We start from the raw sequence: 72,089 nt of genomic DNA on the forward strand, positions 1-72,089 counted from the left end.
CGAACCAGACCAGACCGAACCAGAGCGAACCAGAACGAACCAGACCAGACCGAACCAGACCAGACCGAACCAGACCAGACCGAACCAGAACGAACCAGACCAGACCAAACCGGACCAGACCAGACCGAACCAGACCAGACCGGACCAGACCAGACCGGACCAGACCGGACCAGACCGAACCAGACCCGAAACAGACCGGACCAGACCAGACCATACCGAACCAGACCAGACCAGACCAGACCAGACCGAACCAGACCAGACCGAACCAGACCGAACCAGACCAGACCGAACCAGATCAGACCGAACCAGACTGAACCAGACCAGACTGAACCAGACCAGACTGAACCAGACCAGACTGAACCAGACCAGACTGAACCAGACCAGACTGAACCAGACCAGACCGAACCCGTCCAGACCCAACCAGACCAGACCAGACCAGACCAGACCATACCGAACCAGACCAGACCAGGCCAGACCACACCGAAGCAGACCAGACCAGACCAGACCGAAACAGACGGGACCAGACCGGACCAGACCGAACCAGACCAGACCAGACCGAACCAGACCAGACCGAACCAGACCGAACCAGACCGAACCAGAACGAACCAGACCAGACCAGACCATACCGAACCAGACCAGACCGAACCAGACCAGACCGGACCAGACCAGACCGAACCAGAGCGAACCAGAACGAACCAGACCAGACCAGACCAGAACCGGACCAAACCAGACCAGACCGAACCAGACCGAACCAGACCGAACCAGAGCGAACCAGAACGAACCAGACCAGACCGAACCAGAACGAACCAGAACGAACCAGACCAGACCGAACCAGACCAGACCAGACCGAACCAGACCAGACCGAACCAGACCAGACCAGACCGAACCAGACCAGACCGAACCAGACCATACCAGCCGAACCATACCAGACCAGACCATACCGAACCAGACCATGCCGAACCAGACCAGACCAGACCGAACCAGACCAGACCGAACCAGACCGGACCAGACCGAACCAGACCAGACCATACCAGACCATACCGAACCAGACCAGACCGAACCAGACCAGACCGAACCAGACCGGACCAGAACGAACCAGACCAGACCGGACCAGAACGAACCAGACAAGAACGAACCAGACCAGAACAGACCAGACCGGACCAGACCAGACCGGACCAGACCGGACCAGACCGAACCAGACCGAACCAGAACGAACCAGACCGAATCAGACCGAACAAGACCGAACCAGACCGAACCAGACTGAACCAGACCGAACCAGACCAGACCGGACCAGACCAGACCGAACCAGACCGAACCAGACCAGACCAGACCGAACCAGACCAGACCATATCGAACCAGACCAGACCGAACCAGACCGGACCAGACCGGACCAGACCGAACCAGAGCGAACCAGAGCGAACCAGAGCGAACCAGACCGAACCAGACCAGACCGAACCAGACCAGACCGAACCAGACCAGACCGAACCAGACCATATCGAACCAGACCAGACCGAACCAGACCAGACCGAACCAGACCAGACAATATCGAACCAGACCAGACCGAACCAGACCGAACCAGAGCGAACCAGACCAGACCGAACCAGACCGAACCAGAACGAACCAGACCAGACCAAACCGGACCAGACCAGACCGAACCAGACCAGACCGAACCAGACCAGACCGGACCAGACCAGACCGGACCAGACCCGAACCAGACCGGACCAGACCAGACCAAACCGGACCAGAGCGAACCAAAACGAACCAGACCAGACCGAACCAGACCAGACCGAACCAGACCAGACCGAACCAGACCGAACCAGACCAGACCGAACCAGACCAGACCGAACCGAACCAGACCGAACCAGACCGAACCAGACCGAACCGAACCAGACCAGAACGAACCATACCGGACCAGACCAGACCAGAACCAGACCAGACCGGACTAGACCCGAACCAGACCCGAACCAGACCAGACCGGACTAGACCCGAACCAGACCCAAACCAGACCAGACCGAACCAGACCGAACCGGACCGAACCGGACCAGACCAGACCGGACCAGACCGGACCAGACCGAACCGAACCAGACCGAACCAGACCGAACCAGAACGAACCGAACCAGACCAGACCGAACCGAACCAGACCGAACCGAACCAGACCAGAACGAACCATACCGGACCAGACCAGACCAGAACCAGACCGAACCGAACCAGACCGGACCAGACCCGAACCAGACCCGAACCAGACCAGACCGGACTAGACCCGAACCAGACCCGAACCAGACCAGACCGGACTAGACCCGAACCAGACCCGAACCAGACCAGACCGAACCAGTCCCGAACCAGACCGGACCAGACCGAACCAGACCAGACCGAACCAGACCGAACAAGACCGAACCGGACCAGACCAGACCGAACCAGACCGGACCGGACCAGACCAGACTGAACCAGATCAAACCAGACCAGAGCGAACCAGACCAGACCAGACCAGAACCAGAACCAGACCGAACCAGATAATAACAATCAATCACAGAAAACACTACACACTAGAGTTTACTTCAAACCAACAGACACACATGCTTTACTTCATAAACACAGTTACCATCCTAAACATACATTTAAGGGAATAATAAAATCACAAATTATACGGTTCTACAGGATATCATCTTGCAAGCAAGACCTGGATTATGCAATAAATACACTATTCAATGCACTTAGAAGAGGATATTCAAAACGATTTTTAAGAACCATTAAAAACACATTGGCCGCCCTCCCTCCCATTCATCCAACACTCACAGACCACAGCAAATCATCCTACTCCTAACCTTGACCCCTCCCCAAACCTCACGCCTAACCCTAATGTGTACCATTACCCTGGTTCTCATCCTATCTCCCTCCCTCACCCTGACTCCCCTATGGAAAGTGATCTGCACCAATCACTAAACCGGAACACTTCCTCTGTCTCTTCTCCCTTGTCATCAATACTCAATCAACAGACAATTATCATCCCCCTAGTAACCACATTTTCACATAGAATTAGACCCCTACATCAATCAATCAAACACAACTTCTCTACAGTTCAGCACACTTACATACCACTCAAACCATACAGAATTATTTCAGCATTTAGAAAGAACAAACACTTAAAGGACCTCCTCACCAAAGCAAGATTCAGTAGTAAGCCACCACAAGACCTCAAACCTCATAATTTCCATTTTCGACAGATAAAGGTCATTACAAATATACACAGCCACACATCAGCACCAGTACAAGAATCCTATTCATTGAACACACATAACACCATTTATATAATTACATGTACACTTTGCAATAAACAATACATTGGAGAAACCAAACACACCATAGAAACCAGACTCAAACAACACCTGTATAACATTAAAAGGGCACACCTACAAACGGAACTCATAACCCACTTCCAGGAGCACCCCATCACTCACCTTACCATATCAGGGTTACAGTCACATATAGGCTGGACCTGTGGGCCTCTGGACCTGTGGGCAGCACGGGAGTGGATCCAGAACCTACAGACAATAACACCAAATGGCCTGTATTAGAAAATGGGTTTTAACAGACAGGAAAATGGATGGAGAAGAACATGGTTTTATTCATAATTTATTTCTACTCTATATATTTATGGTTTGTTTGGTTTTAGTTTGGCACTTCCTCTTTTAGGTTTTTCCTTTCCTTTAACAAAACAATAAAACCATTTAAATGCACAATATGGCGTTTATGTTCATATTTAACAACACTATGGTTGAATGAATCTCTCACCACATCGACTTCTGCACTGCCACCCAGAAAAAGAGGCAACTTGGAGCTTACCTCAGTTTAATTTATGATCCTAGGAGGACATCTACGGGCCTTTAAGTATTACACCAAATGGCAAGGTGGCAGATTGGAATTTGAAGGGAAATAAACCAATACTAGTCTTGGGAGACTCAAATGTTAATAGAATCCCTCCATTTCATAACCCATACAAGTGGAGAGTTACCCTGGAGCAACATTTTACCATTTCAAAAAGGTCCTGGAGAAAACAGAGGTTCATTTAGACACCAGCATGCATAGTGGTTCTCTCGGTGGGCATAAACAATATGGATAATGACCCATACAAAACATCAAACAGAATGCATCAATGCACAAGGAAGCAAGAGTCACTTTTTCCCTAATGCAATTATTTACATCCCCATTATTAACCACTCACACCTCCTTTCACCAGATCGAAAACGGAACCTCAAAGTCATTAACGGTTACATCACCACACATGGCCCATTTCTCTTGGAGATACCCCATGATCAATTCCACACAACAGACCTGATACACTGGACAACAACCACAGCAGACCTCATTTTTAAGAATTGGTGTGAGCAGCTAAATTTAGAATAGGCTCTACCCACAATTTGGACCCACACCACACCCTTCTTTTCCCCCCAACCCCCTGTACTCTCCCCCCTTTCCTCCCCCATAAGCCACCACAAGACCTCAAACCTCACAATTTCCATTTTCGACAGATAAAGTTCATTATAAACATACCAGCTGCGTGCTTGCAGACGCGATAAAGACACGCAGGTTAAAATATCAAAACAAAATATGTGACCAATGGCATTAAATTGGGGACAGGCCGAAAAGCATGAAACATGTATGGCAATTTAGCGAGTTAACCCGCTAGCTAATTTGTCCTGTGATATAAACATTGCGTTATTTTTTTACCTGAATTACACAAATTCCTCTACTCCGACAATTAATCCACACATAAAACCGTCAACTGAATCGTTTCTAGTCATCCCTCCTTCTTCATCTTTGAATTTATATGGTAATTGCCATCAACACAAATCAGTTCTTCAATCAACCACGTGAGTGAGGAGATATCACGTGCATAGGCAGAAATCCCAGGGGGGACACGACCCCCCTATCCTGGGAAAAATATGATTTCCCCCCCCAATATATCACTGTAAACATATCTATGTAATTTCAATAATATGAATGAACGCAATGAAAGCACTTATGCTGATTATAGACACTTAATAGCGCGTTTTTAAGTTTCAAAAGATTGCAACCCCCGCCCTTTGCCTCACAATGGTTTGATCCACTGCAGGTCATTAGTTTTGTTGGAAGCGTTCACACACACACACACACCTGCTGAATTTGCAGAGCTGGCGCGCAAACATTAACTATCAAGCTAGCTAGCTAGCACCCCTCAACTGAAGCTAGACAGCTAACTACCAGCAAACCATTGCTAGCGGTCTTCAGCTAACCTTCAGCGCGGAAAGCTCTCGCCAGTTCGAACAACGCGACTCTAACCAGAGCATAACGGACCTATTATTATTATTTTTTTATCCCCGGATTCCCACCGGATTCCCACCGCAAACGGAACATTTTCAGCTGGGTCTTCACAACTAGCTAACTGCAACCCCGGATGTTAACTCCTGGCTAGCGTTTCCATCCATTTAGCTTGAAGCTAGCCCGGCCAGAGCTCCTGTGCTACCACCGAAGCATACTCCTGGGCTACAATATCCGGACCCACGACAGGTCTATCGATGTCACCGCATGAAGAGGCATAAACAGACTCACCCCATCGCGACGTCCCCCAAAGGCTAACTTTCTAGCCCTTGCTATCTCCTTGCTTGCTAATTCGGCCTGCTAACTGCTAGCTTGTTTAGCCCCGGTCCGCTAACTGCTACCTTGTTCAGCCCCGGCCTACTAACTGTTAGCACAGGCCTGTAACCGTCTGAATCGCAGCGTCCCAACCACTCACCGGACCAAATATTTTCTTTCAATCTCTTTTCGATTTTTAATTTGATTATACCTTCCGGTAACCTGCCTCACCCAATGTGATACGGAATCGCTATTATTTTTAATTTTTAGAACACATTCAAGAACCTCCAGAAGCTAACCAGCTAACTAGCTATTTAGTCATTGTTAGCCACTGCTAGCGGCCTTTACCTTCTGCACAGCCAGCCAGTTTTCTTAACCTGGATAATACTCGCCAGTCTAGCTTCGCTGCCCCCTGGACACTGATCACTTGGGTACAAAACAGTATACAACCACAGACACAGCTAAGGACAATAATAAAAAGACTACGACCAACACTACATCACAGCAAAACAACGGGACTTTCTCAACGGTACAGACACCCCACGACCTAGACTATTCTACTTACTGTTAAAAGTACACAAGGAACCGGAGACATGGACAATTCCCTTTGAAGTTCCTCCTGGCAGACCGATTGTCTCAGACTGCAATCGTGAATCCTATAACATTTCACAATATATAGATCACCATATCAACCCTCTCTCCACAAGGCACCCCAGCTTTCTCAGGGACACCTACCACTTCATGGAGAGGATTGGACCCATAGTTGTTCCCTCCCATACACACATATTCACGATAGATATTGATAGCCTATACAGCAACAGGAATACAAGCAATTAGAAATATCTTTAAGAGATACCCAGACAACACTAGACCGGACAAAGAAATATTACAACTGTTAGAAATCAGCCTGACTAGCAATGACTTTTTATTCAATGATCATTATTACCTGCAGGTGGAGGGAACAGCTATGGGCAAAAAATGTGCACCTGCTTACGCCAATATATACATGGCTGAATGGGAGAGAGAGGCACTGGCCAAGTGTCCATATCAACCCACTTGTTATTACCGCTTTTTAGATGACATAATAGGAGCCTGGCCCCACGACATCCAGTTATTCACAGATTTTATAAACATTCTCAACGGTCATCATCCATCCATTAAGGTTAAATACACAATTCATCCGCAAGAAGTCAACTTCTTAGACACAACGTTTTTTTTCAGTAATAACAATCAATCACAGAAAACACTACACACTAGAGTTTACTTCAAACCAACAGACACACATGCTTTACTTCATAAACACAGTTACCAGAACGAACCAGACCAGACCAAACCAGACCAGACCGAACCAGACCAGACCGAACCGAACCAGACCAGACCAGACCGAACCAGACCAGACCGAACCAGACCATACCGAACCAGACCAGACCAGACCGAACCAGAACGAACCAGACCAGACCGGACAGGACCAGACCGAACCAGACCGAACCAGACCAGACCGAACCAGACCAGACCGAACCAGACCAGACCATACCGAACCAGACCAGACCAGACCGAACCAGAGCGAACCAGAACGAACCAGACCAGACCAGACCGAACCAGACCAGACCGAACCAGAACGAACCAGACCAGACCGAACCAGACCAGACCAGGCCAGAACGAACCAGACCAGACCGAACCAGACCAGACCACACCGAACCAGACCACACCGAACCAGACCAGACCGAACCAGACCGGACCAGACCGAACCAGACCGGACCAGGCCAGACCAGGCCAGACCAGACCGAACCAGAACGAACAAGACCAAACCAGAGCAGACCGAACCAGACCGAACCAGACCAGACCGAACCAGACCAGACCGAACCAGACCAGACCGAACCAGACTGGACCAGACCGAACCGGAGCGAACCAGAACGAACCAGACCATACCAGACCGAACCAGACCGAACCAGACCAGACCGAACCAGACCAGACCGAACCAGAGCGAACCAGAACGAACCAGACCAGACCAGGCCAGACCGAACCAGACCAGACCGGACCAGAACGAACCAGAGCGAACCAGAACGAACCAGACCAGACCGAACCAGACCAGACCGAACCAGGCCAGACCGAACCAGGCCAGACCGAACCAGGCCAGACCAGACCAGACCAGACCGAACCAGACCGAACCAGAACGAACCAGACCAGACCAGAACGACCAGACCGAACCAGACCAGACCAGACCAGACCGAACCAGACCAGACCGAACCAGAACAGACCGAACCAGACCGAACCAGATCAGACCAGACCGGACCAGACCAGACCAGACCGAACCAGACCAGACCGAACCAGACCAGACCGAACCAGACCAGACCAGACCGGACCGTACCAGACCGGACCGTACCAGACCGAACCAGACCAGACCGAACCAGACCAGACCAGACCGAACCAGACCAGACCGAACCAGACCGGACCAGACCGTACCAGACCGTACCAGACCGAACCAGACCAGACCAGACCGAACCAGACCGAACCAGACCAGACCGAACCAGACCGAACCAGAACGAACCAGACCAGACCAGACCGAACCAGACCAGACCTGGCCAGACCGAACCAGACCGAACCAGAACGAACCAGACCAGACCGAACCAGACCGGACCAGACCGAACCGGAGCGAACCAGAACGAACCAGACCATACCAGACCGAACCATACCAGACCGAACCAGACCAGACCGAACCAGACCAGAGCGAACCAGACCAGACCAGGCCAGACCACACCGAAGCAGACCAGACCAGACCATACCGAACCAGACCAGACCGAACCAGACCAGAGCGAACCAGAACGAACCAGACCAGACCAGGCCAGACCACACCGAAGCAGACCAGACCGAACCAGACCAGACCAGACCGACCCAGACCGAACCAGACCAGACCATACCAGACCAGACCGAACCAGACCGAACCAGAGCGAACCGAACCAGACCAGACCGAACCAGACCAGACCGAACCAGACCAGACCGAACCAGACCAGACCAAACCAGACCAGACCATACCGAACCAGACCAGACCGAACAGGACCAGACCGAACCAGACCAGACCGAACCAGACAGAACCAGAACGAACCAGACCGAAACGGACCAGACCGAAACGGACCAGACCGGACCAGACCGGACCAGACCGGACCAGACCAGACCGAACCAGACCAGACCAGACCGAACCAGACCAGACCGAACCAGACCAGACCGAACCAGACCAGACCGAACCAGACCGGACCAGACCGTAAAAGACCGGACCAGACCAGACCAGACGGGACCAGACCGAAACAGACCGGACCAGACCGAACCAGACCAGACCGAACCAGACCGAACCAGACCGAACCAGACCAGACCGAACCAGACCGAACCAGAACGAACCAGACCGAACAAGACAAGACCAGACCGAACCAGACCCGAACCAGACCGGACCAGACCAGACCAGACCGAACCAGACCAGACCAGACCGAACCAGACCAGACCGAACCAGAGCGAACCAGAACGAACCAGACCAGACCAGGCCAGACCACACCGAAACAGACCAGACCAGACCGAAACAGACGGGACCAGACCGGACCAGACCGAACCAGACCAGACCAGACCGAACCAGACCAGACCAGACCGAACCAGAACAAACCAGACCAGACCGAACCAGACCGAACCAGACAAGACCAGACCAGACCGGACCAGACCGAACCAGACCCGAACCAGACCATACCGAACCAGACCTGACCAGACCTGACCAGACCGAACCAGAACGAACCAGAACGAACCAGAACGAACCAGAACGAACCAGACCAAACCGAACCAGACCGAACCAGACCGAACCAGACCAGACCGAACCAGACCAGACCGAACCAGACCAGACCATACCAGACCATACCGAACCAGACCAGACCGGACCAGAGCGAACCAGAACGAACCAGACAAGACCAGACCAGAACCGGACCAAACCAGACCAGACCGAACCAGACCATACCAGACCGAACCAGACCAGACCGAACCAGAGCGAACCAGACCGAACCAGACCGAACCAGAACGAACCAGAACGAACCAGAACGAACCAGACCGAACCAGACCAGACCAGACCGAACCAGACCAGACCAGACCGAACCAGACCAGACCGAACCAGACCCGAACCAGACCATACCAGCCGAACCATACCAGACCAGACCATACCGAACCAGACCAGACCATACCGAACCAGACCAGACCGAAACAAACCGGACCAGACCGAACCAGACCAGACCGAACCAGACCAGACCGAACCAGACTGAACCAGACCAGACCAGACCGAACCAGACCGGACCAGACCGAACCAGACCATACCAGACCATACCGAACCAGACCAGACCGAAACAGACCAGACCGGACCAGAACGAACCAGACCAGACCAGAACGAACCAGACCAGAACAGACCAGACCGGACCAGACCAGACCGGACCAGACCAGACCGAACCAGACCGGACCGAACCAGACCGGACCGAACCAGACCGAACCAGACCGAACCAGAACGAACCAGAACGAACCAGAACGAACCAGACCAAACCGAACCAGACCGAACCAGACCGAACCAGACCAGACCGAACCAGACCAGACCGAACCAGACCAGACCATACCAGACCATACCGAACCAGACCAGACCGGACCAGAGCGAACCAGAACGAACCAGACAAGACCAGACCAGAACCGGACCAAACCAGACCAGACCGAACCAGACCATACCAGACCGAACCAGACCAGACCGAACCAGAGCGAACCAGACCGAACCAGACCGAACCAGAACGAACCAGAACGAACCAGAACGAACCAGAACGAACCAGAACGAACCAGACCGAACCAGACCAGACCAGACCGAACCAGACCAGACCAGACCGAACCAGACCAGACCGAACCAGACCCGAACCAGACCATACCAGCCGAACCATACCAGACCAGACCATACCGAACCAGACCAGACCATACCGAACCAGACCAGACCGAAACAAACCGGACCAGACCGAACCAGACCAGACCGAACCAGACCAGACCGAACCAGACTGAACCAGACCAGACCGAACCAGACCGGACCAGACCGAACCAGACCATACCAGACCATACCGAACCAGACCAGACCGAAACAGACCAGACCGGACCAGAACGAACCAGACCAGACCAGAACGAACCAGACCAGAACAGACCAGACCGGACCAGACCAGACCGGACCAGACCAGACCGAACCAGACCGGACCGAACCAGACCGGACCGAACCAGACCGAACCAGACCGAACCAGACCGAATCAGACCGAACCAGACCAGACCGGACCAGACCAGACCAGACCGGACCAGACCGAACCAGAGCGAACCAGAACGAACCAGAGCGAACCAGAACGAACCAGACCAGACCGAACCAGACCAGATCGAACCAGACCAGACCGAACCAGACCAGACCGAACCAGAGCGAACCAGAACGAACCAGACCAGACCGAACCAGACCAGACCGAACCAGACCGAACCAGAACGAACCAGACCAGACCGGACCAGACCAGACCGGACCAGACCGGACCAGACCGAACCAGACCCGAAACAGACCGGACCAGACCATACCGAACCAGACCAGACCAGACCAGACCGAACCAGACCAGACCGAACCAGACCAGACCGAACCAGACCAGACCGAACCAGACCAGACCGAACCAGACCAGACCGAACCAGACCAGACTGAACCAGACCAGACTGAACCAGACCAGACTGAACCAGACCAGACCGAACCAGACCAGACCGAACCAGACCAGACCCAACCAGACCAGACCAGACCATACCGAACCAGACCGAACCAGAGCGAACCAGACCGAACCAGAACAAACAAGAACGAACCAGACCAGACCGAACCAGACCGAACCAGACCAGACCGGACCAGACCAGACCGGACCAGACCGGACCAGACCGAACCAGACCCGAAACAGACCGGACCAGACCATACCGAACCAGACCAGACCAGACCAGACCGAACCAGACCAGACCGAACCAGACCGAACCAGACCAGACCGAACCAGACCAGACCGAACCAGACCAGACCGAACCAGACCAGACCGAACCAGACCAGACCAGACCAGACTGAACCAGACCAGACTGAACCAGACCAGACCGAACCAGACAAGACCCAACCAGACCAGACCAGACAATACCGAACCAGACCAGACCGAACCAGAGCGAACCAGACCGAACCAGAACGAACAAGAACGAACCAGACCAGACCGAACCAGACCGAACCAGACGAGACCGAACCAGACCAGACCGAACCAGACCAGACCAGACCGGACCAGACCAGACCGGACCAGACCAGACCGGACCAGACCCGAACCAGACCGGACCAGACCGGACCAGACCAGACCAGCCGGACCATACCGAACCAGAACGAACCAGACCAGACCAGACCAAACCGGACCAGAGCGAACCAGAACGAACCAGACCGAACCAGACCAGACCGAACCAGACCAGACCGGACCAGACCAGACCAGGCCAGACCACACCGAAGCTGACCAGACCAGACCAGACCGAAACAGACGGGACCAGACCGGACCAGACCGAACCAGACCAGACCAGACCAGACCGAACCAGACCGAACCAGACCGAACCAGAACGAACCAGAACGAACCAGACCAGACCAGACCATACCAGACCATACCGAACCAGACCAGACCGAACCAGACCAGACCGGACCAGACCGAACCAGAGCGAACCAGAACGAACCAGACCAGACCAGAACCGGACCAAACCAGACCAGACCGAACCAGACCATACCAGACCGAACCAGACCGAACCAGAGCGAACCAGAACGAACCAGACCAGACCGAACCAGAACGAACCAGAACGAACCAGACCAGACCAGACCAGACCGAACCAGACCAGACCGAACCAGACCAGAACAGACCGAACCAGACCATACCAGCCGAACCATACCAGACCATACCGAACCAGACCATGCCGAACCAGACCAGACCGACCCAGACCGGACCAGAACGAACCAGACCGGACCAGACCAGAACGAACCAGACCAGAACAGACCAGACCGGACCAGACCAGAACAGACCAGACCGGACCAGACCAGACCGGACCAGACCAGACCAGACCGAACCAGACCGAACCAGAACGAACCAGACCGAACTAGACCGAACTAGACCGAACCAGACTGAACCAGACTGAACCAGACCGAACCAGACCAGACCATATCGAACCAGACCAGACCGAACCAGACCGGACCAGACCGAACCAGAGCGAACCAGACCAGACCGAACCAGACCAGACCATATCGAACCAGACCAGACCGAACCAGACCGAACCAGAGCGAACCAGAACGAACCAGACCAGACCGAACCAGACCGAACCAGACCAGACCGAACCAGACCAGACCGAACCAGACCAGACCAGACCAGACCGAACCAGACCAGACCGAACCAGACCAGACCAGACCGGACCAGACCAGACCGGACCAGACCAGACCGGACCAGACCAGACCGAACCAGACCCGAACCAGACCAGACCAGACCAGCCGGACCATACCGAACCAGAACGAACCAGACCAGACCAGACCAAACCGGACCAGAGCGAACCAGAACGAACCAGACCGAACCAGACCAGACCGAACCAGACCAGACCGGACCAGACCAGACCGGACCAGACCAGACCAGACCGGACCAGACCAGACCGAACCAGACCCGAACCAGACCGGACCAGACCAGACCAGCCGGACCATACCGAACCAGAACGAACCAGACCAGACCAGACCAAACCGGACCAGAGCGAACCAGAACGAACCAGACCGAACCAGACCAGACCGAACCAGACCAGACCGAACCAGACCGAACCAGACCAGACCGAACCAGACCAGACCGAACCAGACCAGACCGAACCAGACCGAACCAGACCGAACCGAACCAGACCAGAACGAACCATACCGGACCAGACCAGACCAGAACCAGACCAGACCCGAACCAGACCCGAACCAGACCAGACCGGACTAGACCCGAACCAGACCCGAACCAGACCAGACCGAACCAGACCGAACCAGACCAGACCGAACCAGACCGAACCAGACCGAACCAGACCGAACCAGACCGAACCGAACCAGACCGAACCAGACCGAACCGAACCAGACCGAACCGAACCAGACCAGAACGAACCAGACCGAACCAGACCGAACCGAACCAGACCGGACCAGACCCGAACCAGACCCGAACCAGACCAGACCGGACTAGACCCGAACCAGACCCGAACCAGACCAGACCGGACTAGACCCGAACCAGACCCGAACCAGACCAGACCGAACCAGACCGGACCAGACCGAACCAGACCAGACCGAACCAGACCGAACAAGACCGAACCGGACCAGACCAGACCGAACCAGACCGGACCGGACCAGACCGAACCAGAGCGAACCAGATCAAACCAGACCAGAGCGAACCAGACCAGACCGAACCAGACCAGACCAGACCAGAACCAGAACCAGACCGAACCAGACCAGACCGAACCAGATAATAACAATCAATCACAGAAAACACTACACACTAGAGTTTACTTCAAACCAACAGACACACATGCTTTACTTCATAAACACAGTTACCATCCTAAACATACATTTAAGGGAATAATAAAATCACTAATTATACGGTTCTACAGGATATCATCTTGCAAGCAAGACCTGGATTATGCAATAAATACACTATTCAATGCACTTAGAAGAGGATATTCAAAACGATTTTTAAGAACCATTAAAAACACATTGGCCGCCCTCCCTCCCATTCATCCAACACTCACAGACCACAGCAAATCATCCTACTCCTAACCTTGACCCCTCCCCAAACCTCACGCCTAACCCTAATGTGTACCATTACCCTGGTTCTCATCCTATCTCCCTCCCTCACCCTGACTCCCCTATGGAAAGTGATCTGCACCAATCACTAAACCGGAACACTTCCTCTGTCTCTTCTCCCTTGTCATCAATACTCAATCAACAGACAATTATCATCCCCCTAGTAACCACATTTTCACATAGAATTAGACCCCTACATCAATCAATCAAACACAACTTCTCTACAGTTCAGCACACTTACATACCACTCAAACCATACAGAATTATTTCAGCATTTAGAAAGAACAAACACTTAAAGGACCTCCTCACCAAAGCAAGATTCAGTAGTAAGCCACCACAAGACCTCAAACCTCATAATTTCCATTTTCGACAGATAAAGGTCATTACAAATATACACAGCCACACATCAGCACCAGTACAAGAATCCTATTCATTGAACACACATAACACCATTTATATAATTACATGTACACTTTGCAATAAACAATACATTGGAGAAACCAAACACACCATAGAAACCAGACTCAAACAACACCTGTATAACATTAAAAGGGCACACCTACAAACGGAACTCATAACCCACTTCCAGGAGCACCCCATCACTCACCTTACCATATCAGGGTTACAGTCACATATAGGCTGGACCTGTGGGCCTCTGGACCTGTGGGCAGCACGGGAGTGGATCCAGAACCTACAGACAATAACACCAAATGGCCTGTATTAGAAAATGGGTTTTAACAGACAGGAAAATGGATGGAGAAGAACATGGTTTTATTCATAATTTATTTCTACTCTATATATTTATGGTTTGTTTGGTTTTAGTTTGGCACTTCCTCTTTTAGGTTTTTCCTTTCCTTTAACAAAACAATGAAACCATTTAAATGCACAATATGGCGTTTATGTTCATATTTAACAACACTATGGTTGAATGAATCTCTCACCACATCGACTTCTGCACTGCCACCCAGAAAAAGAGGCAACTTGGAGCTTACCTCAGTTTAATTTATGATCCTAGGAGGACATCTACGGGCCTTTAAGTATTACACCAAATGGCAAGGTGGCAGATTGGAATTTGAAGGGAAATAAACCAATACTAGTCTTGGGAGACTCAAATGTTAATAGAATCCCTCCATTTCATAACCCATACAAGTGGAGAGTTACCCTGGAGCAACATTTTACCATTTCAAAAAGGTCCTGGAGAAAACAGAGGTTCATTTAGACACCAGCATGCATAGTGGTTCTCTCGGTGGGCATAAACAATATGGATAATGACCCATACAAAACATCAAACAGAATGCATCAATGCACAAGGAAGCAAGAGTCACTTTTTCCCTAATGCAATTATTTACATCCCCATTATTAACCACTCACACCTCCTTTCACCAGATCGAAAACGGAACCTCAAAGTCATTAACGGTTACATCACCACACATGGCCCATTTCTCTTGGAGATACCCCATGATCAATTCCACACAACAGACCTGATACACTGGACAACAACCACAGCAGACCTCATTTTTAAGAATTGGTGTGAGCAGCTAAATTTAGAATAGGCTCTACCCACAATTTGGACCCACACCACACCCTTCTTTTCCCCCCAACCCCCTGTACTCTCCCCCCTTTCCTCCCCCATAAGCCACCACAAGACCTCAAACCTCACAATTTCCATTTTCGACAGATAAAGTTCATTATAAACATACCAGCTGCGTGCTTGCAGACGCGATAAAGACACGCAGGTTAAAATATCAAAACAAAATATGTGACCAATGGCATTAAATTGGGGACAGGCCGAAAAGCATGAAACATGTATGGCAATTTAGCGAGTTAACCCGCTAGCTAATTTGTCCTGTGATATAAACATTGCGTTATTTTTTTACCTGAATTACACAAATTCCTCTACTCCGACAATTAATCCACACATAAAACCGTCAACTGAATCGTTTCTAGTCATCCCTCCTTCTTCATCTTTGAATTTATATGGTAATTGCCATCAACACAAATCAGTTCTTCAATCAACCACGTCCTTCAATCAACCACGTGAGTGAGGAGATATCACGTGCATAGGCAGAAATCCCAGGGGGGACACGACCCCCCTATCCTGGGAAAAATATGATTTCCCCCCCCAATATATCACTGTAAACATATCTATGTAATTTCAATAATATGAATGAACGCAATGAAAGCACTTATGCTGATTATAGACACTTAATAGCGCGTTTTTAAGTTTCAAAAGATTGCAACCCCCGCCCTTTGCCTCACAATGGTTTGATCCACTGCAGGTCATTAGTTTTGTTGGAAGCGTTCACACACACCTGCTGAATTTGCAGAGCTGGCGCGCAAACATTAACTATCAAGCTAGCTAGCTAGCACCCCTCAACTGAAGCTAGACAGCTAACTACCAGCAAACCATTGCTAGCGGTCTTCAGCTAACCTTCAGCGCGGAAAGCTCTCGCCAGTTCGAACAACGCGACTCTAACCAGAGCATAACGGACCTATTATTATTATTTTTTTATCCCCGGATTCCCACCGGATTCCCACCGCAAACGGAACATTTTCAGCTGGGTCTTCACAACTAGCTAACTGCAACCCCGGATGTTAACTCCTGGCTAGCGTTTCCATCCATTTAGCTTGAAGCTAGCCCGGCCAGAGCTCCTGTGCTACCACCGAAGCATACTCCTGGGCTACAATATCCGGACCCACGACAGGTCTATCGATGTCACCGCATGAAGAGGCATAAACAGACTCACCCCATCGCGACGTCCCCCAAAGGCTAACTTTCTAGCCCTTGCTATCTCCTTGCTTGCTAATTCGGCCTGCTAACTGCTAGCTTGTTTAGCCCCGGTCCGCTAACTGCTACCTTGTTCAGCCCCGGCCTACTAACTGTTAGCACAGGCCTGCTAACCGTCTGAATCGCAGCGTCCCAACCACTCACCGGACCAAATATTTTCTTTCAATCTCTTTTCGATTTTTAATTTGATTATACCTTCCGGTAACCTGCCTCACCCAATGTGATACGGAATCGCTATTATTTTTAATTTTTAGAACACATTCAAGAACCTCCAGAAGCTAACCAGCTAACTAGCTATTTAGTCATTGTTAGCCACTGCTAGCGGCCTTTACCTTCTGCACAGCCAGCCAGTTTTCTTAACCTGGATAATACTCGCCAGTCTAGCTTCGCTGCCCCCTGGACACTGATCACTTGGGTACAAAACAGTATACAACCACAGACACAGCTAAGGACAATAATAAAAAGACTACGACCAACACTACATCACAGCAAAACAACGGGACTTTCTCAACGGTACAGACACCCCACGACCTAGACTATTCTACTTACTGTTAAAAGTACACAAGGAACCGGAGACATGGACAATTCCCTTTGAAGTTCCTCCTGGCAGACCGATTGTCTCAGACTGCAATCGTGAATCCTATAACATTTCACAATATATAGATCACCATATCAACCCTCTCTCCACAAGGCACCCCAGCTTTCTCAGGGACACCTACCACTTCATGGAGAGGATTGGACCCATAGTTGTTCCCTCCCATACACACATATTCACGATAGATATTGATAGCCTATACAGCAACAGGAATAAAAGCAATTAGAAATATCTTTAAGAGATACCCAGACAACACTAGACCGGACAAAGAAATATTACAACTGTTAGAAATCAGCCTGACTAGCAATGACTTTTTATTCAATGATCATTATTACCTGCAGGTGGAGGGAACAGCTATGGGCAAAAAATGTGCACCTGCTTACGCCAATATATACATGGCTGAATGGGAGAGAGAGGCACTGGCCAAGTGTCCATATCAACCCACTTGTTATTACCGCTTTTTAGATGACATAATAGGAGCCTGGCCCCACGACATCCAGTTATTCACAGATTTTATAAACATTCTCAACGGTCATCATCCATCCATTAAGGTTAAATACACAATTCATCCGCAAGAAGTCAACTTCTTAGACACAACGTTTTTTTTCAGCAATAACAATCAATCACAGAAAACACTACACACTAGTTTACTTCAAACCAACAGACACACATGCTTTACTTCATAAACACAGTTACCAGAACGAACCAGAACAGACCAAACCAGACCAGACCGAACCAGACCAGACCGAACCAGACCATACCAGACCATACCGAACCAGACCAGACCAGACCGAACCAGAACGAACCAGACCAGACCGGACAGGACCAGACCGAACCAGACCGAACCAGACCAGACCGAACCAGACCAGACCAGACAGAACCAGACCAGACCATACCGAACCAGACCAGACCGAACCAGACCAGACCAGACCGAACCAGAGCGAACCAGAACGAACCAGACCGAACCAGACCAGACCGAACCAGAACGAACCAGACCAGACCGAACCAGACCAGACCAGGCCAGAACGAACCAGACCAGACCGGACCAGACCAGACCGAACCAGACCAGACCAGACCGAACCAGACCACACCGAACCAGACCAGACCGAACCAGACCGGACCAGGCCAGACCAGACCGAACCAGAACGAACCAGAACGAACCAGACCAGACCGAACCAGACCAGACCAGGCCAGAACGAACCAGACCAGACCGGACCAGACCAGACCGAACCAGACCAGACCAGACCGAACCAGACCACACCGAACCAGACCAGACCGAACCAGACCGGACCAGACCGAACCAGACCGGACCAGGCCAGACCAGACCGAACCAGAACGAACCAGACCAAACCAGAGCAGACCGAACCAGACCGAACCAGACCAGACCGAACCAGACCAGACCGAACCAGACCAGAACGAACCAGACCAGACCGAACCAGACCAGACCGAACCAGACCAGAACGAACCAGACCAGACCGAACCAGACCAGACCGAACCAGACCAGACCGAACCAGACCGGACCAGACTGAACCGGAGCGAACCAGAACGAACCAGACCATACCAGACCGAACCAGACCGAACCAGACCAGACCGAACCAGACCAGACCGAACCAGAGCGAACCAGAACGAACCAGACCAGACCAGGCCAGACCGAACCAGACCAGACCGGACCAGAACGAACCAGAACGAACCAGACCAGACCGAACCAGACCAGACCAGGCCAGACCAGACCGAACCAGACCAGACCAGACCGAACCAGACCGAACCAGACCAGACCAGAACGACCAGACCGAACCAGACCAGACCAGACCGAACCAGACCAGACCGAACCAGACCGAACCAGACCAGACCGAACCAGAACAGACCGAACCAGACCGAACCAGACCAGACCAGACCAGAACAGACCGAACCAGACCGAACCAGACCAGACCAGACCGGACCAGACCAGACCGAACCAGACCAGACCATACCGAACCAGACCAGACCGAACCAGACCAGACCGAACCAGACCAGACCGAACCAGACCAGACCAGACCAGACCGAACCAGACCGGACCGTACCAGACCGAACCAGACCAGACCGAACCAGACCAGACCAGGCCGAACCAGACCAGACCGAACCGAACCAGACCGGACCAGACCGTACCAGACCGAACCAGACCGAACCAGACCGAACCAGACCGAACCAGACCGAACCAGAACGAACCAGACAAGACCAGACCAGACCGAACCAGACCAGACCGGACCAGACCAGACCCGAACCAGACCGGACCAGACCGTACCAGACCGTACCAGACCGAACCAGACCGTACCAGACGGGACCAGACCGAAAAAGAACGGACCAGACCGAACCAGACCAGACCAGACCGAACCAGACCAGACAAGAATAGACCGAACCAGACCGAACCAGACCAGACCGAACCAGACCAAACCAGACAAGACCAGACCAGACCGAACCAGACCGGACCAGACCGAACCAGACCCGAACCAGACCGGACCAGACCAGAACAGACCAAACCAGACCAGACCAGACCAGACCATACCGAACCAGACCAGACCGAACCAGACCAGACCAGACCGAACCAGAGCGAACCAGAACGAAACAGACCAGACCGAACCAGACGGGACCAGACCGGACCAGACCGAACCAGACCAGACCAGACCGAACCAGACCAGACCGAACAAGACCAGACCGAACCAGACCGAACCAGAACAAAACAGACCAGACCAGACCGAACAAGACCAGACCAGACCGAACCAGACCCGAACCAGACCAGACCAGCCCATACCGAACCAGAGCGAACCAGAACGAACCAGACCAGACCGAACCAGACCAGACCGAACCAGACCGAACCAGACCGAACCAGACCAGACCAGACCGAACCAGACCAGACCGAACCAGACCGAACCAGACCGAACCAGAGCGAACCAGAACGAACCAGACCAGACCGAACCAGAGCGAACCAGAGCGAACCAGAACGAACCAGACCAGACCAGAACAGACCGAACCAGACCAGACCGAACCAGACCAGACCGAACCAGACCGAACCAGACCGGACCAGACCGAACCTGAGCGAACCAGAACGAACCAGACCAGGCCAGACCGAACCAGACCGAACCAGACCAGACCAGACTAGAACGAACCAGACCAGAACGAACCAGACAAGACCGAACCAGACCAGACCGAACCAGACCAGACTGAACCAGACCAGACCGAACCAGACCAGACCGAACCAGACCAGACCGAACCAGACCAGACCGAACCAGACCAGACCGAACCAGACCAGATCAGGCCAGACCGAACCAGACCAGACGCAACCAGACCGAACCAGATCGAACCAGACCAGACCGAACCAGACCGAACCAGACCAGACCGAACCAGAACAGACCGAACCAGAACAGACCGAACCAGACCGAACCAGGCCAAACCAGACCGAACCAGACCAGACCAGACCGAACCAGACCAGACCAGCCGAACCAGACCAGACCGAACCAGACCAGACCGAACCAGACCATACCGAACCAGACCATACCGAACCAGACCAGACCGAACCAGACCGAACCAGAGCGAACCAGACCAGACCCAACCAGACCCAACCAGAACGAACCAGACCGAACCAGAACGAACCAGACCGAACCAGAACGAACCAGAACGAACCAGACCAGACCAGACCGAACCAGACCAGACCAGAGCAGACCAGACCGAACCAGACCGAACCAGACCAAACCGAACCAGACCGAACCAGACCAGACCGAACCAGACCAGACCGAACCAGACCAGACCAGACCGAACCAGACCGAACCAGACCAGACCGAACCAGACCATACCGAACCGGACCAGACCGAACCAGACCAGACCGAACCAGACCAGACCGAACCAGACCGAACCAGAGAGAACCAGACCAGACCCAACCAGAACGAACCAGACCGAACCAGAACGAACCAGACCAGACCGAACCAGACCGAACCAGAACGAACCAGACCAGACCAGACCAGACCGAACCAGACCAGAGCAGACCAGACCGAACCAGACCGAACCAGACCAAACCGAACCAGACCAGACCGAACCAGACCGGACCAAACCGGACCAGACCGGACCAGACCAGACCGAACCAGACCAGACCGAACCAGACCAGACCAGACCGAACCAGACCGAACCAGACCAGACCGAACCAGACCATACCGAACCAGACCAGACCGAACCAGACCGGACCAGACCAGACCAGACCAGACCGAACCAGACCGAACCAGACCGAACCAGACCAGACCGAACCAGACCGAACCGGAGGGAACCAGAACGAACCAGACAAGACCGAACCAGACCAGAGTGAACCAGACCCGAGCGAACCAAACCGAACCAGACCCGAACCAGACCGAACCAGACCCGAACCAGACCAGACCGAACCAGAGCGAACCAGAACGAACCAGACCAGACCGAACCAAACCGAACCAGAACGAACCAGACCAGACCAGACCAGACCAGACCGAACCAGACCAGACCGAACCAGACCAGACCAGACCGAACCAGACCAGACCAGACCGAACCAGAACGAACCAGACCAGACCAGACCGAACCAGACCAGACCAGACCGAACCAGACCGGACCAGACCGAACCAGACCGGACCAAACCAGACCAGACCGAACCAGACCAGACCAAACCAGAGCGAACCAGAACGAACCAGACCAGACCAGACCAGAACAGACCGAACCAGAACGAACCAGACCAGAACAGGCCAGACCGAACCAGACCAGACCGAACCAGACCGAACCAGACCAGACCAGACCATACCGAACCAGACGAGTCCAGACCGAACCAGACCAGACCGAACCAGACCAGACTGAACCAGACCAGACCGAACCAGACCAGACCGAACCAGACCAGACCGAACCAGACCAGACCAGACCGAACCAGACCGAACCGAACCAGAACGGACCAGACCGAACCAGACCAGACCAGGCCAGACCGAACCAGACAAGACCGAACCAGACCAGACCAGACCAAACCAGACCAGACCGAACCAGACCAGACCGAACCAGACCAGACCGAACCAGACTGAAACAGACCAGACTGAACCAGACCAGACCGAACCAGACCGAAACAGACCAGACCGAACCAGACCAGACCAGACCGAACCAGACCAGACCGAACCAGACCAGACCAGACCGAACCAGACCAGACCGAACCAGACTGAAACAGACCAGACTGAACCAGACCAGACCGAACCAGACCGAAACAGACCAGACCGAACCAGACCAGACCAGACCGAACCAGACCAGACCGAACCAGACCAGACCAGACCGAACCGAACCAGACCAGACCAGACCGGACCAGACCGAACCAGACCAGACCAGACCAAACCAGACCAGACCGAACCAGACCAGACCAGACCGAACCAGACCAGACTAGACCGAACCGAACCAGACCAGACCGAACCAGACCAGACCAGACCAGACCAGAGCGAACCAGAGCGAACCAGAACAGACCAGACCAGGCCAGACCGAACCAGACCAGACCGAACCAGAACGAACCAGACCAGACCGGACCAGACCAGACCGAACCAGACCAGACCAGACCAGACCAGACCAGACCGAACCGAACCAGACCAGACCGAACCAGACCATACCGAACCAGACCAGACCGAACCAGACCAGACCGAACCAGACCGAACCAGACCAGACCGAACCAGACCAGACCAGACCGAACAGAACCAGACCAGACCGAACCAGACCGAACCAGACCGGACCAGACCGGACCAGAGTGAACCAGAGCGAACCAGAACGAACCAGACCAGACCAGACCGAACCAGACCAGACCAGACCGAACCAGAACGAACCAGACCAGACCAGACCGGACCAGACCAGACCGAACCAGACCAGACCGAACCAGACCGAACCAGACCAGACAGAACCAGACCGAACCAGAACGAACCAGACCAGACCGAACCAGACCGAACCAGAACGAACCAGACCAGACCAGACCAGACCGAACCAGACCAGACCAGAGCAGACCAGACCGAACCAGACCGAACCAGACCAAACCGAACCAGACCGAACCAGACCGGACCAGACCGGACCAGACCAGACCGAACCAGACCGAACCAGACCAGACCAGACCATACCGAACCAGACCAGACCGAACCAGACCGGACCAGACCAGACCAGACCGAACCAGACCAGACCGAACCAGACCAGACCAGACCGAACCAGACCAGACCGGACCAGACCAGAACGAACCAGACCAGACCAGACCGTACCAGACCGTACCAGACCAGACCAGACCAGACCGAACCAGAGCGTACCAGACCAGACCGAACCAGACCAGACCTGGCCAGACCAGACCGAACCAGAACGAACCAGACCAGACCAGACCAGACCGAACCAGACCGGACCAGACCGAACCGGAGCGAACCAGAACGAACCAAACCAGACCATACCAGACCGAACCAGACCGAACCAGACCAGACCGAACCAGACCAGAGCGAACCAGACCCGAACCAGACCGAACCAGACCCGAACCAGACCAGACCGAACCAGAGCGAACCAGAACGAACCAGACTGAACCAGACCAGACCAGACCGAACCAAACCGAACCAGAACGAACCAGACCAGACCAGACCGAACCAGACCAGACCGAACCGAACCAGACCAGACCGAACCAGACTAGACCGAACCGAACCAGACCAGACCGAACCAGACCGAACCAGACCAGACCGGACCAGACCGGACCAGACCGGACCAGACCGGACCAGACCGGACCAGACCGGACCAGAGCGAACCAGAACGAACCAGACCAGACCAGACCGAACCAGACCAGACCGGACCAGACCGAACCAGACCAGACCGAACCAGACCAGACCGAACCAGACCAGACCGAACCAGACCAGACCGAACCAGAACGAACCAGAACGAACCAGAACGAACCAGACCGGACCAGACCAGACCGAAACAGACCGAACCAGACCGGACCAGACCAGACCGAACCAGACCGAACCAGACCAGACCGAACCAGACCAGACCGAACCAGACCAGACCGAACCAGACCAGACCGGACCAGACCGAACCAGACCAGACCGAACCAGACCAGACCGAACCGAACCAGACCGAACCAGACCAGATCGAACCAGACCAGACTAGACCGAACCAGACCAGACCAGACCGAACCAGACCAGACCGAACCAGACCAGACCGAACCAGACCGAACCAGACCAGACTAGACCGAACCGAACCAGACCAGACCGAACCAGACCAGACCGAACCAGACCAGACCGAACCAGACCAGACCGAACCAGACCAGACCAGACCGGACCAGAGCGAACCAGAGCGAACCAGAACGAACCAGACCAGACCAGGCCAGTCCGAACCAGACCAGACCAGACCGAACCAGACCGAACCAGAACGAACCAGACCAGACCAGACCGGACCAGACCGAACCAGACCAGACTAGACCGAACCGAACCAGACCGAACCAGACCAGACCGAACCAGACCAGACCAGACCGAACCAGACCAGACTAGACCGAACCGAACCAGACTAGACCGAACCAGACCAGACCGAACCAGACCAGACCAGACCAGACCGGACCAGAGCGAACCAGAGCGAACCAGAACAGACCAGACCAGGCCAGACCAAACCAGACCAGACCGAACCAGAACGAACCAGACCAGACCAGACCGAACCAGACCAGACCAGAACGAACCAGACCAGACCGAACCAGACCAGACCGAACCAGACCAGACCATACCGAACCAGACCAGACCGAACCAGACCAGACCGAACCAGACCGAACCAGACCAGACCAGACCGAACCAGACCAGACTAGACCGAACAGAACCAGACCAGACCGAACCAGACCGAACCAGACCGGACCAGACCGGACCAGACCGGACCAGACCGAACCAGAACGAACCAGACCAGACCGAACCAGACCAGACCAGAACGAACCAGACCAGACCGGACCAGACCAGACCGAACCAGACCAGACCGAACCAGACCGAACCAGACCAGACCAGACCAGACAGAACCAGAACGAACCAGACCGAACCACAACGAACCAGACCAGACCAGACCGAACCAGAACGAACCAGACCAGACCAGACCGAACCAGACCAGACCAGACCGAACCAGACCGAACCAGACCAAACCGAACCAGACCGAACCAGACCGGACCGGACCAGTCCGGACCGAACCAGACCAGACCGAACCAGACCAGACCATACCGAACCAGACCAGACCGAACCAGACCAGACCGAACCAGACCAGACCAGACCGAACCAGACCAGACCAGACCGAACCAGACCAGACCAGACCGTACCAGACCGTACCAGACCAGACCAGACCAGACCGAACCAGAGCGGACCAGACCAGACCAGACCGAACCAGACCGAACCAGACCAGACCTGGCCAGACCAGACCGAACCAGAACGAACCAGACCAGACCAGACCAGATCGAACCAGACCGGACCAGACCGAACCGGAGCGAACCAGAACGAACCAAACCAGACCATACCAGACCGAACCAGACCAGACCAAACCAGACCAGAGCGAACCAGACCCGAACCAGACCGAACCAGACCCGAACCAGACCAGACCGAACCAGAGCGAACCAGAACGAACCAGACCAGACCAGACCAGACCGAACCAGACCAGACCGAACCAGACCAGACCGAACCAGGCCAGACCAGACCGAACCAGAGCGAACCAGAACGAACCAGACCAGACCAGACCGAACCAGACCGGACCAAACCAGACCAGACCGAACCAGACCAGACCGAACCAGAGCGAACCAGAACGAACCAGACCAGACCAGACCAGAACAGACCGAACCAGACCGGACCAGACCGAACCAGAGCGAACCAGAGCGAACCAGACCAGAACAGGCCAGACCGAACCAGACCGAACCAGACCAGACCAGAACGAACCAGACCAGACCATACCGAACCAGACCAGACCACACCGAACCAGACCAGACCAGACCAGACCGAACCAGACCAGACTGAACCAGACCGAACCAGACCAGACCGAACCAGACCGAACCAGACCAGACCAGACCGAACCAGACCAGACCGAACCAGACCGGACCAGACCGAACCAGAGCGAACCAGAACGAACCAGACCAGACCAGGCCAGACCAGACCAGACCGAACCAGACCAGACCGAACCAGACTGAAACAGACCAGACTGAACCAGACCAGACCGAACCAGACCAGACCGGACCAGACCGAACCAGACCAGACCGAACCAGACCAGACCGAACCGAACCAGACCGAACCAGACCAGATCGAACCAGACCAGACTAGACCGAACCAGACCAGACCAGACCGAACCAGACCAGACCGAACCAGACCGAACCAGACCAGACCAGACCGAACCAGACCAGTCCGAACCAGACCAGACCAGGCCAGTCCGAACCAGACCAGACCGAACCAGAACGAACCAGACCAGACCAGACCGGACCAGACCGAACCAGACCAGACCAGACCGAACCAGACCAGACCAGACCAGACCAGACCGAACCAGACCAGACCAGACCAGACCGAACCAGACCGAACCAGACCGTACCAGACCGGACCAGACCGGACCAGACCGGACCAGACCGTACCAGACCGAACCAGACCAGACCAGACCGAACCAGACCAGACCAGACCGAACCAGACCAGACCGGACCAGACCGAACCAGACCAGACCGAACCAGACCAGACCAGACCAGACCGAACCAGACCAGACCGAACCAGACCAGACCATACCAGACCAGACCGTACCGAACCAGACCAGACCGAACCAGACCGAACCGAACCAGACCAGACCAGACCGAACCAGACCAGACTAGACCGAACCGAACCAGACCGAACCAGACCGAACCAGACCAGACCGGACCAGACCGAACCAGAACGAACCAGACCAGACCGAACCAGACCAGACCAGACCAGACCGAACCAGAACGAACCAGACCAGACCGGACCAGACCGAACCAGACCAGACCGAACCAGACCAGACCGAACCAGACCAGACCGAACCAGAACGAACCAGACCGGACCAGACCAGACCGAACCAGACCAGACCGAACCAGACCAGACCGAACCAGACCGAACCAGACCAGACCGAACCAGACCAGACCGAACCAGACCAGACCGAACCAGACCAGACCGAACCAGACCAGACCGAACCAGACTGAACCAGACCGAACCAGACTGAACCAGACTGAACCAGACCAGACCGAACCAGACCGAACCAGACCAGACCGAACCAGACCGAACCGAACCAGACCGAACCGAACCAGACCGAACCAGACCAGATCGAACCAGACCGGACCAGACCGGACCAGAGCGAACCAGAACGAACCAGACCAGACCAGACCGAACCAGACCAGACCAGATCGAAAACGGAACCTCAAAGTCATTAACGGTTACATCACCACACATGGCCCATTTCTCTTGGAGATACCACATGATGAATTCCACACAACAGACCTGATACACTGAACAACAACCACAGCAGACCTCATTTTTAAGAATTGGTGTGAGCAGCTAAATTTAGAATAGGCTCTACCCACAATTTGGACCCACACCACACCCTTCTTTTCCCCCCAACCCCCTGTACACTCCCCCTTTCCTCCCCCAGTTGCTTTCTTAGATTACCCAGCAGAGGGGGTAGTTGACCCCCTCTCATCATGAATTTATCCAAGTCTTTTCAACTCACAACAGCACAGACCCAACTTTTGGAGAGGGGGGGTTGTCTTTCATTTCACTCTACACTCCAAATGTCATATATGTATATAATCACTTGCACATTTAGCAAAAAACACTACATTGGGGAAACCCAGTATACAATAGAAAATAGACTTAAACAGCATTCTATACAATATCAAACGGGCCCATTTACACACAGAACTAGTGACTCATTTCCAGGATCACCCCATCAATGAACGCAATGAAAGCACTTATGCTGATTATAGACATTTAATAGCGCGTTTTTAAGTTTCAAAAGATTGCGACTCCCGCCCTTTGCCTCACAATGGTTTGATCCACTGCAGGTCATTCGTTTTGTTGGAAGCCTTCACACACACCTGCTGAATTTGCAGAGCTGGCGCGCAAACTAAAGCAAACGTTAACTATCAAGCTAGCTCACCCTAAAAGTGTTTTGAAACACATAACCTGTCATTATGAAAATCACTGTATTCAAACCTGTGTAGATCAGTCAATTCTTAACTTAAAGACTTAAAACTCAGGATTCTGTAAGTGGCTATGTCAATAAAGACATGTGTTTACTTATAGCTTCCTGTGCCAACCGGAAGTGCCTTTAATTGGGTCACACTGTCTGTTTTGAAGGGTTAAAAAAGTCACATCTTTCCAAAACTTCACATGTGTGACTAGGTAACCCTCCTAAACTGTAAATCAGTAATTTCCGCCAGCAGATGTCAAAGAAAAGCTCTCTCACACACACACAGCAAGGATGGAGTGAAAAGGTGTGGTGCTGAAAGACACAGAGAGCAGGCAAGGGCATAAACATAATCTCTAGGCCGTGCAGAGTTCAACGAGATATCCCGTAGCTCGCTCGGTCTGAGCGCAGCGACCATGAGAAAAGTAGGCCCAAAATGTCATTTGTTTTGGGTGACAGTGAGAGAACTGCTAGGGTGAGAAGCACAATTCGACCTCAGGTACGTTCCTGAGGTCCTCCCGATCCGTGCAAGCCTAACCTTGGCCGTGTGGCATTAACCCTTAGCAGTTAAAAGAAGGTGTTTACTTCAAACAGTTTGCATTGACTTCTCTCCCCATAGGAATACATTGCCTGCACCTCTAAATTCAACCTGAAGCCTATGTGGGTTATGAATGCCTTATGAACCTGTCTTCTATGACAGTCCATCAGACCACTAGAGGTCTACCTGTGTCGAATCTAAGCATCCTGGAGCATCCGGAAGTGGTTAAATTCACCCAAAAGGTATTTTGATGTACATAACCTGCAAATGTGAAAATGACTGCATTCAACCCTGTCTAGATCAGTCAATTTTTAACATAAAGACTTTAAACTCAGGATTCTGTAAGAGAATACCCCAAGCAAGATATGTGTTTACGTATAGCTTCCTGTGCCAACCGGAAGTGCCTTTAATTGGGTCACACTGTCTGTTTTGAACTTGCATTGGCCAAGTGCCCACATCAACCTACAATTTACTCATAACCCACTTCCAGGAGCACCCCATCACTCACCTTACCATATCAGGGTTACAGTCACATATAGGCTGGACCTGTGGGCCTCTGGACCTGTGGGCAGCACGGGAGTGGATCCAGAACCTACAGACAATAACACCAAATGGCCTGTATTAGAAAATGGGTTTTAACAGACAGGAAAATGGATGGAGAAGAACATGGTTTTATTCATAATTTATTTCTACTCTATATATTTATGGTTTGTTTGGTTTTAGTTTGGCACTTCCTCTTTTAGGTTTTTCCTTTCCTTTAACAAAACAATGAAACCATTTAAATGCACAATATGGCGTTTATGTTCATATTTAACAACACTATGGTTGAATGAATCTCTCACCACATCGACTTCTGCACTGCCACCCAGAAAAAGAGGCAACTTGGAGCTTACCTCAGTTTAATTTATGATCCTAGGAGGACATCTACGGGCCTTTAAGTATTACACCAAATGGCAAGGTGGCAGATTGGAATTTGAAGGGAAATAAACCAATACTAGTCTTGGGAGACTCAAATGTTAATAGAATCCCTCCATTTCATAACCCATAACCCATACAAGTGGAGAGTTACCCTGGAGCAACATTTTACCATTTCAAAAAGGTCCTGGAGAAAACAGAGGTTCATTTAGACACCAGCATGCATAGTGGTTCTCTCGGTGGGCATAAACAATATGGATAATGACCCATACAAAACATCAAACAGAATGCATCAATGCACAAGGAAGCAAGAGTCACTTTTTCCCTAATGCAATTATTTACATCCCCATTATTAACCACTCACACCTCCTTTCACCAGATCGAAAACGGAACCTCAAAGTCATTAACGGTTACATCACCACACATGGCCCATTTCTCTTGGAGATACCACATGATGAATTCCACACAACAGACCTGATACACTGAACAACAACCACAGCAGACCTCATTTTTAAGAATTGGTGTGAGCAGCTAAATTTAGAATAGGCTCTACCCACAATTTGGACCCACACCACACCCTTCTTTTCCCCCCAACCCCCTGTACACTCCCCCTTTCCTCCCCCAGTTGCTTTCTTAGATTACCCAGCAGAGGGGGTAGTTGACCCCCTCTCATCATGAATTTATCCAAGTCTTTTCAACTCACAACAGCACAGACCCAACTTTTGGAGAGGGGGGGTTGTCTTTCATTTCACTCTACACTCCAAATGTCATATATGTATATAATCACTTGCACATTTAGCAAAAAACACTACATTGGGGAAACCCAGTATACAATAGAAAATAGACTTAAACAGCATTCTATACAATATCAAACGGGCCCATTTACACACAGAACTAGTGACTCATTTCCAGGATCACCCCATCAATGAACGCAATGAAAGCACTTATGCTGATTATAGACATTTAATAGCGCGTTTTTAAGTTTCAAAAGATTGCGACTCCCGCCCTTTGCCTCACAATGGTTTGATCCACTGCAGGTCATTCGTTTTGTTGGAAGCCTTCACACACACCTGCTGAATTTGCAGAGCTGGCGCACAAACTAAAGCAAACGTTAACTATCAAGCTAGCTCACCCTAAAAGTGTTTTGAAACACATAACCTGTCATTATGAAAATCACTGTATTCAAACCTGTGTAGATCAGTCAATTCTTAACTTAAAGACTTAAAACTCAGGATTCTGTAAGTGGCTATGTCAATAAAGACATGTGTTTACTTATAGCTTCCTGTGCCAACCGGAAGTGCCTTTAATTGGGTCACACTGTCTGTTTTGAAGGGTTAAAAAAGTCACATCTTTCCAAAACTTCACATGTGTGACTAGGTAACCCTCCTAAACTGTAAATCAGTAATTTCCGCCAGCAGATGTCAAAGAAAAGCTCTCACACACACACACACACACAGCAAGGATGGAGTGAAAAGGTGTGGTGCTGAAAGACACAGAGAGCAGGCAAGGGCATAAACATAATCTCTAGGCCGTGCAGAGTTCAACGAGATATCCCGTAGCTCGCTCGGTCTGAGCGCAGCGACCATGAGAAAAGTAGGCCCAAAATGTCATTTGTTTTGGGTGACAGTGAGAGAACTGCTAGGGTGAGAAGCACAATTCGACCTCGGGTACGTTCCTGAGGTCCTCCCGATCCGTGCAAGCCTAACCTTGGCCGTGTGGCATTAACCCTTAGCAGTTAAAAGAAGGTGTTTACTTCAAACAGTTTGCATTGACTTCTCTCCCCATAGGAATACATTGCCTGCACCTCTAAATTCAACCTGAAGCCTATGTGGGTTATGAATGCCTTATGAACCTGTCTTCTATGACAGTCCATCAGACCACTATGAGGTCTACCTGTGTCGAATCTAAGCATCCTGGAGCATCCGGAAGTGGTTAAATTCACCCAAAAGGTATTTTGATGTACATAACCTGCAAATGTGAAAATGACTGCATTCAACCCTGTCTAGATCAGTAAATTTTTAACATAAAGACTTTAAACTCAGGATTCTGTAAGAGAATACCCCAAGCAAGATATGTGTTTACGTATAGCTTCCTGTGCCAACCGGAAGTGCCTTTAATTGGGTCACACTGTCTGTTTTGAACTTGCATTGGCCAAGTGCCCACATCAACCTACAATTTACTCATAACCCACTTCCAGGAGCACCCCATCACTCACCTTACCATATCAGGGTTACAGTCACATATAGGCTGGACCTGTGGGCCTCTGGACCTGTGGGCAGCACGGGAGTGGATCCAGAACCTACAGACAATAACACCAAATGGCCTGTATTAGAAAATGGGTTTTAACAGACAGGAAAATGGATGGAGAAGAACATGGTTTTATTCATAATTTATTTCTACTCTATATATTTATGGTTTGTTTGGTTTTAGTTTGGCACTTCCTCTTTTAGGTTTTTCCTTTCCTTTAACAAAACAATGAAACCATTTAAATGCACAATATGGCGTTTATGTTCATATTTAACAACACTATGGTTGAATGAATCTCTCACCACATCGACTTCTGCACTGCCACCCAGAAAAAGAGGCAACTTGGAGCTTACCTCAGTTTAATTTATGATCCTAGGAGGACATCTACGGGCCTTTAAGTATTACACCAAATGGCAAGGTGGCAGATTGGAATTTGAAGGGAAATAAACCAATACTAGTCTTGGGAGACTCAAATGTTAATAGAATCCCTCCATTTCATAACCCATAACCCATACAAGTGGAGAGTTACCCTGGAGCAACATTTTACCATTTCAAAAAGGTCCTGGAGAAAACAGAGGTTCATTTAGACACCAGCATGCATAGTGGTTCTCTCGGTGGGCATAAACAATATGGATAATGACCCATACAAAACATCAAACAGAATGCATCAATGCACAAGGAAGCAAGAGTCACTTTTTCCCTAATGCAATTATTTACATCCCCATTATTAACCACTCACACCTCCTTTCACCAGATCGAAAACGGAACCTCAAAGTCATTAACGGTTACATCACCACACATGGCCCATTTCTCTTGGAGATACCACATGATGAATTCCACACAACAGACCTGATACACTGAACAACAACCACAGCAGACCTCATTTTTAAGAATTGGTGTGAGCAGCTAAATTTAGAATAGGCTCTACCCACAATTTGGACCCACACCACACCCTTCTTTTCCCCCCAACCCCCTGTACACTCCCCCTTTCCTCCCCCAGTTGCTTTCTTAGATTACCCAGCAGAGGGGGTAGTTGACCCCCTCTCATCATGAATTTATCCAAGTCTTTTCAACTCACAACAGCACAGACCCAACTTTTGGAGAGGGGGGGTTGTCTTTCATTTCACTCTACACTCCAAATGTCATATATGTATATAATCACTTGCACATTTAGCAAAAAACACTACATTGGGGAAACCCAGTATACAATAGAAAATAGACTTAAACAGCATTCTATACAATATCAAACGGGCCCATTTACACACAGAACTAGTGACTCATTTCCAGGATCACCCCATCAATGAACGCAATGAAAGCACTTATGCTGATTATAGACACTTAATAGCGCGTTTTTAAGTTTCAAAAGATTGCGACTCCCGCCCTTTGCCTCACAATGGTTTGATCCACTGCAGGTCATTCGTTTTGTTGGAAGCCTTCACACACACCTGCTGAATTTGCAGAGCTGGCGCGCAAACTAAAGCAAACGTTAACTATCAAGCTAGCTCACCCTAAAAGTGTTTTGAAACACATAACCTGTCATTATGAAAATCACTGTATTCAAACCTGTGTAGATCAGTCAATTCTTAACTTAAAGACTTAAAACTCAGGATTCTGTAAGTGGCTATGTCAATAAAGACATGTGTTTACTTATAGCTTCCTGTGCCAACCGGAAGTGCCTTTAATTGGGTCACACTGTCTGTTTTGAAGGGTTAAAAAAGTCACATCTTTCCAAAACTTCACATGTGTGACTAGGTAACCCTCCTAAACTGTAAATCAGTAATTTCCGCCAGCAGATGTCAAAGAAAAGCTCTCACACACACACACAGCAAGGATGGAGTGAAAAGGTGTGGTGCTGAAAGACACAGAGAGCAGGCAAGGGCATAAACATAATCTCTAGGCCGTGCAGAGTTCAACGAGATATCCCGTAGCTCGCTCGGTCTGAGAAAAGTAGGCCCAAAATGTCATTTGTTTTGGGTGACAGTGAGAGAACTGCTAGGGTGAGAAGCACAATTCGACCTCAGGTACGTTCCTGAGATCCTCCCGATCCGTGCAAGCCTAACCTTGGCCGTGTGGCATTAACCCTTAGCAGTTAAAAGAAGGTGTTTACTTCAAACAGTTTGCATTGACTTCTCTCCCCATAGGAATACATTGCCTGCACCTCTAAATTCAACCTGAAGCCTATGTGGGTTATGAATGCCTTATGAACCTGTCTTCTATGACAGTCCATCAGACCACTATGAGGTCTACCTGTGTCGAATCTAAGCATCCTGGAGCATCCGGAAGTGGTTAAATTCACCCAAAAGGTATTTTGATGTACATAACCTGCAAATGTGAAAATGACTGCATTCAACCCTGTCTAGATCAGTCAATTTTTAACATAAAGACTTTAAACTCAGGATTCTGTAAGAGAATACCCCAAGCAAGATATGTGTTTACGTATAGCTTCCTGTGCCAACCGGAAGTGCCTTTAATTGGGTCACACTGTCTGTTTTGAACTTGCATTGGCCAAGTGCCCACATCAACCTACAATTTACTCATAACCCACTTCCAGGAGCACCCCATCACTCACCTTACCATATCAGGGTTACAGTCACATATAGGCTGGACCTGTGGGCCTCTGGACCTGTGGGCAGCACGGGAGTGGATCCAGAACCTACAGACAATAACACCAAATGGCCTGTATTAGAAAATGGGTTTTAACAGACAGGAAAATGGATGGAGAAGAACATGGTTTTATTCATAATTTATTTCTACTCTATATATTTATGGTTTGTTTGGTTTTAGTTTGGCACTTCCTCTTTTAGGTTTTTCCTTTCCTTTAACAAAACAATGAAACCATTTAAATGCACAATATGGCGTTTATGTTCATATTTAACAACACTATGGTTGAATGAATCTCTCACCACATCGACTTCTGCACTGCCACCCAGAAAAAGAGGCAACTTGGAGCTTACCTCAGTTTAATTTATGATCCTAGGAGGACATCTACGGGCCTTTAAGTATTACACCAAATGGCAAGGTGGCAGATTGGAATTTGAAGGGAAATAAACCAATACTAGTCTTGGGAGACTCAAATGTTAATAGAATCCCTCCATTTCATAACCCATAACCCATACAAGTGGAGAGTTACCCTGGAGCAACATTTTACCATTTCAAAAAGGTCCTGGAGAAAACAGAGGTTCATTTAGACACCAGCATGCATAGTGGTTCTCTCGGTGGGCATAAACAATATGGATAATGACCCATACAAAACATCAAACAGAATGCATCAATGCACAAGGAAGCAAGAGTCACTTTTTCCCTAATGCAATTATTTACATCCCCATTATTAACCACTCACACCTCCTTTCACCAGATCGAAAACGGAACCTCAAAGTCATTAACGGTTACATCACCACACATGGCCCATTTCTCTTGGAGATACCACATGATGAATTCCACACAACAGACCTGATACACTGAACAACAACCACAGCAGACCTCATTTTTAAGAATTGGTGTGAGCAGCTAAATTTAGAATAGGCTCTACCCACAATTTGGACCCACACCACACCCTTCTTTTCCCCCCAACCCCCTGTACACTCCCCCTTTCCTCCCCCAGTTGCTTTCTTAGATTACCCAGCAGAGGGGGTAGTTGACCCCCTCTCATCATGAATTTATCCAAGTCTTTTCAACTCACAACAGCACAGACCCAACTTTTGGAGAGGGGGGGTTGTCTTTCATTTCACTCTACACTCCAAATGTCATATATGTATATAATCACTTGCACATTTAGCAAAAAACACTACATTGGGGAAACCCAGTATACAATAGAAAATAGACTTAAACAGCATTCTATACAATATCAAACGGGCCCATTTACACACAGAACTAGTGACTCATTTCCAGGATCACCCCATCACTTACCTCAATATATCAGGATTACAGTCGTGTTCTGGGTGGACCAGTGGGCGGCAAAAAGCAGTGGACCGTAAGAGACCTACAATTACACCGAGCGGTCAACAAATCACTAGAAAAAAAAAAAAAAAAAGGTTTCCGGACCCGTATCTCCCATTTCCCAAGTGGACGCAAACACGGCAAAAATCTACCGCATACACAGGATCCCAAATGGACAAAAACGCGATGGTTGCTAGACCATCCCGGAGCGGGACAAAGTAGTAAAGCCACCACAAGACCTCAAACCTCACAATTTCCATTTTCGACAGATAAAGTTCATTATAAACATACCAGCAGGTTAAAATATCAAAACAAAATATGTGACCAATGGCATTAAATTGGGGACAGGCCGAAAGGCATGAAACATGTATGGCAATTTAGCGAGTTAACCCGCTAGCTAATTTGTCCTGTGATATAAACATTGCGTTATTTTTTTACCTGAATTACACAAATTCCTCTACTCCGACAATTAATCCACACATAAAACGGTCAACTGAATCGTTTCTAGTCATCCCTCCTTCTTCATCTTTGAATTTATATATATATAATTTATAACTAACCTGTCTCACGACGGTCTAAACCCAGCTCACGTTCCCTATTAGTGGGTGAACAATCCAACGCTTGGTGAATTCTGCTTCACAACACAAATCAGTTCTTCAATCAACCACGTGAGTGAGGAGATATCACGTGCATAGGCAGAAATCCCAGGGGGGGACACGACCCCCCTATCCTGGGAAAAATATGATTTCCCCCCCCAATATATCACTGTAAACATATCTATGTAATTTCAATAATATGAATGAACGCAATGAAAGCACTTATGCTGATTATAGACACTTAATAGCGCGTTTTTAAGTTTCAAAAGATTGCGACTCCCGCCCTTTGCCTCACAATGGTTTGATCCAACAAAACTAATGACCTGCAGTGGAAGTCTTCACACACACCTGCTGAATTTGCAGAGCTGGCGCGCAAACTAAAGCAAACGTTAACTATCAAGCTAGCTCACCCTAAAAGTGTTTTGAAACACATAACCTGTCATTATGAAAATCACTGTATTCAAACCTGTGTAGATCAGTCAATTCTTAACTTAAAGACTTAAAACTCAGGATTCTGTAAGTGGCTATGTCAATAAAGACATGTGTTTACTTATAGCTTCCTGTGCCAACCGGAAGTGCCTTTAATTGGGTCACACTGTCTGTTTTGAAGGGTTAAAAAAGTCACATCTTTCCAAAACTTCACATGTGTGACTAGTGTAAGGAAGTGCTATTTCTTATGCAGGTGACCAGCCTACTGCTATTACATTGCTATAACTGAGACTTGGTAGCAGAGGGATGGTTTACTAACGACCCAGTCCAGAGTGGTTGATGTGGGTGTGAGGGGGCGAGTTGGTGAAAGGACGGTTCCCGGAGGACAGGTGAAAACCATTCGGGGGTGGACAACAATTCTGCTCAACTCGGGAAACTGATCTCTGGTCGACCACAAAATAAGGTAAGCAAAACCTGTTTTATCAAACTTTGCATATTGTCGAATAGTCATACCAAATTACGATCAGTAGTACCGAGTGTGGGTAAGAATTTTTGTGTAAATTTTACGTAAATAATGGACTTGAAATTGACAGTGAAGTAAACATATGTGGTAATTAGAATATCCCGATAGTCCGGCATGAGAACGGTCCGGTGGCAGACACCGGTAAGGGATGAGTAGTAGTTAGAATATTCCGATAGTCCGGCATGAGAACGGTCCGGTGGCAGACACCGGTAAGGGATATTTAGTAGTAGACCTAATATTAATAGAATATTCTGATAGTCCGGCTGTGAACGGTCTGGTGGCAGACACCAGTAAGGAATAAAATATAGTCTAGGATAGATTTTCACCGATAGTCCGGCTAGTGACCGGTCCAGCTGTGTCTGGTAAGGTGGTCTATTATTGAGTATTGATGTGATCAGGATTATATTCTTTGTATAAGTGATATTCGTTCGGGCGTCTGAAAAAGGGCGTGATCAGTTTTATCATTAACATCTGAGTGTGATTCGATCATCCATCTGCAAAAGATAAATTCAATTAGTGTTTTAGAGAAAACCAATAGCCGGTAGTGTCCGGTGAGGTAAAATCCAATAGCCGGTAGTGTCCGGTGAGGTGTCTACAATAGATTAATTGTATGTTGGACTGAAAAGTCCGCTTTGTGTTGTGGCCAGAATGAATGTGATAAATGTACGAATGTGTGATGTCATAGAATAAGATGTTCTAATTGATCAATTTTGTTTAAGACTATGTCCATGTAAGAATATTTGTGTGTTGACTATAGACTAAATGTAAACGGCGTTTCACAAGTCCCTGATATCATTACCAATATTTAACATTATTGTGGAAAAAGTATTTCCTAAATTCAAAAAAAAAATATATATATATATATTATATGAGGTTTGAACTATACTAATATTGTAGAATTACATAATCAACATCTGAACATACTTACGTTAAACATTAATTGAGCCACTGAATAATAGATAAGATATACACTAGGGACGGGGCGAAGGGTGTGTTCGATGTAAAACGGGAGTGATGTTCTAACCAAGTGCTGAGAAATAAGGTAGATTTATTTTGTTATTTTAATTAATTTACACAAGTACTTCCCGGTTATTGATTTTGGTTTGATTGTTCAGATAACACCACTGAAATTAAACAGGAGGTTAAGGTATACTAACATTAGAATCTGTTTTCATTATGGGGAACAATGAAAGGCCCGCAGAGTGGATTACAGGCTGATATTATTTTACGTTAAAGGGACAGTGCACGTTTATCACAATTGTGTGAGTTTATTGGCAGGGTATAAAGCATTTTGGGGAGACAATCCTTTAAAGACTGAATGAGTTACATGAAACATTGAGGAAATTTAAAACAAATTATTTGAAGGTATTATTATAATTATTAGGTTTTGTTTGTAGCAAACATTTTGGGTTTAAGGGGATTTCCATGTTCCCAGAGACAAGATATCTTAAAGGGGTACACTCACATATGAATTATTATACGTTTTTATTTTCTGAGTCTTAATTAAATAGGTGAAATCTTTTGATAGAGGAATGTTGTTTAATATAGTAAGAAACACTTCTTTGAAGGGGTGGTATGACTTATGACCTCCATTGTAACTTTCCTTTGGGGTCTGATCAGCCTCATTGGAAAGCAATTTGGATGGAGAATCTAGGGTAATTTGTAATACTGATATTAAGGTAATTTAATACAAAAAGGCAGTGAAATTTACATTATAGTGTCATTATATTTTCTCTGATGAACGTGGTGTGAAAATTTAGCTAGGATAAGTTTTATTTATGGTAGACTCATGTTAAGTATTTGGGACATATTTTGAGCAAACAGGGCAGGGAAGAAATTGAGATATTTGTGTTTGGTTTTAACACCTGTGTATAGGGGGTGCCATTTGAATATTTAATTTGTGGTCATGGGTAATACGGTTTGTTTTTATTTTTTATTTTTTAAAGGTAAATTAATTATAGTGGGGTTTAATTAACCTATATAAGGACTTTAGAAAGTGCCACCATAGACATGTTTTTCAAAAAAAAAAAAATCCATGAGTTTAGATAAAGCCAAACAGTGAGACATTTAGTTCAAATTTGGAAACATGAGAAAACGAGCTACAGACAGATAAGGGGAAAAGGCAGACAGAAGAGCCCTCCCCTGCACTGCAGAGACCTTGAAGGTTGGAGAGCAGAGAGGAGAAGTTTTAAAAGGGAGCCAGGACGAGCAAAGATAACAGAATGTGTAGATAACAGTTACTGAGTGGAGACAAAAGGGAGAATTGGACATGTGGAAAATGAAAGGGGCGCTCCTACATGATAATGTCAGAACAGAAGGATAATATACTAATCTTACCTAAGTCATTATTTAGAGTAGGTAAGGTTGTTACCTGGGCAGAGCCAGGTATCAAAAGGGGGATGGGTAAATTGTGGTCTAGGATAGGATGGGGCCTATTGGATAAGAAACTAAATATATAATCAGATAAAACATATGAGAAACTGTTTGTTAACCAAGCCTGTATGTCCAGGATTTTATGCATTACAGGTGAACTACAGGTGAAGTCACTCAATCCAGTCCCAGAGGCTTGTTGGGGGGACCATACAAGGACTCCTGGTGACAGCTAGCTGAAAGAGCTACCCGGATTCATATCGCACGGGGGAGGGTAGGACACATGACACTGTCGAACAATAAACAGTGTTCGAGAGGAGAACTGGAATTAACAGAATTCCGGGGGCCATCTCTCGAATGAAGTAACCCTCCCTGTCCTGTCACCCCTGTTTTTGTTCATAGAAGTGAAGATGTGTCTGGCTCTTGCTAGTGATGTGTTCTCTGGGAGAGGGTGGGGCTTTACAGGAGTGTCAGTGTACCTGTGTAATGGGGGAGGGTGTCCATATGGGGATTACATGATAACCAACTTGGGACAATTCTAGGATTGGAGAAGAGGGTATTATTATAGCATAGGGGATCCCACAAAGGTGGATAGGTTTTCCATCATATGGGGAAAACCTGGGAGCACTGTTGAACTTTGTAAAGGTGATGAAATCCTACTAACCATCAAAACTATTAAGCTCTCTGATGCAGGCACTTACACCCTCGGACTACAAAGGACCGGGACAGACACGATGGGTGTGTTTTCTATTAGGGAGCTGCCAAAACCAGAGGTCCCAGACGAACCAGGGCCAGACACACTCCTCTACCACCCCTGGACCGAACCTGCCACCTACCACCACTGTGTTAAAAAATCCCATTCAGGTAATTAATGTTAGAGACTACACAGCTATTGATCAATTAGGCACTGAGACTGGTTTTGATGGTAGGGACAATTTGTGGCTGTCTTATATGAGGTACACAGCTAAAACCCTGAGAAGAAAGGACTGCACTATTTGTAGTCATGCTAGACTTGTTCTGGCTACACACCCATTTGCTATAGGAGAAGGAGAGGGGTGGTTGTGTATTCTGAGAGGTTTTTACCAGGTTCAGCCCAATTCAACCCTCTGCTCCTCTTTGAGCCTTGTGTTTCCTACAGTACCTCCTCATCGGGCCCCTTGGGGTGTTAAGGCATATGGGGGCAATTACAGTTGCATCACGGGTACAGGTAGTGGCATGGACTATGGGAGATTGCCTGAAGCTGATTGCAGCAGTAACATAACCATTTATGCCACTTGGCCAGTTACAGGCCTAAACCAAACTAGTGGTCTGGCTGATGTGTGGTGGATATGTGGACCCAAAAGAGTACTGAGACCCATTCTTAGAGGAGACTGGCAAGGTACGTGTGCTCTGACCAGTTTGATAATTCCACTGACCATTGTTGATGTTACTTCTGAACAGCTGTTGGGTTCTGTATCCAGGGGACCTGAAAACATTCCATCCCATGGGAGACATATATGTAGTGCTCCATGGACAGAGGATGTAGTTGACATACACACTAACCTGTTGGGAGTGCCAGTGGGGGTTCCTCATGAGTTTCAGGCCTTGGGTAGGAATGATGGACTCTGGCACTTACTACCTATTATAGGTCCAGCCATAGTGGATGCTAGACGGACTGCATGGATCAGTTATATCTACTATAATCAACAGCGTTTTGTGAATTACCCCCGTGATGCACTCACTGGTCTGTCTGAACAGCTTGAGGCCACATCTAGGGTTGCCAGACAGTCTGCAAGATGTTCGGTGAACAATGTTGCACGTATATTCCTAATAACACCACTCCAGATGGTGGTATAGCTAAGGCCTTTAATGGGCTTGGTGCACTATCTGCTGAGATGAGGACCATGGCGGGGGTGGAGGAGGCTGGACTGTTCTTTTGGTTGGGAGCCTGGTTTGGTAAGTACACTGGTATGGTGGTTACTGGATTTCTGACCCTAATTCTTGTATTTTTATTATTGATGTGTTGTGCTGCTTGCATCATACCGTGTTTTAAGAGGTCTGTTACAGATGTGACTCTAACATGTTTAATCCCATTAATGACTACGGATAACCCCAGTTGTAATTGCTCTGCCTGGGATGCTGTCTATCCCATGACTAAATCTACTGCTAGGAAACCATTGTTTTCCAACAAGGTTGCCAGGGCACATTTCACCTGTGTCAAAATGACGGGAGGCGGTACTAATGTGGGACAGGTTCCTGGGAATTGGTGTCTGGATACAATCAACATTGTTGGGAGTTTCAGTCCAATATCCAGAGCAGATGTGAGGTGGTGGTGTGGCAACACTGTCCTGTTTGATAAATTACCCTCCAATACTACTGGAAGCTGTGCACTTGTTACTCTCCTTTTGCCTGTTTCTATCTACCCTACAGAGGCTGGAGACCTCATCCTTAGGGTCCAGAGGGTGAACCCTGAATATTGGAGGGGACGTTCCAGGCGTGCCACCACCCCATCTAGTGGTGATCCGACGTACATAGACGCCATTGGAGTCCCAAGGGGAGTTCCTGACGAGTACAAGTTGGTGGATCAGGTGGCAGCTGGGTTTGAGTCCTCCATTTGTTGGTGGTGCACTGTTAATAAAAATGTGGATAGAATACATTCCAGAATCGCATTGCAGTGGATATGCTACTGGCAGAGAAAGGTGGAGCTTGCACTATGTTTGGTGAACAGTGTTGTACTTTCATCCCTAATAACACAGCCTCCGATGGTAGCTTGACCATAGCCCTAGAAGGTTTGAGGACTCTTAATGGTAAAATGAAATCTCATTCTGGGATTGATACCTCAATGTGGGACTCCTGGATGAGTGCCTTTGGTAAATATAAAACCCTGGTCTCCTCCATTTTGGTCTCCATTTCGGTGTTCGCGGCCATTTTGGTTCTCTGTGGATGCTGTTGCATTCCATGTATCCGTTCCCTTACCACTAGGGTTATCTCTAGAGCTATTGACCCTTCCCCCCTTTCCCAGATGTTTCCTCTGCTTGCTAATGACCTGCCCGAATTTGAGGATGAGGTTGAGAGTGCCTACTAGGTTTTGTTTTTTCTTTTCATGAAATGCTATGACTGCTGAAATAAGGGATAATGAGTGACACCCTAGTGGGTGTCAAAAAGGGGGGCTTAAATTTCACATCATTTTCTTTTGTTCTGTTTTTCAATGAGCTGTTGTTCTCTTTTGACATGAGGGTTGCAAGTTCCTAGGTGGCTGGTAGCCAATCTAGTACATAGTGGGATCGAATGGAGAACATGAAGGTATTTTAAACTTTGTAATTGTTAGCCTAGTTTGTGTCACATCTCTTAGGAGATGTGAAGAGAGGGAATCACAAAACTTTTCCTTCTGGGAAAAGTTTTCTTTTTGTGTCTGGATCTAGTTAGGTTGTGTCACGTCTCTGGGGAGACGTGAAGAGAGGGATTTGTAAGGAAGTGCTATTTCTTATGCAGGTGACCAGCCTACTGCTATTACATTGCTATAACTGAGACAACGTATTTTCACAGTAAAACATGTTAGGTCCCATACAGGATAGCTCCCACACCCACACACACAGCACACACTACACACCCTAACTGCCGAGGACACACAGATAAGACATACACCCACACATTGGGAGGAAGAGACAGCCTTGACTTGCAGAAACCAGCGCACACACCTAATCTCCTTTTTAGCTGAACATTGTGTGACAAAGAACAAGACTCAGAGGGATGACGGACGGCCCAACAGGGCCAATCCAAGAAGACTACACCTCAGCCTGAACCAACCCGAAGACCCGATCTTCTAGAATCAACCTACTTTCTGTTCTGTATATGAGACATGTGCACTCTGTTATCTGCGCTTCTTTTCTGCTGGTTCCTTAAGAACCGAATGAAATGGCCCGTATACGTTGTACCAGATATCTTTACTCATAATTAAACTGTCACTTGTCATACAATAGACCACCTTGTCTGAATCGATCCTTGACCGGCTCACCCTCCTACATATCCCATTATTAACACTAGGTAACCCTCCTAAACTGTAAATCAGTAATTTCCGCCAGCAGATGTCAAAGAAAAGCTCTCACACACACACACACACACACACAGCAAGGATGGAGCACCCCATCACTCACCTTACCATATCAGGGTTACAGTCACATATAGTCACAGTCACATATAGGCTGGACCTGTGGGCCTCTGGACCTGTGGGCAGCACGGGAGTGGATCCAGAACCTACAGACAATAACACCAAATGGCCTGTATTAGAAAATGGGTTTTAACAGACAGGAAAATGGATGGAGAAGAACATGGTTTTATTCATAATTTATTTCTACTCTATATATTTATGGTTTGTTTGGTTTTAGTTTGGCACTTCCTCTTTTAGGTTTTTCCTTTCCTTTAACAAAACAATGAAACCATTTAAATGCACAATATGGCGTTTATGTTCATATTTAACAACACTATGGTTGAATGAATCTCTCACCACATCGACTTCTGCACTGCCACCCAGAAAAAGAGGCAACTTGGAGCTTACCTCAGTTTAATTTATGATCCTAGGAGGACATCTACGGGCCTTTAAGTATTACACCAAATGGCAAGGTGGCAGATTGGAATTTGAAGGGAAATAAACCAATACTAGTCTTGGGAGACTCAAATGTTAATAGAATCCCTCCATTTCATAACCCATAACCCAAACAAGTGGAGAGTTACCCTGGAGCAACATTTTACCATTTCAAAAAGGTCCTGGAGAAAACAGAGGTTCATTTAGACACCAGCATGCATAGTGGTTCTCTCGGTGGGCATAAACAATATGGATAATGACCCATACAAAACATCAAACAGAATGCATCAATGCACAAGGAAGCAAGAGTCACTTTTTCCCTAATGCAATTATTTACATCCCCATTATTAACCACTCACACCTCCTTTCACCAGATCGAAAACGGAACCTCAAAGTCATTAACGGTTACATCACCACACATGGCCCATTTCTCTTGGAGATACCACATGATGAATTCCACACAACAGACCTGATACACTGAACAACAACCACAGCAGACCTCATTTTTAAGAATTGGTGTGAGCAGCTAAATTTAGAATAGGCTCTACCCACAATTTGGACCCACACCACACCCTTCTTTTCCCCCCAACCCCCTGTACACTCCCCCTTTCCTCCCCCAGTTGCTTTCTTAGATTACCCAGCAGAGGGGGTAGTTGACCCCCTCTCATCATGAATTTATCCAAGTCTTTTCAACTCACAACAGCACAGACCCAACTTTTGGAGAGGGGGGGTTGTCTTTCATTTCACTCTACACTCCAAATGTCATATATGTATATAATCACTTGCACATTTAGCAAAAAACACTACATTGGGGAAACCCAGTATACAATAGAAAATAGACTTAAACAGCATTCTATACAATATCAAACGGGCCCATTTACACACAGAACTAGTGACTCATTTCCAGGATCACCCCATCAATGAACGCAATGAAAGCACTTATGCTGATTATAGACACTTAATAGCGTGTTTTTAAGTTTCAAAAGATTGCGACTCCCGCCCTTTGCCTCACAATGGTTTGATCCACTGCAGGTCATTCGTTTTGTTGGAAGCCTTCACACACACCTGCTGAATTTGCAGAGCTGGCGCACAAACTAAAGCAAACGTTAACTATCAAGCTAGCTCACCCTAAAAATGTTTTGAAACACATAACCTGTCATTATGAAAATCACTGTATTCAAACCTGTGTAGATCAGTCAATTCTTAACTTAAAGACTTAAAACTCAGGATTCTGTAAGTGGCTATGTCAATAAAGACATGTGTTTACTTATAGCTTCCTGTGCCAACCGGAAGTGCCTTTAATTGGGTCACACTGTCTGTTTTGAAGGGTTAAAAAAGTCACATCTTTCCAAAACTTCACATGTGTGACTAGGTAACCCTCCTAAACTGTAAATCAGTAATTTCCGCCAGCAGATGTCAAAGAAAAGCTCTCACACACACACACACACACACAGCAAGGATGGAGTGAAAAGGTGTGGTGCTGAAAGACACAGAGAGCAGGCAAGGGCATAAACATAATCTCTAGGCCGTGCAGAGTTCAACGAGATATCCCGTAGCTCGCTCGGTCTGAGCGCAGCGACCATGAGAAAAGTAGGCCCAAAATGTCATTTGTTTTGGGTGACAGTGAGAGAACTGCTAGGGTGAGAAGCACAATTCGACCTCAGGTACGTTCCTGAGATCCTCCCGATCCGTGCAAGCCTAACCTTGGCCGTGTGGCATTAACCCTTAGCAGTTAAAAGAAGGTGTTTACTTCAAACAGTTTGCATTGACTTCTCTCCCCATAGGAATACATTGCCTGCACCTCTAAATTCAACCTGAAGCCTATGTGGGTTATGAATGCCTTATGAACCTGTCTTCTATGACAGTCCATCAGACCACTATGAGGTCTACCTGTGTCGAATCTAAGCATCCTGGAGCATCCGGAAGTGGTTAAATTCACCCAAAAGGTATTTTGATGTACATAACCTGCAAATGTGAAAATGACTGCATTCAACCCTGTCTAGATCAGTCAATTTTTAACATAAAGACTTTAAACTCAGGATTCTGTAAGAGAATACCCCAAGCAAGATATGTGTTTACGTATAGCTTCCTGTGCCAACCGGAAGTGCCTTTAATTGGGTCACACTGTCTGTTTTGAACTTGCATTGGCCAAGTGCCCACATCAACCTACAATTTACTCATAACCCACTTCCAGGAGCACCCCATCACTCACCTTACCATATCAGGGTTACAGTCACATATAGGCTGGACCTGTGGGCCTCTGGACCTGTGGGCAGCACGGGAGTGGATCCAGAACCTACAGACAATAACACCAAATGGCCTGTATTAGAAAATGGGTTTTAACAGACAGGAAAATGGATGGAGAAGAACATGGTTTTATTCATAAATGATTTCTACTCTATATATTTATGGTTTGTTTGGTTTTAGTTTGGCACTTCCTCTTTTAGGTTTTTCCTTTCCTTTAACAAAACAATGAAACCATTTAAATGCACAATATGGCGTTTATGTTCATATTTAACAACACTATGGTTGAATGAATCTCTCACCACATCGACTTCTGCACTGCCACCCAGAAAAAGAGGCAACTTGGAGCTTACCTCAGTTTAATTTATGATCCTAGGAGGACATCTACGGGCCTTTAAGTATTACACCAAATGGCAAGGTGGCAGATTGGAATTTGAAGGGAAATAAACCAATACTAGTCTTGGGAGACTCAAATGTTAATAGAATCCCTCCATTTCATAACCCATAACCCATACAAGTGGAGAGTTACCCTGGAGCAACATTTTACCATTTCAAAAAGGTCCTGGAGAAAACAGAGGTTCATTTAGACACCAGCATGCATAGTGGTTCTCTCGGTGGGCATAAACAATATGGATAATGACCCATACAAAACATCAAACAGAATGCATCAATGCACAAGGAAGCAAGAGTCACTTTTTCCCTAATGCAATTATTTACATCCCCATTATTAACCACTCACACCTCCTTTCACCAGATCGAAAACGGAACCTCAAAGTCATTAACGGTTACATCACCACACATGGCCCATTTCTCTTGGAGATACCACATGATGAATTCCACACAACAGACCTGATACACTGAACAACAACCACAGCAGACCTCATTTTTAAGAATTGGTGTGAGCAGCTAAATTTAGAATAGGCTCTACCCACAATTTGGACCCACACCACACCCTTCTTTTCCCCCCAACCCCCTGTACACTCCCCCTTTCCTCCCCCAGTTGCTTTCTTAGATTACCCAGCAGAGGGGGTAGTTGACCCCCTCTCATCATGAATTTATCCAAGTCTTTTCAACTCACAACAGCACAGACCCAACTTTTGGAGAGGGGGGGTTGTCTTTCATTTCACTCTACACTCCAAATGTCATATATGTATATAATCACTTGCACATTTAGCAAAAAACACTACATTGGGGAAACCCAGTATACAATAGAAAATAGACTTAAACAGCATTCTATACAATATCAAACGGGCCCATTTACACACAGAACTAGTGACTCATTTCCAGGATCACCCCATCACTTACCTCAATATATCAGGATTACAGTCGTGTTCTGGGTGGACCAGTGGGCGGCAAAAAGCAGTGGACCGTAAGAGACCTACAATTACACCGAGCGGTCAACAAATCACTAGAAAAAAAAAAAAAAAAAGGTTTCCGGACCCGTATCTCCCATTTCCCAAGTGGACGCAAACACGGCAAAAATCTACCGCATACACAGGATCCCAAATGGACAAAAACGCGATGGTTGCTAGACCATCCCGGAGCGGGACAAAGTAGTAAAGCCACCACAAGACCTCAAACCTCACAATTTCCATTTTCGACAGATAAAGTTCATTATAAACATACCAGCAGGTTAAAATATCAAAACAAAATATGTGACCAATGGCATTAAATTGGGGACAGGCCGAAAGGCATGAAACATGTATGGCAATTTAGCGAGTTAACCCGCTAGCTAATTTGTCCTGTGGTATAAACATTGCGTTATTTTTTTACCTGAATTACACAAATTCCTCTACTCCGACAATTAATCCACACATAAAACGGTCAACTGAATCGTTTCTAGTCATCCCTCCTTCTTCATCTTTGAATTTATATATATATAATTTATAACTAACCTGTCTCACGACGGTCTAAACCCAGCTCACGTTCCCTATTAGTGGGTGAACAATCCAACGCTTGGTGAATTCTGCTTCACAACACAAATCAGTTCTTCAATCAACCACGTGAGTGAGGAGATATCACGTGCATAGGCAGAAATCCCAGGGGGGGACACGACCCCCCTATCCTGGGAAAAATATGATTTCCCCCCCCAATATATCACTGTAAACATATCTATGTAATTTCAATAATATGAATGAACGCAATGAAAGCACTTATGCTGATTATAGACACTTAATAGCGCGTTTTTAAGTTTCAAAAGATTGCGACTCCCGCCCTTTGCCTCACAATGGTTTGATCCAACAAAACTAATGACCTGCAGTGGAAGTCTTCACACACACCTGCTGAATTTGCAGAGCTGGCGCGCAAACTAAAGCAAACGTTAACTATCAAGCTAGCTCACCCTAAAAGTGTTTTGAAACACATAACCTGTCATTATGAAAATCACTGATTTTCAAACCTGTGTAGATCAGTCAATTCTTAACTTAAAGACTTAAAACTCAGGATTCTGTAAGTGGCTATGTCAATAAAGACATGTGTTTACTTATAGCTTCCTGTGCCAACCGGAAGTGCCTTTAATTGGGTCACACTGTCTGTTTTGAAGGGTTAAAAAAGTCACATCTTTCCAAAACTTCACATGTGTGACTAGGTAACCCTCCTAAACTGTAAATCAGTAATTTCCGCCAGCAGATGTCAAAGAAAAGCTCTCACACACACACACACACACACACAGCAAGGATGGAGTGAAAAGGTGTGGTGCTGAAAGACACAGAGAGCAGGCAAGGGCATAAACATAATCTCTAGGCCGTGCAGAGTTCAAAGAGATATCCCGTAGCTCGCTCGGTCTGAGCGCAGCGACCATGAGAAAAGTAGGCCCAAAATGTCATTTGTTTTGGGTGACAGTGAGAGAACTGCTAGGGTGAGAAGCACAATTCGACCTCAGGTACGTTCTTGAGGTCCTCCCGATCCGTGCAAGCCTAACCTTGGCCGTGTGGCATTAACCCTTAGCAGTTAAAAGAAGGTGTTTACTTCAAACAGTTTGCATTGACTTCTCTCCCCATAGGAATACATTGCCTGCACCTCTAAATTCAACCTGAAGCCTATGTGGGTTATGAATGCCTTATGAACCTGTCTTCTATGACAGTCCATCAGACCACTATGAGGTCTACCTGTGTCGAATCTAAGCATCCTGAAGCATCCGGAAGTGGTTAAATTCACCCAAAAGGTATTTTGATGTACATAACCTGCAAATGTGAAAATGACTGCATTCAACCCTGTCTAGATCAGTCAATTTTTAACATAAAGACTTTAAACTCAGGATTCTGTAAGAGAATACCCCAAGCAAGATATGTGTTTACGTATAGCTTCCTGTGCCAACCGGAAGTGCCTTTAATTGGGTCACACTGTCTGTTTTGAACTTGCATTGGCCAAGTGCCCACATCAACCTACAATTTACTCATAACCCACTTCCAGGAGCACCCCATCACTCACCTTACCATATCAGGGTTACAGTCACATATAGGCTGGACCTGTGGGCCTCTGGACCTGTGGGCAGCACGGGAGTGGATCCAGAACCTACAGACAATAACACCAAATGGCCTGTATTAGAAAATGGGTTTTAACAGACAGGAAAATGGATGGAGAAGAACATGGTTTTATTCATAATTTATTTCTACTCTATATATTTATGGTTTGTTTGGTTTTAGTTTGGCACTTCCTCTTTTAGGTTTTTCCTTTCCTTTAACAAAACAATGAAACCATTTAAATGCACAATATGGCGTTTATGTTCATATTTAACAACACTATGGTTGAATGAATCTCTCACCACATCGACTTCTGCACTGCCACCCAGAAAAAGAGGCAACTTGGAGCTTACCTCAGTTTAATTTATGATCCTAGGAGGACATCTACGGGCCTTTAAGTATTACACCAAATGGCAAGGTGGCAGATTGGAATTTGAAGGGAAATAAACCAATACTAGTCTTGGGAGACTCAAATGTTAATAGAATCCCTCCATTTCATAACCCATAACCCATACAAGTGGAGAGTTACCCTGGAGCAACATTTTACCATTTCAAAAAGGTCCTGGAGAAAACAGAGGTTCATTTAGACACCAGCATGCATAGTGGTTCTCTCGGTGGGCATAAACAATATGGATAATGACCCATACAAAACATCAAACAGAATGCATCAATGCACAAGGAAGCAAGAGTCACTTTTTCCCTAATGCAATTATTTACATCCCCATTATTAACCACTCACACCTCCTTTCACCAGATCGAAAACGGAACCTCAAAGTCATTAACGGTTACATCACCACACATGGCCCATTTCTCTTGGAGATACCACATGATGAATTCCACACAACAGACCTGATACACTGAACAACAACCACAGCAGACCTCATTTTTAAGAATTGGTGTGAGCAGCTAAATTTAGAATAGGCTCTACCCACAATTTGGACCCACACCACACCCTTCTTTTCCCCCCAACCCCCTGTACACTCCCCCTTTCCTCCCCCAGTTGCTTTCTTAGATTACCCAGCAGAGGGGGTAGTTGACCCCCTCTCATCATGAATTTATCCAAGTCTTTTCAACTCACAACAGCACAGACCCAACTTTTGGAGAGGGGGGGTTGTCTTTCATTTCACTCTACACTCCAAATGTCATATATGTATATAATCACTTGCACATTTAGCAAAAAACACTACATTGGGGAAACCCAGTATACAATAGAAAATAGACTTAAACAGCATTCTATACAATATCAAACGGGCCCATTTACACACAGAACTAGTGACTCATTTCCAGGATCACCCCATCAATGAACGCAATGAAAGCACTTATGCTGATTATAGACACTTAATAGCGCGTTTTTAAGTTTCAAAAGATTGCGACTCCCGCCCTTTGCCTCACAATGGTTTGATCCACTGCAGGTCATTCGTTTTGTTGGAAGCCTTCACACACACCTGCTGAATTTGCAGAGCTGGCGCGCAAACTAAAGCAAACGTTAACTATCAAGCTAGCTCACCCTAAAAGTGTTTTGAAACACATAACCTGTCATTATGAAAATCACTGTATTCAAACCTGTGTAGATCAGTCAATTCTTAACTTAAAGACTTAAAACTCAGGATTCTGTAAGTGGCTATGTCAATAAAGACATGTGTTTACTTATAGCTTCCTGTGCCAACCGGAAGTGCCTTTAATTGGGTCACACTGTCTGTTTTGAAGGGTTAAAAAAGTCACATCTTTCCAAAACTTCACATGTGTGACTAGGTAACCCTCCTAAACTGTAAATCAGTAATTTCCGCCAGCAGATGTCAAAGAAAAGCTCTCTCACACACACACAGCAAGGATGGAGTGAAAAGGTGTGGTGCTGAAAGACACAGAGAGCAGGCAAGGGCATAAACATAATCTCTAGGCCGTGCAGAGTTCAACGAGATATCCCGTAGCTCGCTCGGTCTGAGCGCAGCGACCATGAGAAAAGTAGGCCCAAAATGTCATTTGTTTTGGGTGACAGTGAGAGAACTGCTAGGGTGAGAAGCACAATTCGACCTCAGGTACGTTCCTGAGGTCCTCCCGATCCGTGCAAGCCTAACCTTGGCCGTGTGGCATTAACCCTTAGCAGTTAAAAGAAGGTGTTTACTTCAAACAGTTTGCATTGACTTCTCTCCCCATAGGAATACATTGCCTGCACCTCTAAATTCAACCTGAAGCCTATGTGGGTTATGAATGCCTTATGAACCTGTCTTCTATGACAGTCCATCAGACCACTATGAGGTCTACCTGTGTCGAATCTAAGCATCCTGGAGCATCCGGAAGTGGTTAAATTCACCCAAAAGGTATTTTGATGTACATAACCTGCAAATGTGAAAATGACTGCATTCAACCCTGTCTAGATCAGTCAATTTTTAACATAAAGACTTTAAACTCAGGATTCTGTAAGAGAATACCCCAAGCAAGATATGTGTTTACGTATAGCTTCCTGTGCCAACCGGAAGTGCCTTTAATTGGGTCACACTGTCTGTTTTGAACTTGCATTGGCCAAGTGCCCACATCAACCTACAATTTACTCATAACCCACTTCCAGGAGCACCCCATCACTCACCTTACCATATCAGGGTTACAGTCACATATAGGCTGGACCTGTGGGCCTCTGGACCTGTGGGCAGCACGGGAGTGGATCCAGAACCTACAGACAATAACACCAAATGGCCTGTATTAGAAAATGGGTTTTAACAGACAGGAAAATGGATGGAGAAGAACATGGTTTTATTCATAATTTATTTCTACTCTATATATTTATGGTTTGTTTGGTTTTAGTTTGGCACTTCCTCTTTTAGGTTTTTCCTTTCCTTTAACAAAACAATGAAACCATTTAAATGCACAATATGGCGTTTATGTTCATATTTAACAACACTATGGTTGAATGAATCTCTCACCACATCGACTTCTGCACTGCCACCCAGAAAAAGAGGCAACTTGGAGCTTACCTCAGTTTAATTTATGATCCTAGGAGGACATCTACGGGCCTTTAAGTATTACACCAAATGGCAAGGTGGCAGATTGGAATTTGAAGGGAAATAAACCAATACTAGTCTTGGGAGACTCAAATGTTAATAGAATCCCTCCATTTCATAACCCATAACCCATACAAGTGGAGAGTTACCCTGGAGCAACATTTTACCATTTCAAAAAGGTCCTGGAGAAAACAGAGGTTCATTTAGACACCAGCATGCATAGTGGTTCTCTCGGTGGGCATAAACAATATGGATAATGACCCATACAAAACATCAAACAGAATGCATCAATGCACAAGGAAGCAAGAGTCACTTTTTCCCTAATGCAATTATTTACATCCCCATTATTAACCACTCACACCTCCTTTCACCAGATCGAAAACGGAACCTCAAAGTCATTAACGGTTACATCACCACACATGGCCCATTTCTCTTGGAGATACCACATGATGAATTCCACACAACAGACCTGATACACTGAACAACAACCACAGCAGACCTCATTTTTAAGAATTGGTGTGAGCAGCTAAATTTAGAATAGGCTCTACCCACAATTTGGACCCACACCACACCCTTCTTTTCCCCCCAACCCCCTGTACACTCCCCCTTTCCTCCCCCAGTTGCTTTCTTAGATTACCCAGCAGAGGGGGTAGTTGACCCCCTCTCATCATGAATTTATCCAAGTCTTTTCAACTCACAACAGCACAGACCCAACTTTTGGAGAGGGGGGGTTGTCTTTCATTTCACTCTACACTCCAAATGTCATATATGTATATAATCACTTGCACATTTAGCAAAAAACACTACATTGGGGAAACCCAGTATACAATAGAAAATAGACTTAAACAGCATTCTATACAATATCAAACGGGCCCATTTACACACAGAACTAGTGACTCATTTCCAGGATCACCCCATCAATGAACGCAATGAAAGCACTTATGCTGATTATAGACACTTAATAGCGCGTTTTTAAGTTTCAAAAGATTGCGACTCCCGCCCTTTGCCTCACAATGGTTTGATCCACTGCAGGTCATTCGTTTTGTTGGAAGCCTTCACACACACCTGCTGAATTTGCAGAGCTGGCGCGCAAACTAAAGCAAACGTTAACTATCAAGCTAGCTCACCCTAAAAGTGTTTTGAAACACATAACCTGTCATTATGAAAATCACTGTATTCAAACCTGTGTAGATCAGTCAATTCTTAACTTAAAGACTTAAAACTCAGGATTCTGTAAGTGGCTATGTCAATAAAGACATGTGTTTACTTATAGCTTCCTGTGCCAACCGGAAGTGCCTTTAATTGGGTCACACTGTCTGTTTTGAAGGGTTAAAAAAGTCACATCTTTCCAAAACTTCACATGTGTGACTAGGTAACCCTCCTAAACTGTAAATCAGTAATTTCCGCCAGCAGATGTCAAAGAAAAGCTCTCACACACACACACAGCAAGGATGGAGTGAAAAGGTGTGGTGCTGAAAGACACAGAGAGCAGGCAAGGGCATAAACATAATCTCTAGGCCGTGCAGAGTTCAACGAGATATCCCGTAGCTCGCTCGGTCTGAGCGCAGCGACCATGAGAAAAGTAGGCCCAAAATGTCATTTGTTTTGGGTGACAGTGAGAGAACTGCTAGGGTGAGAAGCACAATTCGACCTCAGGTACGTTCCTGAGGTCCTCCCGATCCGTGCAAGCCTAACCTTGGCCGTGTGGCATTAACCCTTAGCAGTTAAAAGAAGGTGTTTACTTCAAACAGTTTGCATTGACTTCTCTCCCCATAGGAATACATTGCCTGCACCTCTAAATTCAACCTGAAGCCTATGTGGGTTATGAATGCCTTATGAACCTGTCTTCTATGACAGTCCATCAGACCACTATGAGGTCTACCTGTGTCGAATCTAAGCATCCTGGAGCATCCGGAAGTGGTTAAATTCACCCAAAAGGTATTTTGATGTACATAACCTGCAAATGTGAAAATGACTGCATTCAACCCTGTCTAGATCAGTCAATTTTTAACATAAAGACTTTAAACTCAGGATTCTGTAAGAGAATACCCCAAGCAAGATATGTGTTTACGTATAGCTTCCTGTGCCAACCGGAAGTGCCTTTAATTGGGTCACACTGTCTGTTTTGAACTTGCATTGGCCAAGTGCCCACATCAACCTACAATTTACTCATAACCCACTTCCAGGAGCACCCCATCACTTACCTTACCATATCAGGGTTACAGTCACATATAGGCTGGACCTGTGGGCCTCTGGACCCGTGGGCAGCACGGGAGTGGATCCAGAACCTACAGACAATAACACCAAATGGCCTGTATTAGAAAATGGGTTTTAACAGACAGGAAAATGGATGGAGAAGAACATGGTTTTATTCATAATTTATTTCTACTCTATATATTTATGGTTTGTTTGGTTTTAGTTTGGCACTTCCTCTTTTAGGTTTTTCCTTTCCTTTAACAAAACAATGAAACCATTTAAATGCACAATATGGCGTTTATGTTCATATTTAACAACACTATGGTTGAATGAATCTCTCACCACATCGACTTCTGCACTGCCACCCAGAAAAAGAGGCAACTTGGAGCTTACCTCAGTTTAATTTATGATCCTAGGAGGACATCTACGGGCCTTTAAGTATTACACCAAATGGCAAGGTGGCAGATTGGAATTTGAAGGGAAATAAACCAATACTAGTCTTGGGAGACTCAAATGTTAATAGAATCCCTCCATTTCATAACCCATAACCCATACAAGTGGAGAGTTACCCTGGAGCAACATTTTACCATTTCAAAAAGGTCCTGGAGAAAACAGAGGTTCATTTAGACACCAGCATGCATAGTGGTTCTCTCGGTGGGCATAAACAATATGGATAATGACCCATACAAAACATCAAACAGAATGCATCAATGCACAAGGAAGCAAGAGTCACTTTTTCCCTAATGCAATTATTTACATCCCCATTATTAACCACTCACACCTCCTTTCACCAGATCGAAAACGGAACCTCAAAGTCATTAACGGTTACATCACCACACATGGCCCATTTCTCTTGGAGATACCACATGATGAATTCCACACAACAGACCTGATACACTGAACAACAACCACAGCAGACCTCATTTTTAAGAATTGGTGTGAGCAGCTAAATTTAGAATAGGCTCTACCCACAATTTGGACCCACACCACACCCTTCTTTTCCCCCCAACCCCCTGTACACTCCCCCTTTCCTCCCCCAGTTGCTTTCTTAGATTACCCAGCAGAGGGGGTAGTTGACCCCCTCTCATCATGAATTTATCCAAGTCTTTTCAACTCACAACAGCACAGACCCAACTTTTGGAGAGGGGGGGTTGTCTTTCATTTCACTCTACACTCCAAATGTCATATATGTATATAATCACTTGCACATTTAGCAAAAAACACTACATTGGGGAAACCCAGTATACAATAGAAAATAGACTTAAACAGCATTCTATACAATATCAAACGGGCCCATTTACACACAGAACTAGTGACTCATTTCCAGGATCACCCCATCAATGAACGCAATGAAAGCACTTATGCTGATTATAGACACTTAATAGCGCGTTTTTAAGTTTCAAAAGATTGCGACTCCCGCCCTTTGCCTCACAATGGTTTGATCCACTGCAGGTCATTCGTTTTGTTGGAAGCCTTCACACACACCTGCTGAATTTGCAGAGCTGGCGCGCAAACTAAAGCAAACGTTAACTATCAAGCTAGCTCACCCTAAAAGTGTTTTGAAACACATAACCTGTCATTATGAAAATCACTGTATTCAAACCTGTGTAGATCAGTCAATTCTTAACTTAAAGACTTAAAACTCAGGATTCTGTAAGTGGCTATGTCAATAAAGACATGTGTTTACTTATAGCTTCCTGTGCCAACCGGAAGTGCCTTTAATTGGGTCACACTGTCTGAGCGCAGCGACCATGAGAAAAGTAGGCCCAAAATGTCATTTGTTTTGGGTGACAGTGAGAGAACTGCTAGGGTGAGAAGCACAATTCGACCTCAGGTACGTTCCTGAGGTCCTCCCGATCCGTGCAAGCCTAACCTTGGCCGTGTGGCATTAACCCTTAGCAGTTAAAAGAAGGTGTTTACTTCAAACAGTTTGCATTGACTTCTCTCCCCATAGGAATACATTGCCTGCACCTCTAAATTCAACCTGAAGCCTATGTGGGTTATGAATGCCTTATGAACCTGTCTTCTATGACAGTCCATCAGACCACTATGAGGTCTACCTGTGTCGAATCTAAGCATCCTGGAGCATCCGGAAGTGGTTAAATTCACCCAAAAGGTATTTTGATGTACATAACCTGCAAATGTGAAAATTACTGCATTCAACCCTGTCTAGATCAGTCAATTTTTAACATAAAGACTTTAAACTCAGGATTCTGTAAGAGAATACCCCAAGCAAGATATGTGTTTACGTATAGCTTCCTGTGCCAACCGGAAGTGCCTTTAATTGGGTCACACTGTCTGTTTTGAACTTGCATTGGCCAAGTGCCCACATCAACCTACAATTTACTCATAACCCACTTCCAGGAGCACCCCATCACTTACCTTACCATATCAGGGTTACAGTCACATATAGGCTGGACCTGTGGGCCTCTGGACCCGTGGGCAGCACGGGAGTGGATCCAGAACCTACAGACAATAACACCAAATGGCCTGTATTAGAAAATGGGTTTTAACAGACAGGAAAATGGATGGAGAAGAACATGGTTTTATTCATAATTTATTTCTACTCTATATATTTATGGTTTGTTTGGTTTTAGTTTGGCACTTCCTCTTTTAGGTTTTTCCTTTCCTTTAACAAAACAATGAAACCATTTAAATGCACAATATGGCGTTTATGTTCATATTTAACAACACTATGGTTGAATGAATCTCTCACCACATCGACTTCTGCACTGCCACCCAGAAAAAGAGGCAACTTGGAGCTTACCTCAGTTTAATTTATGATCCTAGGAGGACATCTACGGGCCTTTAAGTATTACACCAAATGGCAAGGTGGCAGATTGGAATTTGAAGGGAAATAAACCAATACTAGTCTTGGGAGACTCAAATGTTAATAGAATCCCTCCATTTCATAACCCATAACCCATACAAGTGGAGAGTTACCCTGGAGCAACATTTTACCATTTCAAAAAGGTCCTGGAGAAAACAGAGGTTCATTTAGACACCAGCATGCATAGTGGTTCTCTCGGTGGGCATAAACAATATGGATAATGACCCATACAAAACATCAAACAGAATGCATCAATGCACAAGGAAGCAAGAGTCACTTTTTCCCTAATGCAATTATTTACATCCCCATTATTAACCACTCACACCTCCTTTCACCAGATCGAAAACGGAACCTCAAAGTCATTAACGGTTACATCACCACACATGGCCCATTTCTCTTGGAGATACCACATGATGAATTCCACACAACAGACCTGATACACTGAACAACAACCACAGCAGACCTCATTTTTAAGAATTGGTGTGAGCAGCTAAATTTAGAATAGGCTCTACCCACAATTTGGACCCACACCACACCCTTCTTTTCCCCCCAACCCCCTGTACACTCCCCCTTTCCTCCCCCAGTTGCTTTCTTAGATTACCCAGCAGAGGGGGTAGTTGACCCCCTCTCATCATGAATTTATCCAAGTCTTTTCAACTCACAACAGCACAGACCCAACTTTTGGAGAGGGGGGGTTGTCTTTCATTTCACTCTACACTCCAAATGTCATATATGTATATAATCACTTGCACATTTAGCAAAAAACACTACATTGGGGAAACCCAGTATACAATAGAAAATAGACTTAAACAGCATTCTATACAATATCAAACGGGCCCATTTACACACAGAACTAGTGACTCATTTCCAGGATCACCCCATCAATGAACGCAATGAAAGCACTTATGCTGATTATAGACACTTAATAGCGCGTTTTTAAGTTTCAAAAGATTGCGACTCCCGCCCTTTGCCTCACAATGGTTTGATCCACTGCAGGTCATTCGTTTTGTTGGAAGCCTTCACACACACCTGCTGAATTTGCAGAGCTGGCGCGCAAACTAAAGCAAACGTTAACTATCAAGCTAGCTCACCCTAAAAGTGTTTTGAAACACATAACCTGTCATTATGAAAATCACTGTATTCAAACCTGTGTAGATCAGTCAATTCTTAACTTAAAGACTTAAAACTCAGGATTCTGTAAGTGGCTATGTCAATAAAGACATGTGTTTACTTATAGCTTCCTGTGCCAACCGGAAGTGCCTTTAATTGGGTCACACTGTCTGTTTTGAAGGGTTAAAAAAGTCACATCTTTCCAAAACTTCACATGTGTGACTAGGTAACCCTCCTAAACTGTAAATCAGTAATTTCCGCCAGCAGATGTCAAAGAAAAGCTCTCTCACACACACACAGCAAGGATGGAGTGAAAAGGTGTGGTGCTGAAAGACACAGAGAGCAGGCAAGGGCATAAACATAATCTCTAGGCCGTGCAGAGTTCAAAGAGATATCCCGTAGCTCGCTCGGTCTGAGCGCAGCGACCATGAGAAAAGTAGGCCCAAAATGTCATTTGTTTTGGGTGACAGTGAGAGAACTGCTAGGGTGAGAAGCACAATTCGACCTCAGGTACGGTCCTCCCGATCCGTGCAAGCCTAACCTTGGCCGTGTGGCATTAACCCTTAGCAGTTAAAAGAAGGTGTTTACTTCAAACAGTTTGCATTGACTTCTCTCCCCATAGGAATACATTGCCTGCACCTCTAAATTCAACCTGAAGCCTATGTGGGTTATGAATGCCTTATGAACCTGTCTTCTATGACAGTCCATCAGACCACTATGAGGTCTACCTGTGTCGAATCTAAGCATCCTGGAGCATCCGGAAGTGGTTAAATTCACCCAAAAGGTATTTTGATGTACATAACCTGCAAATGTGAAAATGACTGCATTCAACCCTGTCTAGATCAGTCAATTTTTAACATAAAGACTTTAAACTCAGGATTCTGTAAGAGAATACCCCAAGCAAGATATGTGTTTACGTATAGCTTCCTGTGCCAACCGGAAGTGCCTTTAATTGGGTCACACTGTCTGTTTTGAACTTGCATTGGCCAAGTGCCCACATCAACCTACAATTTACTCATAACCCACTTCCAGGAGCACCCCATCACTCACCTTACCATATCAGGGTTACAGTCACATATAGGCTGGACCTGTGGGCCTCTGGACCTGTGGGCAGCACGGGAGTGGATCCAGAACCTACAGACAATAACACCAAATGGCCTGTATTAGAAAATGGGTTTTAACAGACAGGAAAATGGATGGAGAAGAACATGGTTTTATTCATAATTTATTTCTACTCTATATATTTATGGTTTGTTTGGTTTTAGTTTGGCACTTCCTCTTTTAGGTTTTTCCTTTCCTTTAACAAAACAATGAAACCATTTAAATGCACAATATGGCGTTTATGTTCATATTTAACAACACTATGGTTGAATGAATCTCTCACCACATCGACTTCTGCACTGCCACCCAGAAAAAGAGGCAACTTGGAGCTTACCTCAGTTTAATTTATGATCCTAGGAGGACATCTACGGGCCTTTAAGTATTACACCAAATGGCAAGGTGGCAGATTGGAATTTGAAGGGAAATAAACCAATACTAGTCTTGGGAGACTCAAATGTTAATAGAATCCCTCCATTTCATAACCCATAACCCATACAAGTGGAGAGTTACCCTGGAGCAACATTTTACCATTTCAAAAAGGTCCTGGAGAAAACAGAGGTTCATTTAGACACCAGCATGCATAGTGGTTCTCTCGGTGGGCATAAACAATATGGATAATGACCCATACAAAACATCAAACAGAATGCATCAATGCACAAGGAAGCAAGAGTCACTTTTTCCCTAATGCAATTATTTACATCCCCATTATTAACCACTCACACCTCCTTTCACCAGATCGAAAACGGAACCTCAAAGTCATTAACGGTTACATCACCACACATGGCCCATTTCTCTTGGAGATACCACATGATGAATTCCACACAACAGACCTGATACACTGAACAACAACCACAGCAGACCTCATTTTTAAGAATTGGTGTGAGCAGCTAAATTTAGAATAGGCTCTACCCACAATTTGGACCCACACCACACCCTTCTTTTCCCCCCAACCCCCTGTACACTCCCCCTTTCCTCCCCCAGTTGCTTTCTTAGATTACCCAGCAGAGGGGGTAGTTGACCCCCTCTCATCATGAATTTATCCAAGTCTTTTCAACTCACAACAGCACAGACCCAACTTTTGGAGAGGGGGGGTTGTCTTTCATTTCACTCTACACTCCAAATGTCATATATGTATATAATCACTTGCACATTTAGCAAAAAACACTACATTGGGGAAACCCAGTATACAATAGAAAATAGACTTAAACAGCATTCTATACAATATCAAACGGGCCCATTTACACACAGAACTAGTGACTCATTTCCAGGATCACCCCATCAATGAACGCAATGAAAGCACTTATGCTGATTATAGACACTTAATAGCGCGTTTTTAAGTTTCAAAAGATTGCGACTCCCGCCCTTTGCCTCACAATGGTTTGATCCACTGCAGGTCATTCGTTTTGTTGGAAGCCTTCACACACACCTGCTGAATTTGCAGAGCTGGCGCGCAAACTAAAGCAAACGTTAACTATCAAGCTAGCTCACCCTAAAAGTGTTTTGAAACACATAACCTGTCATTATGAAAATCACTGTATTCAAACCTGTGTAGATCAGTCAATTCTTAACTTAAAGACTTAAAACTCAGGATTCTGTAAGTGGCTATGTCAATAAAGACATGTGTTTACTTATAGCTTCCTGTGCCAACCGGAAGTGCCTTTAATTGGGTCACACTGTCTGTTTTGAAGGGTTAAAAAAGTCACATCTTTCCAAAACTTCACATGTGTGACTAGGTAACCCTCCTAAACTGTAAATCAGTAATTTCCGCCAGCAGATGTCAAAGAAAAGCTCTCACACACACACACAGCAAGGATGGAGTGAAAAGGTGTGGTGCTGAAAGACACAGAGAGCAGGCAAGGGCATAAACATAATCTCTAGGCCGTGCAGAGTTCAACGAGATATCCCGTAGCTCGCTCGGTCTGAGCGCAGCGACCATGAGAAAAGTAGGCCCAAAATGTCATTTGTTTTGGGTGACAGTGAGAGAACTGCTAGGGTGAGAAGCACAATTCGACCTCAGGTACGTTCCTGAGGTCCTCCCGATCCGTGCAAGCCTAACCTTGGCCGTGTGGCATTAACCCTTAGCAGTTAAAAGAAGGTGTTTACTTCAAACAGTTTGCATTGACTTCTCTCCCCATAGGAATACATTGCCTGCACCTCTAAATTCAACCTGAAGCCTATGTGGGTTATGAATGCCTTATGAACCTGTCTTCTATGACAGTCCATCAGACCACTATGAGGTCTACCTGTGTCGAATCTAAGCATCCTGGAGCATCCGGAAGTGGTTAAATTCACCCAAAAGGTATTTTGATGTACATAACCTGCAAATGTGAAAATGACTGCATTCAACCCTGTCTAGATCAGTCAATTTTTAACATAAAGACTTTAAACTCAGGATTCTGTAAGAGAATACCCCAAGCAAGATATGTGTTTACGTATAGCTTCCTGTGCCAACCGGAAGTGCCTTTAATTGGGTCACACTGTCTGTTTTGAACTTGCATTGGCCAAGTGCCCACATCAACCTACAATTTACTCATAACCCACTTCCAGGAGCACCCCATCACTCACCTTACCATATCAGGGTTACAGTCACATATAGGCTGGACCTGTGGGCCTCTGGACCTGTGGGCAGCACGGGAGTGGATCCAGAACCTACAGACAATAACACCAAATGGCCTGTATTAGAAAATGGGTTTTAACAGACAGGAAAATGGATGGAGAAGAACATGGTTTTATTCATAATTTATTTCTACTCTATATATTTATGGTTTGTTTGGTTTTAGTTTGGCACTTCCTCTTTTAGGTTTTTCCTTTCCTTTAACAAAACAATGAAACCATTTAAATGCACAATATGGCGTTTATGTTCATATTTAACAACACTATGGTTGAATGAATCTCTCACCACATCGACTTCTGCACTGCCACCCAGAAAAAGAGGCAACTTGGAGCTTACCTCAGTTTAATTTATGATCCTAGGAGGACATCTACGGGCCTTTAAGTATTACACCAAATGGCAAGGTGGCAGATTGGAATTTGAAGGGAAATAAACCAATACTAGTCTTGGGAGACTCAAATGTTAATAGAATCCCTCCATTTCATAACCCATAACCCATACAAGTGGAGAGTTACCCTGGAGCAACATTTTACCATTTCAAAAAGGTCCTGGAGAAAACAGAGGTTCATTTAGACACCAGCATGCATAGTGGTTCTCTCGGTGGGCATAAACAATATGGATAATGACCCATACAAAACATCAAACAGAATGCATCAATGCACAAGGAAGCAAGAGTCACTTTTTCCCTAATGCAATTATTTACATCCCCATTATTAACCACTCACACCTCCTTTCACCAGATCGAAAACGGAACCTCAAAGTCATTAACGGTTACATCACCACACATGGCCCATTTCTCTTGGAGATACCCCATGATGAATTCCACACAACAGACCTGATACACTGGACAACAACCACAGCAGACCTCATTTTTAAGAATTGGTGTGAGCAGCTAAATTTAGAATAGGCTCTACCCACAATTTGGACCCACACCACACCCTTCTTTTCCCCCCAACCCCCTGTACTCTCCCCCCTTTCCTCCCCCATAAGCCACCACAAGACCTCAAACCTCACAATTTCCATTTTCGACAGATAAAGTTCATTATAAACATACCAGCTACGTGCTTGCAGACGCGATAAAGACACGCAGGTTAAAATATCAAAACAAAATATGTGACCAATGGCATTAAATTGGGGACAGGCCGAAAAGCATGAAACATGTATGGCAATTTAGCGAGTTAACCCGCTAGCTAATTTGTCCTGTGATATAAACATTGCGTTATTTTTTTACCTGAATTACACAAATTCCTCTACTCCGACAATTAATCCACACATAAAACCGTCAACTGAATCGTTTCTAGTCATCCCTCCTTCTTCATCTTTGAATTTATATGGTAATTGCCATCAACACAAATCAGTTCTTCAATCAACCACGTCCTTCAATCAACCACGTGAGTGAGGAGATATCACGTGCATAGGCAGAAATCCCAGGGGGACACGACCCCCCTATCCTGGGAAAAATATGATTTCCCCCCCCCAATATATCACTGTAAACATATCTATGTAATTTCAATAATATGAATGAACGCAATGAAAGCACTTATGCTGATTATAGACACTTAATAGCGCGTTTTTAAGTTTCAAAAGATTGCAACCCCCGCCCTTTGCCTCACAATGGTTTGATCCACTGCAGGTCATTAGTTTTGTTGGAAGCGTTCACACACACACACACACACACACACACCTGCTGAATTTGCAGAGCTGGCGCGCAAACTAAAGCAAACATTAACTATCAAGCTAGCTAGCTAGCACCCCTCAACTGAAGCTAGACAGCTAACTACCAGCAAACCATTGCTAGCGGTCTTCAGCTAACCTTCAGCGCGGAAAGCTCTCGCCAGTTCGAACAACGCGACTCTAACCAGAGCATAACGGACCTATTATTATAATTTTTTTATCCCCGGATTCCCACCGGATTCCCACCGCAAACGGAACATTTTCAGCTGGGTCTTCACAACTAGCTAACTGCAACCCCGGATGTTAACTCCTGGCTAGCGTTTCCATCCATTTAGCTTGAAGCTAGCCCGGCCAGAGCTCCTGTGCTACCACCGAAGCATACTCCTGGGCTACAATATCCGGACCCACAACAGGTCTATCGATGTCACCGCATGAAGAGGCATAAACAGACTCACCCCATCGCGACGTCCCCCAAAGGCTAACTTTCTAGCCCTTGCTATCTCCTTGCTTGCTAATTCGGCCTGCTAACTGCTAGCTTGTTTAGCCCCGGTCCGCTAACTGCTACCTTGTTCAGCCCCGGCCTACTAACTGTTAGCACAGGCCTGCTAACCGTCTGAATCGCAGCGTCCCAACCACTCACCGGACCAAATATTTTCTTTCAATCTCTTTTCGATTTTTAATTTGATTATACCTTCCGGTAACCTGCCTCACCCAATGTGATACGGAATCGCTATTATTTTTAATTTTTAGAACACATTCAAGAACCTCCAGAAGCTAACCAGCTAACTAGCTATTTAGTCATTGTTAGCCACTGCTAGCGGCCTTTACCTTCTGCACAGCCAGCCAGTTTTCTTAACCTGGATAATACTCGCCAGTCTAGCTTCGCTGCCCCCTGGACACTGATCACTTGGGTACAAAACAGTATACAACCACAGACACAGCTAAGGACAATAATAAAAAGACTACGACCAACACTACATCACAGCAAAACAACGGGACTTTCTCAACGGTACAGACACCCCACGACCTAGACTATTCTACTTACTGTTAAAAGTACACAAGGAACCGGAGACATGGACAATTCCCTTTGAAGTTCCTCCTGGCAGACCGATTGTCTCAGACTGCAATCGTGAATCCTATAACATTTCACAATATATAGATCACCATATCAACCCTCTCTCCACAAGGCACCCCAGCTTTCTCAGGGACACCTACCACTTCATGGAGAGGATTGGACCCATAGTTGTTCCCTCCCATACACACATATTCACCATAGATATTGATAGCCTATACAGCAACAGGAATACAAGCAATTAGAAATATCTTTAAGAGATACCCAGACAACACTAGACCGGACAAAGAAATATTACAACTGTTAGAAATCAGCCTGACTAGCAATGACTTTTTATTCAATGATCATTATTACCTGCAGGTGGAGGGAACAGCTATGGGCAAAAAATGTGCACCTGCTTACGCCAATATATACATGGCTGAATGGGAGAGAGAGGCACTGGCCAAGTGTCCATATCAACCCACTTGTTATTACCGCTTTTTAGATGACATAATAGGAGCCTGGCCCCACGACATCCAGTTATTCACAGATTTTATAAACATTCTCAACGGTCATCATCCATCCATTAAGGTTAAATACACAATTCATCCGCAAGAACGGTTTTTTTCAGTAATAACAATCAATCACAGAAAACACTACACACTAGAGTTTACTTCAAACCAACAGACACACATGCTTTACTTCATAAACACAGTTACCAGAACGAACCAGACCAGACCAAACCAGACCAGACCGAACCAGACCAGACCATACCGAACCAGACCAGACCAGACCAGACCAGACCGAACCAGACCAGACCGAACCAGACCAGACCATACCAGACCATACCGAACCAGACCAGACCGAACCAGAACGAACCAGACCAGACCGGACAGGACCAGACCGAACCAGACCGAACCAGACCGAACCAGACCAGACCAGACCGAACCAGACCAGACCGAACCAGACCAGACCGAACCAGACCAGACCAGACCGAACCAGACCGGACCAGACCAGACCGAACCAGACCGGACCAGGCCAGACCAGACCGAACCAGAACGAACCAGAACGAACCAGACCGAACCAGACCGAACCAGACCGGACCAGGCCAGACCAGACCGAACCAGAACGAACCAGAACGAACCAGAACGAACCAGACCAAACCAGACCAGACCGAACCAGACCAGACCGAACCAGACCAGACCGAACCAGACCAGACCGAACCAGACCGAACCAGACCAGACCGAACCAGACCGGACCAGACCGAACCGGAGCGAACCAGAACGAACCAGACCATACCAGACCGAACCAGACCGAACCAGACCAGACCGAACCAGACCAGACCAAACCAGAGCGAACCAGAACGAACCAGACCAGACCAGGCCAGACCGAACCAGACCAGACCAGACCAGACCGGACCAGAACGAACCAGAGCGAACCAGAACGAACCAGACCAGACCGAACCAGACCAGACCGAACCAGACCAGACCAGACCGAACCAGACCGAACCAGAACGAACCAGACCAGACCGACGAGACCGAACCAGACCAGACCAGACCGAACCAGACCAGACCGAACCAGACCAGACCAGACCGAACCAGAACAGACCGAACCAGACCGAACCAGACCAGACCAGACCGGACCAGACCAGACCGAACCAGACCAGACCATACCGAACCAGACCAGACCGAACCAGACCAGACCGAACCAGACCAGACCAGACCAGACCAGACCAGACCGAACCATACCAGACCGGACCGTACCAGACCGAACCAGACCAGACCAGACCGAACCAGACCAGACCAGACCGAACCAGACCGAACCAGACCAGACCAGACCGAACCAGACCGAACCAGACCAGACCGAACCAGACCGAACCAGAACGAACCAAACAAGACCAGACCAGACCGGACCAGACCGAACCAGACCCGAACCAGACCGGACCAGACCGTACCAGACCGTACCAGACCGAACCAGACCGTACCAGACCGGACCAGACCGTACCAGACGGGACCAGACCGAAAAAGAACGGACCAGACCGAACCAGACCAGACCAGACCGAACCAGACCAGACAAGAATAGACCGAACCAGACCGAACCAGACCAGACCGAACCAGACCAAACCAGACAAGACCAGACCAGACCGAACCAGACCGGACCAGACCGAACCAGACCCGAAACAGACCGGACCAGACCAGAACAGACCGAACCAGACCAGACCAGACCAGACCATACCGAACCAGACCAGACCGAACCAGACCAGACCAGACCGAACCACAGCGAACCAGAACGAAACAGACCAGACCGAACCAGACCAGACCAGACCGAACCAGAACGAACCAGACCAGACCGAACCAGACCAGACCGAACCAGACCGAACCAGAAAAAAACAGACCAGACCAGACCGAACCAGAACAAAACAGACCAGACCAGACCGAACCAGACAAGACCAGACCGAACCAGACCCGAACCAGACCAGACCAGCCCATACCGAACCAGAGCGAACCAGAACGAACCAGACCAGACCGAACCAGACCAAACCAGACAAGACCAGACCGAACCAGAACGAACCAGACCAGACCAGACCGGACCAGACCAGACCGAACCAGACCAGACCAGACCGAACCAGACCAGACCGAACCAGACCAGACCGGACCAGACCGAACCAGAGCGAACCAGACCAGACCAGACCGAACCAGACCGGACCAAACCAGACCAGAACGAACCAGACCAGACCGAACCAGAGCGAACCAGAGCGAACCAGAACGAACCAGACCAGACCAGACCAGACCGAACCAGACCAGACCGAACCAGACCAGACCGAACCAGACCGGACCAGACCGAACCAGAGCGAACCAGAACGAACCAGACCAGACCAGGCCAGACCGAACCAGACCGAACCAGACCAGACCAGACTAGACCAGACCAGAACGAACCAGACCAAACCAGACCAGACCGAACCAGACCAGACCGAACCAGACCAGCCCGAACCAGACCAGACCGAACCAGACCAGACCGAACCAGACCAGACCAGACCGAACCAGACCGAACCAGACCAGACCGAACCAGACCAGACCGAACCAGAGCGAACCAGACCAGATCAGGCCAGACCGAACCAGATCGAACCAGACCAGACCGAACCAGACCAGACCAGACTGAACCAGAGCAGACCGAACCAGACCAGACGCAACCAGACCGAACCAGACCGAACCAGACCAGACCGAACCAGAACAGACCGAACCAGAACAGACCGAACCAGACCAGACCGAACCAGACCAGACCGAATCAGACCAGACCAGCAGAACCAGACCAGACCAGACCGAACCAGACCAGACCGAACCAGACCAGACCGAACCAGACCATACCGAACCAGACCAGACCGAACCAGACCAGACCGAACCAGACCAGACCGAACCAGACCGAACCAGAGCGAACCAGACCAGACCCAACCAGACCGAACCAGAACGAACCAGACCGAACCAGAACGAACCAGACCAGACCGAACCAGACCGAACCAGAACGAACCAGACCAGACCGAACCAGACCGAACCAGACCAAACCGAACCAGACCAGACCGAACCAGACCGGACCAAACCGGACCAGACCGGACCAGACCAGACCGAACCAGACCAGACCGAACCAGACCAGACCGAACCAGACCGAACCAGACCGAACCAGACCGAACCAGACCAGACCGAACCAGACCATACCGAACCAGACCATACCGAACCAGACCATACCGAACCAGACCAGACCGAACCAGACCGGACCAGACCAGACCAGACCAGACCGAACCAGACCAGACCGAACCAGAACAGACCGGACCAGATCAGACCGGACCAGACCAGACCGAACCAGACCAGACCAGACCAGACCGTACCAGACCGAACCAGACCGAACCAGGCCAGACCAGACCAGAGCGGACCAGACCAGACCAGACCAGACCGAACCAGACCGAACCAGACCAGACCGAACCAGACCGCACCGGAGGGAACCAGAACGAACCAGACCAGACCAGACCATACCAGACCGAACCAGACCAGACCGAACCAGACCAGAGCAAACCAGACCAGACCGAACCAGACCCGAGCGAACCAAACCGAACCAGACCCGAACCAGACCGAACCAGACCAGACCAGACCGAACCAGACCAGACCGAACCAGACCAGACCGAACCAGACCAGACCAGACCGAACCAGACCGGACCAGACCAGACCGAACCAGACCGGACCAGGCCAGACCAGACCGAACCAGAACGAACCAGAACGAACCAGACCGAACCAGACCGAACCAGACCGAACCAGACCGGACCAGGCCAGACCAGACCGAACCAGAACGAACCAGAACGAACCAGACCAAACCAGACCAGACCGAACCAGACCAGACCGAACCAGACCAGACCGAACCAGACCAGACCGAACCAGACCGAACCAGACCAGACCGAACCAGACCGGACCAGACCGAACCGGAGCGAACCAGAACGAACCAGACCATACCAGACCGAACCAGACCGAACCAGACCAGACCGAACCAGACCAGACCAAACCAGAGCGAACCAGAACGAACCAGACCAGACCAGGCCAGACCGAACCAGACCAGACCAGACCAGACCGGACCAGAACGAACCAGAGCGAACCAGAACGAACCAGACCAGACCGAACCAGACCAGACCGAACCAGACCAGACCAGACCGAACCAGACCGAACCAGAACGAACCAGACCAGACCGACGAGACCGAACCAGACCAGACCAGACCGAACCAGACCAGACCGAACCAGACCAGACCAGACCGAACCAGAACAGACCGAACCAGACCGAACCAGACCAGACCAGACCGAACCAGACCAGACCGAACCAGACCGGACCAGACCAGACCAGACCAGACCGAACCAGACCAGACCGAACCAGAACAGACCGGACCAGATCAGACCGGACCAGACCAGACCGAACCAGACCAGACCAGACCAGACCGTACCAGACCGAACCAGACCGAACCAGGCCAGACCAGACCAGACCGAACCAGAGCGGACCAGACCAGACCAGACCAGACCAAACCAGACCGAACCAGACCAGACCGAACCAGACCGCACCGGAGGGAACCAGAACGAACCAGACCAGACCAGACCATACCAGACCGAACCAGACCAGACCGAACCAGACCAGAGCAAACCAGACCAGACCGAACCAGACCCGAGCGAACCAAACCGAACCAGACCCGAACCAGACCGAACCAGACCCGAACCAGACCAGACCGAACCAGAGCGAACCAGACCGAACCAGACCAGACCGAACCAGACCAGACCGAACCAGACCAGACCGAACCAGACCAGACCAGACCGAACCAGAGCGAACCAGAACGAACCAGACCAGACCAGACCGAACCAGACCGACCAAACCAGACCAGACCGAACCAGACCAGACCGAACCAGAGCGAACCAGAACGAACCAGACCAGACCAGAACAGAACGAACCAGACCAGAACAGGCCAGACCGAACCAGACCAGACCGAACCAGACCGAACCAGACCATACCGAACCAGACGAGACCAGACCGAACCAGACCAGACCGAACCAGACCAGACTGAACCAGACCAGACCGAACCAGACCAGACCGAACCAGACCAGACCGAACCAGACCGAACCAGACCAGACCGAACCAGACCGGACCAGAGCGAACCAGAACGAACCAGA

This window comes from Oncorhynchus mykiss, chromosome 23 (genome assembly GCF_057628025.1).
Source record: "Oncorhynchus mykiss isolate SJ-2025 chromosome 23, ASM5762802v1, whole genome shotgun sequence".
Classification (NCBI taxonomy): domain Eukaryota; kingdom Metazoa; phylum Chordata; class Actinopteri; order Salmoniformes; family Salmonidae; genus Oncorhynchus; species Oncorhynchus mykiss.